The sequence below is a fragment of the Phodopus roborovskii genome, unplaced genomic scaffold (assembly GCF_943737965.1).
Source record: "Phodopus roborovskii unplaced genomic scaffold, PHOROB, whole genome shotgun sequence".
Classification (NCBI taxonomy): Eukaryota; Metazoa; Chordata; class Mammalia; order Rodentia; family Cricetidae; genus Phodopus; species Phodopus roborovskii.
Window position 1 is genome coordinate 2,790,802 of NW_026125264.1, and position 57,785 is coordinate 2,848,586.

Here is a 57,785-nt window from a genome sequence, read left to right on the forward strand (position 1 = left end):
GTCCAAGAACATATAGTCTTTTTTGTTTTATTTTGTTTTTTGTTTTGTTTTTGTTTTTGTAGACAGGGTTTCTCTGTATTGCTTTGGAGCCTGTCCTGGCCTTGAACTCAGAGATCCACCTGCCTCTGCCTCTTGAGTGCTGGGACTAAAGGTGTGTGCCACCACTGCCCAGCTGTCTTTTTTTTTTTTTTTTTTTTTTTTTTTTCTTTTTTTAAAAAGGGCTGGAGATATAGCTCAGTGGTAGAACACTTGCCTAGTATGTACTAGGGACCAAGTTCAGTTTCTAGCCCTCCCTGCTAAGTTTACATGGCCAATGCTTGATGAACATGCACATACAGGAACATTTCAAGGAAGCACAGCATGGATGGGTCGCTCCTAAGAGGTGAGGAAAGGCAGCTGCACGTTCTATGTAGCACGTATTGTTTGGCTGGCAAGGAGCAGTACTTCTGTTACACTGACTTTTCAACAACCAAATGCCCTGCTCCTATGGCACTGAGCTTCGGGCCTGAGTCACAGCCCTTCTGTACGATTGTTTGTGTTCAGGGCTCCTCTCTGAAACACTCTAGGGAGCAATACCCACTACAGTCTGCCTACCACTCAGCTCTGCTTCCGAGGGACAGAGATTCCATGGAAAGGAACCTGGAAGGAGCAGACAGCAATCAAAACGGCAGCCAAGCTACAGCCCAGGGCTGTCCATACGGGGCTGAAGGATGAGTGACAGTGGCCTTACCTGAGTTAGCACAGATGCATGCAATGGAAAGCCACATGGAGTGAAAACAACCTTGAGATGTGCTCCCCAAACAGAATTCCAGCCAGGTCAGATGCTGGCACTTTGGTAAAACTGTCCGGCAAAATGGTAGCCAGACTTCTTAGTAAAATCCAGTAAACTCTTTTAAAATTGTATTATTAGACTTAAGTTTAAATGGAAACTAATAAAAGAGAAAAGGTACCAAGATCAAAATAAAAGTCAGGGCCAGAAGGCTGAGTTCTATCCCCCTGAGATTCCGGTTCCCACAGGCTCTGGCCTACACACCTCACTCGTATATACACAGCTACAGTCACAATAAACCTTTCAATGTGTAAAATGAGCAAACGTATACATTCTTTCATTTATTTGGTTTCTTGAAATAGGGCCTCACCTTGGCTGTCATGGAACTCAGTATTAGACATGGCTGGCCTTCAACTCAGTGACCCACCAGCCTCTGTGCATGCTCAAACATGTGAAGTTTTATCTCAGGGCATGTTCTTTGTTCAGAAAAGTTTCCAAGTTCCTCTGAGTGTGGAAAGATGAAGGGAACAACAAGGCCAGGAGCCAGTCTCTACCTTCCTCAGAATGCCTGGTGAAGGCCCAGAGCTCACTCCAATCCTGTCCCATTCGCCCTTGCACCAAGTTATGTCCCCATGATCAACCAGGTCACCCCCACCAACACAGTGCCTTTCCAGGATCATGAGAACATGCCTAATGTGCCCAGCTGGCCCCAGCACCAATGACACAGCAGAGAAGTACGACAGAGGGCAGGCCTGGAGAGGGGATCCAGACATGTGGAGTGCAAACACCAAGTAACCAGGAAAAAAATGAAAAGCTCCAAGAATTGACAACGAAATTCAGGGGCTGTGGTAAAACTGGATTCCCGGCAAGCCACCTAGAATAGGCCTTGCTTTGTTTTGCTTAGTCTCTGCATCCAATCTGTTTGCAACAGAGGGGCTGGAGGCGCGGCCCCACTTAGCAGCAGGCACTGCTCTGGTGAAGGACCCATGCCAAGAAGGCTCAACTGTGTTGCCACTCCAGCTCCAGGGGGTCTTTTGGTCTCCCAGGGCACATTTAAATGAAAGCACTCACATTCCAACCATGCTCACCACCACCACTGCAAGCTACAATTGGTCCCTTCCTGGAAGCCCCTCCCCAATAGCCTCATGAAAATGTCACTGGCTCCCCTGCTGCCAGGGTACTCTGTCAGGGACAGAAAGCGCAGGCATGTGCCCATTGACCATCTCCCTGACTAAAGTACAAAGAAGCGTTATCGGTTGCTTTTGCTCTTCTCTGGATTTCTCAGGAGGACCAAGAGCACACATCATACTGTAAAAAACATTGTCTGCTTGTCCTCTCTGCCTAAATTTACAAAGGCTTGTATAAAACAAATTTAAAAGTGGTCATTGCATGAGCAACAATAACAAAAGAGTATAAAAACAGGCTAAGTGTCATATACAATGTTGAGAACTCTACTGGCCACAAAATGAATGCCTCTCACAGAGGACTTGGGATTAGCTCCCAGGCCCCAAATGGTGGCTCACAACCATCTGTAACTCCAGTCCCAGGGCATCTGGACTCCTCAAACGCCCACTGCACAAGTATGCAAGAATTCCACATACATACATACTTACATGCATGTAAAACTGCCACATAAAATAAAGTCAACAGATCTCTGGAAGAAAAAAAGATACTATGGAAACTTTGGAAGGTGAAGTACATGTATTTTCACTAAGCAAGAGCCAGAGCCTATAGGGCCACAGGTTGAATACCATGGTTTGGATGTAAAATGCTCCTGTAGGCTGGTGTGTTTCTTGGTCCCAAGCCTGGCATTGCTTTGGAAGGCTGTAGAACCTTTGTCTATGAGGTCCAGCCAGGGAATGTAAACCAAGATGGACAGGCCCATGGAGGTTGCAGACTGGTCTTAACTTCCAGCCTGAGTTGTGCTTTCTGGTCAAAGGGAGCTATAAGAACCTGCCACAGGTTGAACTGCATCACCTCTGTGAGGGAAAATTAATAACTAAAAGATACGGGACTCATGGCAAGAAGGGAAAACTAGAAAGAACAAGTGCTTCTGCCAATAGATACAGATAACTCCCTGACTGGAGAGTACATTCTCCCGGCTCCCCATTATCTTAAGGACAAGACATTGAGCCAGCCGGTCCTAGAGAAAGAAACCCCCTAACCTTGCAGATCCATGAAGCAATCCTGTACTCTATAATCTTTGTACTCTATAAACTCTATAAACTTTGTACTCTATAATCTTTGTAACCTTGGAAACCCAATGGGCTGAGACTAGCAGTCTGAAGCCTCCCTTTCCCTTTTAAAAGGCTTCGCAATTGTAAGCAGGCGCCTTATTCTTCCGATAGAGTGAGGTCCTAGCCGGTTTGGTTCTTAGTAATAAAAACCTTTTGCTTTGCAGTCTGGAGTCACTTCCTTGGAGGATGAGGAAACCCATAGGTACAACAACCTTTCCATCCCTGCCAGGAAGATGGACTGCATTCCCAGAAAACAGTGAGCCAAATAAATCTTTGTGACCTTTAAAACAATGTTATTCCAAGTCAGGTTGGAAAATGTAGCCTGTACAATTCCATGGTCAACACCAACAGGAGAGAATGTCCAACAGCAGCTTTGTCTGAAGGTGTCCCTGAGTCTGTGTAGTCGTCTTCCTTGAGCCGTTAAGGAGGCTCCCTTGCCTCACAGCACAGGGCTCCTTACACACAAACTCATCTGAACAAAGAATGAATCCGACAGATTGGCTGCTTCTCATTTACACTATGACTGAAACCACAGTCCAGGATTTAACTGCCTTTATTTTATGCTTAATATATATATATATATATAAAAAGGGGGGGGGATTAGGAGAAAATAATTAGACTGTGCCAATAAAACACTTGAAATTCTAGCCATAGCTAAGACCAATAGTAAAGAACCAATTGATGCTGGAAGGAGGTAACTACAAGAAGTCTGATAAAGCCTAAATGAGTTTTGTCTCATTAGCTTTGAAACTATATAAAGTGATCTTCAGGACAACCGGCATCCACAGGTCCATTGCCACACACGGGTGGGCAAGTCTGAGAAAGGGCTCTCTCCATGCTGGTGTGATGCAGAGCACTCCTATTGGAACCGGGTGGAGAACTTAGGAGACACAGGCACAGTCAGCGGCAGCTCACTCGACTTCACCTCCACCGCTGCGTACTTGCGGATTGGATTCGCCTTGTGCACCTGCAAAGGAGGAAAGCAAGGTCACCCCCAAGAAGGATGCTGTACAACTGTGCAGAGTCGTCTGCTTTTGTCTTTTAGAGGAAAATGGTTGGAAAGGTTTAGAGATCCTAACTACAAAGTTAAGGAAGGAGGGCACAGTAAAGTGAAGTAGTAAGGTTTCTAGTGTTGCTCAATGGACCTCACTAAGAACGTCAAGCTTATCCTCAGTGTAACTTACTAGGGAGAGTAATAGAACCCTTTTCAACTATAGCAGACAAAAGTCACAAGTTAAAAATGGTGCCAGGCACTGGCTTTTTGGAACCTATTCCCTATTACCTCGCTCAGCCTTAATGCAGGGGGAGGAGCTTGGTCCTGCCTCAACTTGATATGCCATGCTTTCTTGACTCCCATGGGAGGCCTGCCCCTTTCTAAGTAATGGATTGGGGGGTGGAGAGAGACTAAAAGCAGGTGTGAGGAGGGAACAGAAGGAGGGGAAACTGTGGCTGTCATGTAAAACAAATTTAAAGATTCAATTGAAAAAAATTGTGCTAAGGGTGGCTCGCAAGCGTATGTTAACTCTAGTCCCAGGGCATCTGTCAACCTCCTCTAACCTCTGAGGGTACCAGGTACACACATGGTGGATATCACACATGTAAGCAAAACATATGCATAAATTAATAATAAATCTTTTAAAAATTTAAAGAAATAAATGCAATATTTTTTAAAAAGGAGATCTGATGCCCTTTTCTAGCTCCCATGGGCACTACATGCAAATGGTTCAGACATATAGGTAGTCAAAACAGTCATATCTAAAAAAAAAAAAAAAAAAAAAAATCAGAGTAAAATTTAAACTTATCTGATTGCCTTTCAATATTCAACAAAATCAGTTCAAAACAAAAGGCAAAAGAGCAACAATCAAGAAGGGCTGCTGGGGAGACATGGTGCCAGCTATCCTCATGAAAAGTGTAAGATCAATCTTAGAGTGAGCCAATTTAATACAGTAATAAGTGTGCTTAAGGTGTCGCCACTGGCCTTCACTAAGAATTGCTGTAAGAAACAGATTTATACTGGGAACAAACTCGGGTACCTGAAAAATATAGGCTGGTACCTGAAAAATACAGTAAAATAAGTAAAAATACCAGCAGAGGCTGATGTGTACTAGGAGAGACTACACTGATTCCCCTTTACTCGGCGGCTGTCCAGGTGGATGGGAATAGTTGGCCCCAGCTCCACCAGAAACACAACAACAGAGACAGGGTCCGTCAGTTCGCATGCCGCCCAGTTGATTACCAGTTCTTTCCGGAGCTTGAGTAGCTCCTCCCTTTCCTCCTCCTCTTTCTGTTGTCTGACTTCCTCCAACTGCTGCATTTTCCAGGCTTCCATTTCAGCCATTTTCTTTTCCAACTCCTGCCGCTCCTTGGCTCTCCTCTCGGTAGCCAGTTGAAAGGGCTCCTGAACTAGAGAACCAGAAAGGTTCTCTGAGGATAGAAACAGAAACAACGTTGATGCACACGCAGTACTCCAAAGCCTAGCTCCCAGGACTAGGCCAGCTGGAAAGAGAGGGCTTGCACCCAAAAGCTACCGAGGAAGAAGTGTAAAGTCATATTACAAACTTAGATGGCTGAGTAGCTAGAAAGGCCTCTAGAAGTCATTCCTTGTCAGGGAGACAAAAACAAGACCCAGTGAGGTGACATAGCTTGCTCAATACTACATGCTGCTCTCTCACGCAGAATTTTAACACAGAAGGAGAAGGATCCTAACTTCTGCCATGTTATCAATGCCTAAGAAATCCAACACCCCCCTCCCTCATCCACTTGCTTCTCTCTTAGTGGTGGATAGTCTGTGACTGTCACCTAAAGGCCAGCCGCATCTGCCAAGACTCCCATTCTACCTGTCTGCCCCCAACACACTCAACAACTTAAGGGAGGCCATGGCTCCACCAAGAGCATAAGGCTGGGTCTAAGGGAAGAAAGCCGCCATCCTCTCAGGTAAGGCATTTCTTGTTGACATAGCATCCCCTGCAAAGGCTGACATTCTGTCCTAACCCCAACAAGCACATAAAATACTCCAGCACCTGATTTCTTCTCTTTCTTGGGAACGAAAGGCTCTTGGAAGATGACGGTGTTTGGACGAGCCTTGAAGCAGGCTGCCTCCTTCTGTTGTTTCAGCTCCTCCTCCAGCTGTTAGAAGGAAAGTCTGTCAGACGGCAGCACACAAGGTTTCATACAGTGCTGGACTGCCTCATTAAAAAAGATAGCACTTCCCGAGTGCTGGCAGCTCATACCTGTCTATAACTCCAGTTCCAGGGAATCTGACACCTCCACACCAATGCACATAAAATATCCCTTTGTTTCCTATGGGTGAGTAGTTAGACCCAGAGGCTCAATTAAATCCTAGTTAGTTTTTGTTTTGAGGAGACAGAGAATAGTGACAGTGGCAAAACTAGATGGCAGTTATACCAACCTATAATCCATCCTTTGCCTTTAATTGCCTATTATGCCATATAAAGAGCAATTATGTCACAGGCCATGCTGAAAAAACAGCCTGTCTTAATTGAGAGCCAATGCTCCCATTCTGTTTTTTTACCAAAGCACCAACTTAAGGGAATAAATAGATTAGATGAGAAAGGAGTTATAAAAATCTTGACTAAGAAGGAGTCTTGTATCACTGGTGACTGCTATGGCAGAAGTGAGCAAAGTCAGCCTTCTGGCCAAACGCAACTGGAACTAATAATAGCCTTTACATGTTCAAATATACATATAGGGGGCAAGTAGGGAAAGAAATTATGACAGAAGTCATATGTAACCTATAAAGCCTAGATTAAAGATAATGATGTGACTCCTGGTTTACAGAGAATATATTAAAATAATCAGATCAGTCATCCCAGATGACTTCGGTGTAGATAGTGGATCCACCTATAGGCCTGCCCACTCACCTACACACCCATCAATCAGCCAGCCAACCTTTCAGCTGCTCCCCTCTTCCTACCTGGTGCTTCCACACCTCAGCTTTAAAGGCACCTCTCTTGTCTGTCTCCAGGGAGAAAGGCTCAGCTTGAGTCACATTCTTTATCTTTTTCTCTGGCAAGTTAATGGTGTCAAACTGGGGGAGAGGAAGTGCCTTGAACTTGGGTACCTGATGGGAAAACAAACAGAGTTTCATAAGGAACTGTGGTCAATGGGGAAACCAGGAAAGCCTATCCCACAGACATCGAATCCTGTTAACCACTCAGTGCCTCCCCGCCTTCAAGTCTCTGAATAAAATAGATTGGTCACAAAAACTTATAAGGAACTCTTACCAGACCTGGCAATGCACACCTATAAGCCCAGACCTCCAGGAGCTGATGAAAGGGGATCAGATCAACACCCTTCCTACACTACATAGAGAGACAATATCTCAAAAGGCAAATAGAACAAAAAAAAAAAGCCTCTCAGCCAGCATGCTGGTAAGAATTTTGTCAGCCTGACACAAGCCTTGGGATTATCTGGGAAGAGGAAACTTCAACTGAGAAAACATGGCCAAACAAGAACCTTCTTCCCAAGTTGCTTTTGGTCCTAGTATTAAGTCACAGCAATAGAAAGCAAACTGAGACAGAGATAAAGCAGTATTTGCTCCTGCGTATGAACCTGAAAGACAGCAAGGTAAGTCAGTCCATTGCTAGCAATGCAATGAATCTTTTTAGTTCCCCCCAAAACCTAGGTTTTCTGTCTAATACTTCCAAAACTGGCAGTCATTAGCCTCCTTGTGTCAGGCAGATTAAGTTACTCACCCACTACATATTTCATAGGGGATCCTGCAGGCATTGGTGGAAAGCAATAATTTAATAGTAATTTTCTATAAAAGGTATACAGGTTTTTATTAAAAATTAGGTTTTTATATATTTAATAACTTTATATAAAAGTTTCCTAAGTGAGGTGTGGTGATACATGCCTGTAATCCCAGTACTTGGAAAGCAGAGGCAGGGGAACAACCACAGATTCAAAGCCAGTCTGGTCTACATAGCAAGACACTGACTCAAAACAAACAAACAAACAAACAAACAAACAAACGGGGGGGGGGTCCCTTTGAGGGATCAAAGAATAGTATTTTGCAAATTACAGAAATGAACCCCTACCTCCCCTTTCTGCATTTCTTTTATTTTCTTCTCCTTCTGCAACTGGCGTTCTTTGTCCCGGGTGTCAAAGGAGAAAGGGCACACCTCCACGTTTCTTGCCTCTGGAATATGGGGCTTATAAGGCACCCCATAATGTGGCACAGGTTGAGCTCGTATCACGGCTGGTTTATCCTCTTCCTAAGAGAGAAACTACAGTTTAGGAACAAGGCTCTCCATGTCTCCCCACCCACCCACCCAGACTGTGAACTCGGAAGGCAACTATGAGAGAAGCCACTAATTAACACAAGGTCCCAATGCCTTAGGTACTAAGGAAGACTAGCTTCCTTTTTTCTACCAAAGATGGACAATGCCAATTCAGCTACTACATCAAGGGTCAAAGCAATATAAAAGCATTTGTGTGACTAACACAATTACTCTTTTAAAATCTCAAGTTCCTCACAGGAATGTTGGAATAACTAGTGAAATCAGACAGACAAAATCAAGAGCAAAAGGAGGTACTAAGTAAGCGTACTTACACCTTAGACTCTGACTCAGATGCTAGACTCCACTAACACATGTGACTGAAATTAATGGTTGCCAAACCCAGAATAGGACCAAGTTAGTTGTTTGGGTTCAAGCTAGTAACATAAGATTACCATGTATTTTAGTTTCAACTGAATCTATAAAAAGGTTTATGCTGAGGTCTGCTATAAAATGACCCTAACTCTGGATATTTATAGATAAAACAGAAGATGTAATAAGAAGCTAGCATGATCAATGACAGTTCATTTACAGTCCCAGGAATCGCCACCCTCAATCACCTTTGTGACCCTTGGGTATCAAGGACGAGACAATGTAACTGCTTAGTCTAAGTCTTAAGAGTCCCTCACTGAAGATTGACAAAAACTTAGGGAACTCTTGACCATGTTACAAAGACAACAAGCCTCTAATGCCCTGCTGTTTTCATAGATTGAAAGCCAAGAGTCACACCTTCCCAATTGCTCTCAGAGGAATAAAACAGATGATTGAACATTCATATCATTCTCACAGACAGCTCCAAACAAGACCTGATTGTGTTGGGCCCTGTTAATTGTGAAGAGGGGTTAAGACTCAGATTGATGACCCAGAAGGAAAAGGCAAGACCCTCCTCCCAGGGAGTTACCTCTTCTTTGGTGGGTACTCGGATCCTGTTCTTCAAGGCAAAAACTGGCGACTTGGGGACAGTGGCTGGAATTACCTTCTTTTCAGGAACACCCTAGGAGGAGCACATAACTCAATTAGACATCTCCGAACAATTTCAATTTCCAGTACACTACTCGAAATACTAAAACCCAGGCTAGGAAGAAAAAACCCAAACCCAGGCACTTGCTGACAAGCCTGACCTGTATTTGATCCCATAACCTGTGGTGAAGGAGGGAACTGACTCCCAAAGTTGTCCTTGGATCTCTACATGAATATGCAAGGACTAACACTCTCATATAAACAACACACACACACAAGAGGGAAATTAAAATGCCTTCAAAACTTTCATATGCAAAGACAACAAAGGCCTCTACTATGATCGCCATGGCAGCCCGACTCGTGGGAACCAAAGCTGACAGATGTGTATAGTATTTGCACATGCACATATTCTAGGTCAGTGGTACATTAATCATAATACCTAACATGATGAAAATGTGTTGAATATATTTATCCTATCATATTATGATTTTACTATATGAATTTATTATACTATATAGGGAATATTAGCCAAGGAAAGAAGTTTGTACATGATCAGTACAAACATAGTTTTTCCTACATATTTTCCATCCATCCATGGTTAGTTGAATTCACAGATACAGAACACAGAATTATAGTTGGCTGTGCATGCAAGGTTCATTGTACTTATTTTTTATTTTATGTGTATGAGGTATTTGTCTCTATGTATGTATGTGCACCATGTGCATGCCTGGTACCAGAGAAGATCAGAAGAGACTGGACACCCTGGGACTGGAGCCACTGGAGCGGTGTACCACTCGGCGGGTGCTGGGAATCCACCCAGGTCCTCCAAGAGCCATGGTGTTCTGAACTGCTGAGTTACCCTTCTAGCCCCAGGCGTACTCTTTTCCAAAGACTGTTATCACTAGCACAGGAAATCCAGTCCGCTGTCATTGTGATTACTTTTAAGTTTTTTTTAATGTGCACTAGTGTTTTGCCATGGGTTTTGGGTCTCCTGGAACTGAAGTTACACTCTTACTACAACAAAACCTGCCATTCTGCTTTGCCCTGGACAGATGGATAGCACCATTTCGTGGCGAACTGCACTAGGATCTTGTGAAAGGGGAAGAAAGCCTGGGAAGAAGACAGGGCTCTGCTCTAGCCCACCCGGGCTTCCCACCTGCGTGCAGGCACATCAACAGCCTCCTAGCAATTCAATACCGAAAGACTCGTTTGGTTCTGAAATACCCCCTCCTTTCAGTTTCTCACCTTCTCTGCATCTAACCAAGGGATGCAGTGAGTGCAGTATGAAGAGAAGCAAAGAAACCCTAACCAGCAGCCACACAGTTCTCACAATGTAAGAAAGGAAAAGATCTTTGAGGGCTGGAGAGATGGCTCAGTGGTTTAGAGCACTCAACTGCTCTATCAAAGGACCTGCACTTACTTAGAGTTCAGCACCCATATCAGTAGTTTGTTTACAAATACCTGTAACTCCAAGGAGCCACACCATCCTTTCTGACCTCCAAGGTACACATATATAAATAAAACAAACCTTTCAAGAAAAAAGAAATCACCTTTGGGGAGGCAGTGAGATGGTTGAGTGGGTAAATGTGCTTGCTGCCAAGCCTGGTGACCAGAGAGTTCCACTCTTGGAATCCACGTGATAGGAAAGAACTTACTGCCCCAAACTGTCCTCTGACCTTCACAAGTGCACACACACACCAAGCAAGCAAACAAACAAACAAATAAATAAATACAAAAAAACATTAAAAGTTATGGTTAGGGCCAGAGAGATGTCTCAGTGGTTAAGAACACTGAGACATTGCTCTTCAGAGGTCCTGAGATCAATTCCCAGCAACCACATAGTGACTCACAACCATCTGTGATGAGGTCTGGTGCCCTCTTCTGACCTGCAGGCAGAACGCTGTATATATAATAAATAGATTTTAAAAAGTTATGGTTAGCAGGTATACTGGTGTACAACTTTAATCCCAACACTTGGGAGGCAGAGGCAGACAGATCTCTGTGAGTTCAAAGCCAGCCGAGTCTACAAAGTCAGTTCCAGGCTAGACAGGGCTGCATGAGAAAAATAATCCTACTGCTTCTTCAAAACAGTAATGTTGCTGCTGCAAATATCTGTCTTTTCCAATGGTCTTAGGCAACTCCTGTGAAAGCATCATTTGACTCTCAAATGGGTCATGACCCACAGCCTGAGAATCTTTGGTGTAGGGTAAGTGACCCAAGCTCACTTCCTGATTTGAAAATTCACCAAAACCTAACACTCCCCACCCTGGCAAGCTCCTGAAAAGTTCCTCCCCCAAGAAACCAGTCTCCTGCTCAGTTCTTTGTTGCTTCTCAACTGAGCAGAGGCAGCCACCCTCCTGTCTCTCCCAGAAAATCTCTGGCGTGAGCTTTGTTGTGAGGTGTGACTTTGTGGTAATCCTTGGCTCCCAAACACCAGGATACATCTCCCCTCAGAGCTAGAATACTTGTATAGGGGAACCTCTCCCCTCTGAGCTGTAACACTTACACATATTCCCTACAGGAAGAGCTGGTGGTGAGAGCATGTGCTGTTCTACCAGCCTCTACTAGCTCTGAGGACAAGTGCTTGTCATCTTCCATCTTTGAGCTCCCAGTGTCCAGTATGGATTATGGATACAAGCTGGTGCACATCAGCTTATAATGTCACTTACAGGGCTATCTAATGTTAGTGTGCCCGTGCTACCAGTCAGTAGGTCAGGTACTTACTGAACATCATGAACAGACAAGTTCTCTGTTCTATCTTCCAATAGAACAAAAAAGAGACAAAAAACAAGTAGTAATTGAAATACATAATGAAATGAAATGATAATCCTCATCAATGCTCTAAAGAAATGCAGTGGATGCTACAGCTAAAATTAGGGAAGGTCTCCCTTAGTGGGAAGTTTGGGGAAGGTGACGTGTGTTTAGAAGTGACAGTGTACATGAATAGATGGCACATGTACAAAAGGCAGCAGGACAGGAGATGAGACAGGAAATGTCCCAAGGGCCCCGCGATGAGCTCTCAGGCCTGTCTCCGTACTCTCGGGATCTGATCTCACTGGTAACATCATTCCAACACATGTGCAAAAAACACACAAAACCAAAAAGAACCTAGACAGCCTGCTGCTGTCCCTGAGCTACACCTAAAACAGAAGAGGAGTCTGCCTCCTAGCTTTGCCCACACTTCAAGCCAGCCACCAGCAGGTATCAGCAGCCAGCTCCCAATGCACACCATGCGCAGGCTGCCATCACACTACCTGTGCCCCATGCTCTCTGCTACTCAGGCCCATCATTTTGCTGTCTTTACCACCTGTCAATCACAGGTGTGAAACAAAGAAAAGAAAATCCCCTTCTCTAATTTCTTACACAACTTTTCCTTTCCCAAATTACAAGGATTGGTTCCCTCAGCAAACCGTCTGCATGGCCACTTCTCAGGGGCTTTAATAGTTCCTCTTTGTACCACGAGCAGCACAGCATGCTCACTGTCTGTCCCGCAGCACTGTAAGGGCACACAGGAACAGTTTTGTCACTTGGGGAAGCTAGAAGGAAGCAGCAGACCCACTGCAGCAGGCTCTGAGAGACAGGCTCTTCAGTTTTGCTTCAGAACTCTAGGCCTAAAGGTTAAGAAGCTTCATCTTGGTTCTACAATAAACTTTCTAAAGGTTTTTTTTTGTTGTTGTTGTTTTTGGTTGGTTGGTTGGTTCTTCAAGACAGGGTTTATCTGTGAAGCAGTCCAGGCTGTCCAGGAACTAGCTCTGTAGACCAGGCTGGCCTTGAACTCATAGAGATCCACCTGCCTCTGCCTCCTGGGTGCTGGGATTAAAGGTGTGAGCCACCACCGCCCAGCTCTTTTTAAAAGGTTTTTATGGACAAGCCACAAACCCTTTTTAAAAATGAGTTTCCTGAAAAAATGAAATTGAAAATAATACATCTAAGCCAGTGTGGTGGCACATGCCTTTAATCCCAGCATGTGAGAGGCAAAGGATAGTGGATTTCTGAGAGTTCTGGGCCAGCCTGGTCTCCACAAGCAGTTCCAGGACTGTCAAGGCTTTTACATACAGAAACTGTCTCGAAAACCCAAAAACCAAACCAAACCAAACCAAACCAAGCCAAAACAAAGCACGCACGCACGCACACATTCTGGGGGAAGAGGAGGTGTCACATAAAAGAAAAAGAAAGCTTTCAGTTAAAGAAGAAATGATGATTATTTCTAGGTACAATCACAATTTTTATAAAGCCTTGCAAGTACAACTTGAGGCTCCTTTTGGTGTAGCGAAGGAAATGGAATAAAGAGAACAATGCCCAGAAGTAATATACCAATTTCACTCCTGGCTGACTCAAGCAAAAGGAAAGGCGACACACAGTAAGCCAGAACAATGGCATGATTTCTGCAGTCCCGGCTACCAGGAGGCTGACACAAGGCCATCTCTGAATCCTAGAAGTTTAAGACAAGCCTGACCAACAAAGCCAAGACTCCATCTTGAAGAACAAGGATTAATCATTTAAATGATGGATGGTGTACTAGTTTATATTTTATGAGACTTGAGCATTTATTTACAGATCTTGGGCATCCATGCAAGGTTCCATAACTCCATATGAAAAGGGACATGTGTCAGCCACCCCAGCAACACAATGACAATGACAATACAAGGATGTCACCTCTACTACACATCAAACTACAAAGTTTGCCTCCTCCACAAAGCACTCCCTAGCACTTTTCTCCTACTTGTGGGAGGTACACGTTTTTAATCCCAGCACTCTGGGAGGCAGAGGCAGGTGGATCTCTGTGAGTTTGAGGCCAGCCTGGTCTACAGAGTGAGTTTCAGGACAGTCAAGGCTGTTACATAGAGAAAATCTGCCTTGAAAACCCAAAACAAAACAAAACAAAAACCAAAAAATTACATCTCTCTTCTGAATACATCCTCCTGTGAGTCTATTAAATAATATCAAATACCCACCCATTGACTCTCACTAGACTTGAAGTCCTAAAACTAAAATCCAATTCAGCTGGATCTTTTTGTCATTTTCAACCTGATACAATGACATCCTGTTCCCAGCACCACCTTAACATTTGTGAATGGGCAGATTTCTATCAAGTGCCAGCACCCACACCTCAAGTATTCTTACCACAACATCTTCCAGGATCTTAGTTGGGCAAGGTCTGGAATGAAACTCAAAGTGTTCATCCTCTGATTTTTTCTTGGACTCTCGCTCTTGAATTCGTTTCTCAATTTCCAAATCAAAACCAACAGGCTGAGTGGGAGGTTTAGCAGGAGGTCTCTTGGGCAAGATGGGGCCACTTTCAAAAATTCTGGGATCAAGTTCTCGGGCTTTGAATTTGTATCTGTAAGGAGGGAATTTAGATAATACAAAAGCCTTTTTAAATTAAAGAAAAACTACACAAAGTAGAACAAAAGTTTATAAATAAGTGATAAGACATCCACTATGTACAGCAAAACCTCTCCTCCTGAAAAGAGTAAAGAGGCAGCTGGGAATTTGGAGGCGTGGGGCTCCATGATGGCAAACACCTGTGGTCCTAGCATTCAGGAGGTAGAGACTAGAGACCAGAAACTCTAGTTTGGGGCTGGAGATCTGGCTTGGATGTTAAAGGCACTGGCTGTTACTCCAAAAAGCCTCAGTTCCTAGCACCCACAGCAAACAACCATCTGTAACCATCTCCAATTCCAGAGGATTTAGACATCTTCATCTGGATTTCTTGGGCACCAGTGGTGTAGGTGCTACATGAAGTCAAAACTCCCATAAATATACAATAAAATTAAAAAATAAACAAAGTTGGGGCTGGAGAGATGGCTCAGTGGTTAAGAGCACTGGCTGCTCTTCCAGAGGACCCAGGTCCAATTCCCATCACACACATAGCAACTCACAACAGTCCATAACTCCAATTCCGGGGAACCTGACATTGTCACACTAATGCACATAAAATAAAGTTAAATACATTATTTTTAAAAATTAAAGTCATCTTTGGCTAATAGCAACTTCAAGGCCAGCTAGGGTTACATGAAACCTTGTCCAAAAAAAAAAAAAGATAGGCCCAAGGCTGGTGACATGGTCTGTAATCCCATCAATTCTGTCTAAGGCAAAGGGCTGGCTGGCGTGTAGCTCAATAGTACAGTGTTTGCCTTACATGCACAAAAGCCCTGGGTTTCACCCCAATACCACAATGATCAGGGAAGATCTGGGCAGACAAGTTTCAGTGTTGACTACACTAAGTTCCAGCCTTTTCCAAGGGTAAAGCTGTAAAACTCCTTTGATGGTCAGGAAGAGGTAAGGTCTACCTAAACTAACCTTAGTCCTCAATTGGAATCCAAAATTAAGTTCTGCCACCCCCACTTCTGCATTGCATTTTAATCAGCTCATGCTCCAGGGCACCTCCATATTCCCACTTTCAGTCAGAGACAGGAACGCAGCCTATAGAGCCACCATGAGAAGGAAAAGAACAACCACTGTCCCTACATGGCGGAAAGCAAACAGACAGGCTTTACTAGCCCTTCTCACACATGCCAGTGGGACTTACTGCTGAAGTTTCTCAAGCTCCTCAGCCTCTTGTTCTGCTGTACTTTTGCAGGTCACAAGCCTCGCACGGTATTTGGTTTGCAGTATGGGAGTCTGGGGATCTTTTGAGATCTTGGTCACAGATCTGGAGGGTAACAAGTCTGTAAAGCAGAATCACAGACATTTGCTTAGCTCCCCAAGATCCAGTTTTCCTGTAAGTGCTGATCCAACCAGATAGAAAATGGACAAAGAGGAGTGACTGGCTTTGTGCACTCAACTCAGCTTACGCTATGCAACCTACGAATGTTCCCTCCTTTCCTCCTACCATTCTTACCGAAGGGTAAATTCTTCTGTCATCTCTGCACTAATTTCTATTGATAACACCAATTTTTTTTTTTTTTTTTGCTTATTGTTGACAATGTTTTTATTACAGTTTTAAGACATCAAACCTTTACAAACCAATGAGTAATTCCCGACTTTATGAATTTCACAACAAACATTCAGATCAAAACATGCAGGCCACCACAAGTCAATGGCAAAGCCAGGTATGGTGGCAAATGCCTGCAACTCCAGCATTTAGGAAGGTGAGGCAGGAAGGATCAATAGTTGATGCCCAACCTAGGCTACATTTCAACTTTCAAACTCATCTCACTATACAGCTACACCAAACAGGGAGGCAAAGCAGACAGAGCAAAGTCAACTGGGGAAGTTCGAGGGAGACGAGAACAAGAGCAACCATGCCAACACAGCAGTATTGAGAGCAGCAGTTCTCAACCTTCCTAATGCTGCAATCCTAATGCATAGTTCCGCATGCACTATACATTATTATACAATTATTTTTGTTGCTACTTCATAACTGTAATTTTGCTACCGTTATTAGCTCTTATGAAAACATCTGTGTTGTTTTCCAATGATCTTGGGTGACTCTGTAAAAGGGTCATTTGACCCCCAAAGTGGTCAACCCTAGGTTGAGAACCACTGATTTAGAGCATTACCACTGCTCACAGAGGATATTGAATTCCCTGGCCAGTAACAAACCTGACAATTTTCATAATTACTTAAAATGAATTCTTCTATCTAGACCTTATATAACAGTGAGAAAAATTATCTAATTCATTTACTAGATTCTTTTTTGAAATTGAATCTGACTATGAATCTTGGCTAAGTAAGAACTTAATTCCATGAAGATAAAAACATTCACTATCTTCCTAATATAAAATGTCAGACTATAGTAGCAATCTTAAACACTGTAGTTAGGGTTGAGAATGTAGTTGGCTGGTAGAGTGCTTGTCTAGCATGTGCAAGGCCTTAGGCTGGATCCCCAGCACTACAAAAAGAAAACTGAGAAATACTACATTTAAAGTAACTCATGTGGCTACCTAAAAGGCCTACTGAGAGGGAACTTTTAGGTAGCTCAAAAACACATGCTTTACCCAAAATACTAGCCATATTTATTGTTGTTTTGAGTCTGAGTCTGGGTCCTTTGTAGCCCAAGCTGCCTTGAAATCACTATTTAGACCAAGCTGGCCTTGAGCCCCAGCCTCTCAAATGCTGGAATTACAAGCATACCCCAACCCAGTTAGCCATATCTTCTGGTAAGATGTCTTACATTATTCTCTCTCTCTCCCTCTCCCTCACACAGATTCGCCTGCCTTTGCCTCCCAAGTGCTGGGATTAAAGGCGTGCATCACCACTGCCTGGCTTCAATCTGTAAACTTTATCTTCTTGTAGAAATTACTCTCATAAAGACAGAAACAACTAAAATCCTTTTATCTGTTCACCACCAAATCTATACAAATTCATCAGCATTTCCGCCCATTCACCTCACTCTCCTGCTGCCCTGTGAACAATCACCACTGCTGTGCCAGGGCCTGGGGAAGAGGTGCTGGCCAGCAAGGTACTGCGAGGAAACTTACTCTCTTCCTTCTTATTCCTCAGATGATATCTGTTAGGGGTTCGTTTGTGGAAGGCTTCAACCTGCTGTGCAATGGGCACATATGTAGAAGCTGCTTCCTCAAATGTTCTTTTCTTTCCTTTGGACAGATTGAAAGGTTTAACGATGGTGCAGCCTTTAGTCACTCGGGCCTGTGAAGAGAAAAGCTGTTCAGCAAACTAAATGTGCTCTACCACCAGCCACATACACAGCACAAGTCGGAGCCAGGACTCAGCAAGGTTACATCATATATCATACATGTCATCATGTTTCTTTTTAAAAGAAACATGGCACTTAGGAGATTGTTTATGCAATAGTACATATGGAGCTTTGCCCACCAATCAAGAGCAAGTTTTCTTACAATGCAAAGGGAAGGGGAAAGGAAAGATAAAACCACACACACAAAAAGGCATGGGCTGCTGGGTCTGCATCAGATCAGGCAGAAGCCTAACTTAGCTCTCTCCACATATACCCTCAAACTGATCGACACAAAAGCCTACCTGACCGTGGGTCATTAACTTTTCATCTGTTTTTAGTGAGATGTTTTAATAAGGTCTCTCTCTGTACCCCTGGCTGGCCTGGAACTCACTCTGTAGACCGGGCAGCCTTTAACTCACAAGACATTCATTCACCTGCCTCTGCCTTCCCGGTGCTAGAAGTAAAGTCATGCACCACTAGGCCTGGCTGGATCACTAATTTTGAATGGAAGCAAAACTCAAGGGCATAATTCTAAAGAGGCAGCAACAAATCCAGGCTTTAAGAACAACTCAAGACCAGGCACAGAGTACAACTTCATCTCAAATAAAGGATAATGATGACTATAAACGTGAACAGCTCAATAGTTCTAGAATGTTGACTTAGGATCATCATTGCTCCTGGTGATGCTCTGCTGATAAAATTGGACACGGGAGCACCAGCCATACAAATGATGTCTAGATATTCATGCAAATAAATCACATGCACACATAAAATAAATAAATAACTGGGGGGGAGTGGCGCTGGAGAGGTTAACTCAGAGGATCTGAGTTCAATTCCCAGCACCCACATCAGGTGGCTCACACAACCACCTCTAACTCCAGGATCCACTCCCTCTTCTAACCTCCACTACCACCCACACATACATAGCATACACTCACAAGACACACAGGTATATACATAAACAATTAAAAAAAAATAAGTAATAAAAATGTTTTTAAAAAACTTTGCCTTAAGTCAGGATGGACACCCACCATCCCATTATTGGGGAGGTGAAGTCAGGAGGATAAGGAGTTCAAAGGTCATCCTCAGCGAGTTTGAGTTAAGCATAAACTAAATTGGACCCTGTCTAAAACACAAAAACAAACAAAAAACTGGCTATAGAGATGGCTCTACAGTTAAGAGTACCAACCACTCCTTAAAAAAAAAAAAAAAAAAAAAAAATCAGAACAGTGATGATGCAAACATTTAATCCCAGCACTGGGGAGGTAGAGACCGGAGTCTACAAGTTCAAGGCAAGCCTGGTCTACAGAGCAAGTTCTAGGACAGCCAAAGCTACAAAGAGAAACTTTCTCTCTAAAAACAAACAACCAAAAACAACAACAACAAAAGAAAACACCAAAAAACCAAGCACAATATAAGAGGTCTGCTCCAAGCCCAGTTTTCACATAAGCTCTGCTAGATCTTGAACACAACATTGTAGACAACAGGTTTTTTTTTTTAAGATTTTTTTTTTTTTCTAGATTTGATGTTTATTAAGGTTTTGAAAGAACAGGTCCCAAGACTTTTAAGCCAATAAGTAACCCCTGGTTCTATCCTAATCTCCTTTATCAATCAGCTAATGTGTCTTCCAAGTTAAACTAGGTGTCACTATATTCACATGGCTCTAGATTTATTTATTTCTGACATTATAATTACATTATTTCCCCTTCTCTTTCCTCCCTCCAAAATCTCCCATATCTACCTCCCCTTTCAGATTTATGGCCTCTTTTTTCATTAACTGTTGTCATATAAATACATACATACATACATACATATCCTGCTCAGTCTGTGTGCTGACTATTATATCAACTTGACACAAGTTAGAGTTATCTGAAAGGAGGGAACATTAATTAATAAAATGCTTCCAGCTGGGTGTTGCTGGTGCTCACCTTTAATCCCAGCACTCCAGAGGCAGAGGCAGGCGGATCTCTGTGAGTTTGAAACCTGGTCTACATAGCAAGTCCCAGGACATGTTCCAAAAACAATACAGAGAAATCCTGTCTCCAGAAAAGAAAAGAAAATGCTTCCATAAGATCCAGCTAGTTTTTTAAATTAATGATTGGTGGGGGAGGGCCCAGACCATTGTGGGTGGTGTCATCCTGGGCTGATGGTTCTGGGCTCTAAGAAAGCAGGCTGAGCAAGCCAGGGGAAACAAGCCAGCAAGCAGCTCCCCTCGGTGGCCTCTGAATCGGTTCCTGCCTCCAGGTTCCTGCTCTATTTGAATTCCTGTCCTGACTTCCTTCAATGATGAACAGTGCTGTGGAAGTGTACATAAGCCAAGTAAACCCTTTCCTCCCAAGTTTCTTTGGTCATGCTTTTCATCACAGCAACAGTCACCCTAAGACAGTCTGATTAATGTTAATTGTATGTATGTTTCAGGGCTGACACTTTTTATTGGATAAACAATTGATGTGTTCTTCCCTGGGCAAACTACTATTCCAGTTCTCAGCACTCCTGAGTTACTTGTAATTCTTTGTATCAGGCCGAGGCCTCCTGAGCTTTCCCTCATCCATGTGAGCATGTCTGTTGTGTTGTCCTTGTTCAGCATGTTTAGGTAGTCTTGTTGCTGAGACTCGATGGAAACACAATCTCACACACAGCAAACTCCCTGACCCTGCTGGGCTTGGGGCAGACCTCTCCTATTGTGTCCAGTTTTATCAGCAGAGCACCACCAGAAGCATTGAGGGCCCTAAATCCTCACACCTGCAGGCACCATTGTCTTACTTGAGATGAGGTCATACTTTCCACACCTCATCTACACCTGAGCCTTCAGGTACAGGAGAAAGAAAGCTTCTACAGATTTGCCATACATCATCTTACATACTTCATGTCCCGCCTTAATTACATGTGTGTGGTAACATGCGTTCCCAGAGGAGTGATTAGCTGACAATCACACAGTTCACAGGGAATTTTTATCTATCTTGATTCAAACAGTAAGCCTCCCTCAATCATCCTACTATAATGACCACAAATGCTACAGCTGAATCCTACTCATTAGTAATAATACTGTTACCTGGCAACTTACAGGAGATGGAGGATGCTTTCGAAGTTCAGACATGAAATTGACTTCCTTATATTCTTCCTGGTTCTTGGGATGTTGTTTGATTCGCTCATCTGTGAGGAAGTGAAAGTCAACTGTTTTGGTGACTTGGTTCACAGATTTCTTCACAGGTTGCCCTGAGGAGCAGAGTAAAACACACAGTTAAACATTAAGAACAGAGAACACTAGCAAGTCCCTTTACAACTCTAATCCTTTCCATATTTGTGTTACTATGGATCTAGGTTTTATGTTTGCTGAGTTCTACTGGTTTTGAAGTCCTTTGTTCAGATGTAAACTAGGTAAGGAAGAAGAACCTGCTCCTAGGATGTAGTCCTAGCTTTGAAGAAAGACAGTCACTCAAACTGCTATATAAAGCCATGACCTCACCCCCTTTTTTAAAAATGCAGTTGGAGATGGAATCCAGGGCCTCAGAAACTCTAGTCAAACACTCCATACCACTGAGAATCCAACCCACATGGACCAACTTTAAAAGAAGAACTTGACTGAGACTCTCTAGCAGGTCTCTGTCTTCAATGTCACCAATAGCACTATTCCAGAACCAAGCAAGTCTATGAGCTCTTTATCCAGTCCCACTTTTCCTTCTACCTACAACTGAGCTCTTTTTTACCCTCCACCTTTAGGATGAGAAGGAAATGACATACCAGCCAGGCTGTCTGTCTGTATCTCAATCCTTTGGCTAACACACAAGAGAAGAGCTGCATGCTCTCAGATGCACTGGCATAGGTAGAGAAAATAACCACTGGGTTGCAGATTAACCTCCAGCCACGGCTTTAAATACATACATGGACTTACTCTGACTACTCAAACTAATTGTTTTCATTTTTGCTTTACAGACCTCAAAAAAGACTACCAAAATTTCAAGAAGCACCCTCCTAGTTACGGCCCAAGAGAGGCCCAGCTGACCTGGCCCTGCGAGAGCAAGCTTCTTGAACTCTTCGTTCTTTTTCCGCATCTCCACCACCTCCTGCTGCATCTTCAGTCTCTTCTCCAACTCCTGCTCTTCAGTACTTTTTACAACCTTTAGCCTAGAAACAAGAATCAGCAAGAGAGAGAAGAAACAGGGAAAAGAGTTAAGTGATTCAAAGGACTCTAGAGCTGCTGGGTATAGACTATGTTTATAATCTATGATATCTATCAAAACCAAAGTCTATCAGAAAGAAACACTGGCTTAATTAGGTAACATTATAAAAGGATAGATACTTTACATGGAGAGTATAAAATTTTCAGAGAACAATTGCTACAACTACACAAGACACTAGACACCACAGAAGACTCACATATTTTTCTACACCAATGGACTAGCTTTTATGCCACATGAAAAACTAAGCTAAAAAGCCAGAAGAGCCACATTTAGAATTCCAGCACTTGGGAAGTTAAGGCCAGAGGACAGCAAACAGGAGACCAGCCCAGGTAATATCGCTAGTTCCAGGTCTAGCAGTATAAGAAAGAAAGGAAAACCTGGGCAGTGGTGGTGCACAGCTTTAATCCCAGCACTGGGGAGGCAGAAGAAGGTGGAATTCTATGAATTTAAGGCTAGTCTGGTCTATAGATCGAGTTCCAGGAGAGACAGGGCTACACAGAGAAATCCTGTCTCAAAAGAAAAACAAAACAAACAAACAAACAAACAAAAGCTAAAATATTTTAATGCTGAAAGATATAAAGAAAGATGATTTATAGATACAAAAAAAAAAAAAATCAATTAAGGGCTAGAGAGATGGTCGAGCAGTTAAGAGCACTGGCTGCTCTTGAAGAGGACCTGAGTTCAGTTCCTAGCATCAACATGTGGCTTACAACCATTGTTAACTCCAGTTCCAGGAGAACTGATGCCCTCTTCTATCCTCCAGAGTACTCACACAAATGTGGTAAACTGGCAAATAATTATATACACTAAATAAATAAATAAATAAATAAATAAATAAATCTGAGGTGCTAGACATACTAGTTTGGTTTGACTATACCATGTTGCGGTTTAGATTATAACATTACTTTGTACCTCCTAAAATATAATTATAAGTAGTCAATTTACAAAACTTAAACATAGATTTGGGCATGGTTAACACATGCCTTTAATCCCAGCACTCAGGAGGCAGAGGCAGGCAGATCTTTGTTGGAGGCTAGCCTGGTCTACAGAGCAAGTTTCAAGGTAGCCAGGGCTACACAGAGAAAGCCTGTCACAAATAAACAAATAAATAAATAATAAGTTATTTGATACTATAAATATTGTATCAACTAGATCTGAGGCAATTTAAATTTTCAGAGAGGCAGACAGGGGCTCTGGGTGTAGTTTTATACTTACTAGCATACACAAAATTTAATCTCTGGTACCACATACACCAGGAGTGGTAGTGCACATACACATTCCCTGTGCTAGGGAGGTGGAGGCAAAAAGAGCAGAGGTCCAAGGTCATCTTTGGTTGCTTATCTAGTACAAGGTCAGCCTATGCTACAAAAACAAAAGGATGATGACACATCTTTTTCTTTTTTAATTTCAACATCCATAAAACCATTATCTATTATTAAACCAGTGGTTTTCAACCTTCCTGATGCTGTGACCCTTTAATACAGTTGTGGTCCCCAACCACAAAATTACTTTCGATGCTACTTTGTAACTGCAATTTGGCTATTGTTATGAATCTTAATGTAAATATTTTAGATAGGGGTTTGTCAAAGAGGTTGCAAACCAGGGTTGAGAACCGCTGTATTAAAGGGTAAACAAAATTTTCCAGAAAAAAATTAGTATCTCTTGACAAATGAATAAAAATGGCCCCCAAAGTTGAATACTGACTGTAAAACCAAGTATATTTACTGGGTAAAGGGCAAGAAGCTCAAGGAGGCCTGTCCAATTGAGTTAGTAAAAACTCACTTTTGTTTTTTTAGCCCCAACTATATTGAAACTCTGTGTACCAGGCTGGCCTTGAACTCAAATACCTGCTGGTCTCTGCCTCCCAAGGGCTGAGATTAAGGGTGTGTACCTTCAGAGCACAGCTTTCCATCTTGTGTTCATTGTTTACCGTCTCAGCATCCTTCGGGTCACAGGTGGGGTCACAGACAGCTTTTAAGAGTTTCCCCAATGGCAGGTGTGCCAACTGGATTGAAGATGGACCTATTTATAATTTACTGTATTTAAAATTTTACTCTGGGGAAAGATTTACCTTGCAAGTGGAATACTAGGCACGGTATGCTTGCCCTTGACTTTCTCCAGACTTTCTCTTTCATTCTTTCTAGAAGCACCTTCTTCCTCTTCCTCTGGTTTCTTTTTATGAGACCTTGAGTTCAAAATGAACAAAAATAAATAAATTTCAACTTCCTAAAGCACATCCTCATTAGGGGGACTAACTACATCATCAGATGGTACACAGCAAGGGCTCCAACAGTTAACCCTAAGAACGCCTGCAGAGGTCAGGTGAAGCCTGTCATCATCAACCCAACAAACAGAAGACAGTAGCCACCTTCCTGGTGGCTACAATATCTGTTTCTTAGTAAATTCAGGAGTGGCAGCAATGTAGCCAGCTACAAGTATTGTACTTGCTTCAGCAGCCTCTACTGCAACTGGGAGATCCAAGTGACAATCGAACTAAGATAAAACTGGCTTTCCTGGGTGAGTGCTAGCTAGCGTGCTTCCTTTACAGTATACACTCTTAAACATGGATGTAATGTCTAAAGTCACCTTCTGATAATGAAGCCCAAGAAAAATGAAAAAGCTAAAAAGTAAAATAGCTAAGAATCAACCAAAGGCAGTGACAAACTAGTTTTGACTTCTGTGAAGTACAAAAAATATTTAGAGTATTCCTTGTGGTAAAACACATTCACAATTTAAAAACAATAATAATAAGCATGTACACCATATATTCTGTTCCGTCTTTGCCACAGAGGAGCACTGGGGTCACACCTGTAAACTTAAGCTTTGAGCACCTTCCAGAAGGGACACAGGAAAAAAACACCCCTGGATCATGGTATAGCTTAGGAGTTTCCCAGTCTACAGGTACACCAACCAGACCGTAGAAGGGCCCATTGCCAACTTTCCTTTATAACTCAAAACTCTCAGTTCAGGAGAGAAACCTACCACACAGGGCAGTGTGGCCTACAAAACAACAGTAAGAAGCCTTGACTACTTACATTTTCATTCTTTTAGAAGGTGGAAAGTCCCTGGAAGGCGTAGTATAACTCTTTGCTTTCATTTCAACAAGGGCATGTTTTTTTCCTTTGTGCTCCAAATGCTTCTTAGCAGAGAGTCTAACGGATCTTCTACAGTTGAAATGACACAGTTTCATTTACTACACATACACAAATGTTCTTCAGACAATAAAAGTATGTCAAGCTACAAGGCCAATAAAATGTTTATTATCCATTCTCTAGTAATCTAATATTTGTGAAAATTTGCTATTTCCTACCATAAAATTCTGGTATTCAAATTTGCTGGTGGTTTACAAATTAGATCTCAATAAAACTAATTTTAAAAATACCAACAAAACAGACTAAATAGGGTATTGTTATTGTAATCTCAGCACTCAGGAAAGCTAAAGTAGAATGGCAAGGCCTTGACTCAAAAAGATAAAACTAGAATCAGAATCTTGGGTGTGGTGGCACATACCTTTAATTCCAGAGCTTAAGAGGTAGAGAAGGACAAAGTTTGAGGTTAGCCTAGTCTACATATTGAGTTCCAGGACAATCATAGCTACACAGTGAGAACCTGTCTCAAGTCTTAAAACAGAGTTAAAATACTAAATACATCTGAATGAGAGCTGGGATAATTCAGTCATAAACTTGCCTAACAAATACAAGGAGCAAAGATCTGGGTTCACTTCCCCAGGAGAGATAAGAAAGGACACAGAGAAGTTAAGATTAAATATAAAACACAGGAAAAGGGAAATAGGATAACAATAACATAACAACAAAAAAAAAACAATGACCAAGAAATAAAGCAATGACAAATCTAACCACATTAATAATTATAATATATAGTAAGAGAATATATAAGCTAACAACATTTCAAGTAAATGAGACTGATAGTTTTTGTTTGTTTGGGTCTTTGTTTTGGGTTTTTTGTTTGTTTGTTTTGTTTCTGAAACAGGATTTCTCTGTGTAGCCCTGGCTGTCCTAGAACTCACTATGTAAACCAGGCTGCCTCAAACTCATAGAAATCTGCCTGCCTTTGCATTCCAAGTGCTGATATTAAAGGTGTGCACTACCACCTCCAAGCTAGGTTTTGTAGTTGTTTTTTTAAAAGCAAAATCCTACTAAGTCCCATCTACAAAAACTTAACTTTTTGTGATTGGTTACTTTAAAAGCTCCACATTAAGAGGAAAGGTGTGTGTGTGTGTGTGCGTGTGTAAAATTTTAAATTTTTCATAAAGTTTTTTTTGTTTTGTTTTGTTTTTTGAGGCAGGGTTTGGAGCCTGTCCTGGCCCTTGCTCTGTAGACCAGGCTGGCATCGAAATCAGAGATCCTCCTACCTCTGCCTCCTAAGTGCTAGGATTAAAGGAATATGCCACCATCGCCCGGCTTTAAAGATTTTTTAAAATGATTTATTTTTATTTGCTGTGCATTGGTGTTTCGGCTGTATGTATGTCATGTGAGGGTGTTCGATCCCCTGGAATTGGAGTTACAGATAGTTGTGAGCTGCCATGTGGGTGCAGAGAATTGAACCCATAGCCTCTGGAAGAGCAGTTAGTGTTTTTAACCACTGAGCCATCTCTCCAGCCCAATAATTAAAAATTTTAAATAAGGGCTGAGCATATAATTTTATAATAAAAAGTATGATTAACACAAATGAGACTGGTTCAAACTCTAATGCCACAAAATATAAAGCATGAATAATAAAGGGCAAAGTATAATAAAAGCAAAAGAAAATTTCTATAATACTAAAAAACAAAGAAAGGTATTTGAGGGCTAAAGAGATGGCTCAGTGGTTAAGAGCACTGGCCGCTCTTGCAGAGGACACAGGTTCAATTCCCAGTATCCATATGAGGGCTTACACTGTCTTGAACTCCAGTTCCAGAAGTTCTGACACCCTTCTAGACAGGAGCCAGAAATGCACATGACACAGATATATAAATGCAGACAAAACACCCAGACACATAAAGTAAATGAATGTTTTTTTGGGTTTTTTTTGTTGTTGTTGTTGTTTTGTTCGTGTGTGTGTGTGTGTGTGTGTGTGTGTGTATGTATTTGGGTTTTTTGTTTTGCTTTGTTTTGTTTTTTGTTTGTTTGTTTGTTTGTTTTTCAAGACAGGGTTTCTCTGTGGCTTTGGAGGCTGTCCTGGAACTAGCTCTTGTAGACCAGGCTGGTCTTGAACTCACAGAGATCCGCCTTCCTCTGCTTCCAGAGTAAGGGAGTAAAGGTTCCTCTGTCTCCTGAGTACTGGGAGCAAAGGCGTGCGTACCACCTGGCCATAAATTAATGTTTTTAAAAAGAGAAAGGTAATTGACATCAGAAAAATATAATCATTTTATCCATATGAAGCTTTTAAAGCTGACAAGTTTGAATCTGGCTCTGAAATGAACTTGCCTCAAGTAAGCAACTAAGAATCTATACGCACTTACCTATAAACTAAACCTACAAGCTATAATGCACAGGCATTGAACGAACATAGGAGTCTAGCAGCGCAGACACAATCTGTGGGGTTTCTATACTGTTTGAGCAGCACCAGCAAGACCCACAACTTTGTGCCCCACTCTTACCGCTGAGCCTGGACAGAAGTTGTTGATACAGCCCCCTCAGCATTCACAGAAGAACAATCATCTGATGGAACAGAATGTTTTTGAAGATTTTCCTTTTCTGTGTCATTATAGTAAGTGTTGTCAACTACGAGAGACCAAAACCCTCATAAATATATTACAAGTTTAAATGGTGAGATAGCTCAACAGTTACAACACAGGCAGCTCTTTCAGAGGACCTGGGCTCATATTCCCAGCACCCACATGATGTCTCATAACTCCAGTCCCAGGGGTTCTAATACCCTCTGGCCTCTTCTTCTGGCCTCTTCAAGCAAGATACACACACACACACACACACACACACACACACACACACACACACACACACACTTGCGCATAAAACACCCATCAACATAAAATTTAAAAATGGGAAGGTTTAAATGGAGTTACCCTGTAACAGGGGACAGTATCTCTCCCAGACAAATAAAAAGCATAGAGCCACATATATGCTACCTCTTTTCAAGTTTTTAATCTGTAGGTTTCGTATAGACACTACCCCAAAACACATTCCCGGTTATTGCCATTGCTCTTAGCTTCCCTCCAAAACTGGACACTAAGACCCCATTTGTTGGAGATACCACACTTGACTCATAGAACATGGAATAAAAGCAAGTTGGTTTCAAACTGGAAGCCCCCGTCCTACTAACTAGCTTTCATAGTGCTGAAGGCGTATGTATACTACTGGGGGAGTAACAGGAATCTTTCTCAGACATGAACCCTGCCAGCTACAGTTAACACCTGCCCTGGCAAGACACGCCCACCAGTACAATAGTGACTGAGGTGTCATGAGAGTGACCAGCCACTTTCTGATTGGATTTAAAGCCCACCCAGAAAATGGAATTCACACCTCTCACCGTTAAAAGGTCCAAGGGCCTGTAGCTTGGGAGGCCATGAGTCCTGGGTGGACATACTACTACTATTCTGCTAAGCAGACACAATATTAAACTGCCCCCTAAGTATTATCTGTACATCCATTATGTTAGTGCCTCTCCCAAAACTCAGAGAAGCTTCTTTTTTTGCAGTAGATAGTAATTAATACAGAGACTCACGACTGGTCAATGTGTAGAGAAAATAAGATTATAGGGTTCAGATCTAAACAGGACATCATACCCCCCCTGCCTCTAAGGCTCAGCGATCACCAAGGGGATAGACATTTTCTAAGAGCCAGAGATAAAGTTTAAGACTCCAATCAAACAGCACTTATCCAGATAGTGACAGAGCTGTAATACACATGAACTCCTAATATCTTGGACTTCACACACAAGACGATGACCAAGATATACCCAGACAAAATCCCAGCGTGGATGGATAAGTGAGTTATGAAGTCCCACCCTAGCTGAGGAGAGCTATTGACAACTGATGGCTTGCTGGGAGAGGGGGTGTCAGTTTTCTTCAGGGATACGTCCTGAGAGGCCACCTATCCATGTTCCAGTAGATGATCCTACACTGGCAGCACTAATTGTGCTGGCTGGTGAAAGGTAGAGGCAGGCAGATCTCTATGAGGTTGAGGCCAGCCTGGTCTACCAGAAAAAAAGGTCCAGGACACACAGAGAAACCCTATGTCAGATAGATAGACAGACAGACAGACAGACAGACAGACAGACAGACAGACAGACAGCACTCAGGAAGCGCTAAAACTCAATGATAGCACTCAAACACTCATAAGGTCCTAGACTTATTCTCTAGCACTGTGGAAAAAAAGTCCGCAAATGAATCCTAAAGGTGAAATATAAAAAGAAAAATACAGTTAGATATGGTGGTGCCTATAATACCAGCACACAAGAGGCTCACAAGTCAGCCAGGGCCACAAGCAGATCTCTTCTCAGGAAAAAGAGAACATGGTTTAATGTACATCCACCATGAACTGAATTCACCCATTCACTAACAAACCAAAATTACAGCTCTGGGGGTTCCCTCAGAGCCCCAGCTCTAGTCCCCACCAGTATCCATCAAAGCTGTTTCTCCTTACCTGCTTTCAAAGGTGTGACGCGGCCCTGCTGTTGTTTGGATTTTCTCAAGGAAGTTTTGCCCTGAAAAAACTCTCCTATTCCATTCTTCCCAAGAATCTTGCTCCCCAAGTTGGCCTTCTCCTCTGTGAAATAATCAGTAAGGAGGGAAAACAAAGGAGAATCATGCATTAAAATGGGGAGTCAGGTCCATTTCCAGCACCTTTAGCCAAAACACAATTCTAGCAACTAACGGAAGGGGAGTGCAGTCAGGGACAGACTGCAAAATCTATTCCCAAAGCACTTGCAACATCCAACAAGGTCTTAAAGTAAAGGATAGTTGCTGATTCTGTATTCTTTTATCGTTGTTAAGATACATAGTTAAGGCCACACCAACAATATCTGGCCTTATCTACCACTTAAATACATCACATTCTCCTTGAAGAAAATTGTAGCCACCAGGAACTGTAAGACAAGGGACAGATTGTATTGACAAAGCGTGGGTGTGTGAGAGTGGAGTTTTCTCTTGGGTTCTGCTGTGACGGACTGTGTCAAGCCTCATGGGCGTAGTAGCCCCTGTGCATGGACATTCTGATTATAACCATGTGGAAAGATGTGATAAACTGAAAGAAAAGGAGAAAGAAATATACTAATATAGCTAAGATTATTTTCTAAGTATAAGATTTTTTTTTTCTTCCAAACTTTGCATTTAATTGTACTGCTATGCTAATATTCCCTTTCAGTGGATAGCTGGAAGGTAAAGAAAAACTTACAAAAAGAAATCTTCAGATAGTCCAGGTGTTACATCGGGTTGCAGTTTTATGAGGATGGACAAGACCACTCTAGGAGAGCAGGCCAGACTATCTGCTCTTCCTTCCAACAGAACCCTCTACCGAGAGTAATACCTAATTCCTTTCCCAGGAGAATAACAGAGACCATCTAATCTGAAGTCTGTATTTTAAGTGGTAAGTGCAGCAGCAATAGTCCTTTTTGTTCCCACCACACATTGATGTTAATGTCTCTTAATTAGGAAGATGGAGACAAGAAAAAGGAGTTATATCTACACATAACTTCAAGCTGGGGGCTGTCTAGATGGCTCAATGGTTAAGAGCACTGCTGCTCTTATAGAAAACAAAAATCCAGTTCATAGCATCCATGTTAGGCAACCCACAAATTAGGCTCTATGACCCCGGATCCCATCTCCTGGTCTACATGTGTACTGCATTCAGAGACATACAGAGAAATACAAATAAAAATCTTTAAAAAAAAATTTTTTTTTTTTTTGGCCTAGTTTTAGATTTGAACCACATCAGCGAACATCACAGAACTCAAATCTGTTTGTGGATTAGGTTATTAGTACCATAATGTCTCCATTTAAAAAACGATTTTGGAGCCAGGCAGTGGTAGCATATGACTTTAATCCCACCACTCAAGAGGCAGGCAGATCTGCCCTGACCACTCCCGGAAATTCCTCCCTTTTTTCCAGTCTGGTCTACAGAGTTCCAGGATATCCAGAGCTAAACAGAGAAACTCTGTCTCAAAAAATAAAAATAACAAAAAAAAAAAATTTGGGAAGTCTGGAATGAGGGCTCGGTGGTGGGAGTGTGTAAGTCTCTTCAGAAGACATGAGTTAGGTTTTCAAAACCTCATCAGGCAGTTCACAACTGCCTGTCATTCCAGATCCAAAGACCCCAAACCTCAGGTCTTTTGTAGGCAAATGCACTCACCCATAACAGATTGATGTAATTAAGCATATTTTAAAAACACAAAGAATTTGGGGGCTGGGAATGTAGCTCAAGTTGGTGGAGTGCTTGCCTACTATACACTAGTATTTAAAATGCAGTCCCAAGTACTGAATAATCTTGGAATGGTGGTATAGTCCAATAACCTCAGCACTACAGGGATTGAAATAGGACGGGAAGTTCAGATACATGAGACCATGATTTAAAAACAATAAATAAAAATTAAAAAATTAATTGAGACTCAATTTCCATCAAGAGGGAGGTGAAGGCCAGGAGCTGAAGACCTTAAGGCCAGATTTGACACTGTCTCCAAAAACTATAAAGCCTGAGGCTTGAGAGATATCAACGAGCCAGGCACAATCCAAGAGAAGATCTCTTGAGCATAGGAGTTCAAAGCTAGCCTCAGACACTGGCAATGGGTCCAAGATCTAACACTAATACACAAACTCCATTCATAAGAGAGATACCTTGCCCAGCCCAGACACAGGGGTGTGGAGATGGAGAGGTGTGTTGGTCCTACCTCAATGAGATGATGGGACAGATGTAGTAGACTTCCTAGGGGAGGCCTTCCCCTCTCTGAGGGGCAGACGGGAGGAGGGGAGATGGGAGGAGTGATAGGAAAGGGGAACTGGGATTGGAATGTAAAAAATAAATTAATAATTAAAATTTTTTTAAATAAAAATTTTAATTAAAAAAAAAGCTAACCTCAGAAACAGACACAAGACTGATCTCAAAAGAAAGCAACATGGAATCTTTGTGATTTTAGAATACTCATCATCTTGACTAAGATGCAAGCTACATGAACCTACACAAGTGACTGATAAAAACTACACACACACACACACACACACACACACACACACACACCCTGGAAAATCTGAGGCTGGCAGACTGTAGTTATGTCAGATACAGTCTATGCCCAGATGACAATGGAGTAGGTTTTATGTCAGAGAGACATGCTTGAATCCTCAAGTTTACTGACTTTCGCATAGTCAAAACCCACCCACAACTTCTGGCTCCCTAAAATAGAAAGAAGCTGTGCAATTCTTACAAGTTATTTTGTACTATTGCTAATTTAATACCACTCTTTAACATCTGCTTATAAGCCTTTCTATATAATTAAATATGCAGATGAAATGTGTTTTAATAACTTTTATAATTTGTAATAAATTTGTAAGTATTATAGCAAATGAAAGATTATACATACATTCATGACATTATTTTTGGATTTTTCTGATATTTCTAAGCTCTATAGTTCATCTGTAAATTTTTTCAGGTTGATTCCATATCCTATCCTCCTCCCCCCCTTCCGCGCGCGCGCACATGCGCAAAAAAAGCACCTATAAACTGGGTATGGTAATACACATCTATAATTCTAACTTTGGGGAGCTGAAGGCCATTCTAGTTTATACAGCAAGTTCAAGTCCAAACTGGGCTGGGCTATGCAGTGAACTAACAACAGGAAAGTAGGCAGGAAAGGAGAAAGAAAGAAAGGTGGGTGGACAGGCAGTCCAGGGGTTTGCTTCAGCAGAGCATACACTAAAATGGGAATGATTAAAAAAACAAAATAAGATTAGCATGGCCCCTTCACCAAAGATGACAGGCAAATTCATTAAGTATATCATATTTTTTGGAATTGCCTTTTTTTTGCTTCTGTTTCTGTAAAACTCTATTGTAATCCTAAATTATCAGTAAAGATGATGTTTCCATCTTTTGTTTGTTTGTTTTTTGGTTTTGAGATAGGGTTTCTCCATGGCTTTGGAGGCTGTCCTGGTACTAGCTCTTGTAGCCCAGGCTGGTCTCAAACTCACAGAGATCTGCCTGTCTCTGCCTCCTGAGTGCTGGGATTAAAGGTATGTACCACCAACACCCGGCCTATGTTTCCACCTTTTAAAAAAGAAAAAGAAATGCCAGCATTCAGTCTGAAACTGAAGCAGGAAGAACGCCAAGAGTTGTAGGCCACACTAGGCTACAATATGAGACATTATCTCAAAAAACCAAATTTTACATATGAATAGACTTATGTAGTTGAAAAGTTACTTTTTTTTTTTTTTTTTTTAACTAAATCATGGTGAGAAGGTGTCATGGTGTGGAAAAGAATGTATAGTCTAAGCAGGATAGATCTAGTTACTTTTTTGGAGTCTCTTGCTTTTTAATTGTTTAATGTTATTACTTATTTTTATGTGTATGGAGTATTTTGAACGCACATGTCTACATCACTCATGCATCACTCGCATGCCTGGGACCTGTGGTAACCCGAAGAAGGGATTAGATCCCTTGGGACTGGAGCCATAGACAGCTCTCAGTTACCATAGTGGATTTGGGAAAGAATAGCTCCTAAATGCTGAGTCCTCTCTCCAGCCCTTCTACTCTTGAAATGTCCTCAGTGCAAAACAAGATACTAATCCTTAAAATGGCAGAGAAAGTAGCAACTTACCAAACCATGAGTCTACATTTTCAGTATCTTCTTCGGCATCCAAAGATGAAAAGTTGATGAAGTTGGTGGGGGCATCAAATGAATAAGTAGTTGTTGTAACTTGAGACATTGTCCCCACTTAGTGCAGAAGGACAGCTTTTCCCAGGACTGTAACCCTCTATTCAACAGATGGACTTCTGATGAAAGAAATGGTTAGGAAAATTCGGTTGTACATCAATAATAAATATTGATCCCTACCAACTACTCTGGTTTTACAGTTCCTACTTAGAAAATCAGCTGGGGGGGGGGGGGAGAGGGCTGGAGAGATGGCTCAGAGGTTAAGAGCGCTGACTGCTCTTCCAGAGGACCCAGGTTTAATTCCCAGCACTTACATGGCAGCTCACAAGTGCATGTAACTCCAAGATCTAACACCCTCACACAGATATACTTGCATAAATGCAGGCAAAACACCAATGCACACAATATAAAAATAAATACATTATATTAAAAAAGAAAGAAAATCACCTGGGGCTGGGCATGGCATTACAGCCCTTTAATCCCAGCACTTGGAAGGAGATTAGTTGTTTTTTAGAGTTAGAAAGAAGCCAGTTCAGTACTGCGGAGATGATTCAACGGGGTAAAAGTGCCTGCCACCAAGCCCCTAAAAGCCACATGGTGGCAAAAGAGAAAACTGACTCCTGCAAGTTGTCCTGACATGTAGCATCTGTGCATACCCAAAAAGATAAATAAATGTACAAACTGTTTCCTTCTTTAAAGAAAAGACATGGGTGATCTGTTTCACTCTCCTATACTGGAGAGAAAGAACAAAGGCAAGAAAGAACTGGAAAGAATAGCATTTGGAGTGGTGAATCACAAACTTTGGTTTTAAGTAACGTTTCCTAAAGTGCAACAGAAGAAACTCTTCAGAAAGTGTTTGAGAAAGCAACTTGAACAAAGTGCCCAGAACCAACAGGGCAAATCTAAAGGCTATGCATTTATAGAATTTGCTTTATTTGAAGATGCTAAAGCAGCTTTAAACTCTTGTAATAAAATGGAAACTGAGGGTACAACAATTTGGCTGGAGTTACAAGGACCCAGGAGATCACCTAATGCAAGAAGTCAGCCATCCAAACCACTGTTTGTCAAGGGTCTGAGGATACCACTGAAGAGACCTTAAAAGAATCATTTGAGGACTCTGTTCGTGCAAGAATAGTCACTGGTCGGGAAACTGGTTCCTCTAGAGACTTTAATAGTGAGGAAGATGCCAAAGCTGCCAAGGAGGCCATGGAAGATGGAGAGACTGATGGGAACTAAGTTACTTTGGACTGGGCCAAACCTAAGGGTGAAGGTGGCTTTGGTGAGGCAGAGGTTTCGGGGACTGAGGTGGTGGCAGAGGAGGACGAGGTGGACTTGGCAGCAGAGGCCGGGGAGGCTTTGGAGATCAAGGAGGATTCTGAGGTGGCTGAGGAGGAAGAGACTTCAAGCCACAAGGAAAGAAGATGAAGTTTGAATAATTCCTTCCTAATCTTTCCCACTTTGTTTTAAAGAAAGGACTCTGGAGTTTTACACTGTTACTTGTTAAATGACAGAGCTTTTTAAGGCATTTCCAGAGACTTTTTTTTTTTCCCTACAAATAGTTGTTTGGGTTTTTGTGTGTGTGTGTGTGTGTGTGTGTTGAGGGTTGTAAAAGAATGTTTATCATGGTTTTTGTTTTGTTTTGTTTTGTTTTTGCTTCAGTGACTTTAGGACAAATTAATTAAAAGACCTAAATTTAGGGGGAAAAAGCGAAGTTGATGAGTACCAACAATCTGCCATTCCCTGCTGGTTGTTACATTCATGATTAATTTTCCCTCAGTCTGTCATTTTCTTGTTTCTAAACTTTCCTCCTGTTTTCACTCTGTGCCAGACAGCCACAGTGGTAGCTTAGCTTTAGCTCCTCTGAAACAATGAGCATCCCAGTTTGTACCAGTTAAGTCCATAAATGTTTTTCCTGGTAGTCTGCCTGCTCTGAAGACAAAATCCCATCTGAGTTGTATATATCATGGTGCTTAGCAGACGGCCTTCTGCATAGAAGAGTGAGAAATAGTTTTGCTAAGAACTGGTTTTCATTCTTTAGAAATAGTTTAAGAAAACTATTTCTGGGCTAGAGGTGTAGCTCAGCGGTGGTGGAAAGCAAACTTAGTATGCATGAGGATATGAGTTTGATCTCTAACAAAGGGGAAAAAATAAAACAAAACATCAAAGCCACAGCATGCATAAGTGAAAGGAAGAAGTCAACAATACAGACCTACCCCACTATGCCAACAAAAGTTTGCATTCCACTGTGTGCAAACCTAATAGGGTTAACACTCCCACTCTAGTTCTATCTAGGTAACAATAAAGCTAAAAGTAGCCTGGAAAACAGCCCAAAGGCCATGCTCACTGACCAATAATTGCCTATGAAAGCAGCCAGTGAGCTGTTTGTCCTAAAAGCATTCTGGGACAGGCCATCAAGGCTATGAATCCTAGCACTCAAAAGGTAGAGGCAGAAAAACTCTAGACAACCTAGAGTCCAGCCTGGTCTACACAGAAAATTCTGGGCCAGCAAGAGCTATATAGCAAGACAATATCTCAAAAAGAAGAAAACAAGGGGCTGGAGAGACGGCTCAGAGGTTAAGAGCACTGGCTGCTCCTCCAGAGGTTCTGAGTTCAATTCCCAGCAACCACATGGCTGCTCACAACCATCTATAATGAGATCTGGCACCGTCTTCTAGTGTATAACCATACATGCAGACAAAACACTGTATGCAATAATAAATAAATAATAGATCTTAAAAAAGGGGGGATTCTCTATCTTGGTGGGAAGTAACTATCAATAATATTTACATAAAAGTTACCCCCTCTCCTGGGACTCAGTGTAAAGGCATGTGCTACCACACCTAGCAACCTGTACCACATGAAGAGAGATCTGACCCTGGCAAACTATTCTCTGACCTTCATATGTGTGTCATCTCACACATTCACACACACACACACACACACACACACACAAATAAATAAGAAAAGAAACAAACAAAAAACCTTCTTTAAGCTGGGTATGGTAAAGGATGCTTTTAATCACACCACAGAAGACAGAAGCAGGTAATCTCTGAGTCCAGCATGCTATAAAGGGAGACCTGGTTGGGTCAGGGTTGGGAGGGTCAGGTCTCCATTTGCCTGTAAGCTAGCAAGCACTTCACTTGTTCCCACAGTCTTGACTTGCAGAAGTCTCTCTATTATGCCATTCTAAACTCTTCACTTCCGTTGTTTTGTTTGTTTTATCTTAGTTTTTTTGGTTGCTGTTCTTTTTTTTTTAAGAGAGGGTCTCACTATATAACTATGGAGTTTGATATGTACGAATTTGATCTGTACAACAGGCTGGCCTCCAAAACTATCAGTTAGCCTCTGCCTCCAGAGTGCTGGGATTAAACCCAACACCTAGCTTTTTTGTTGTTGGTGGTGGCAGTGAGGGTAAAGACAGGGACTTAAATAGCATAAATTGACCTAGAACTTGCTATGTAGATCCATATATACACACACACACACATACACATACACACTAGATACAAATTCATACCATAAAAATACATAAATGAAGAAAGGCAAACTTTTTTTAAAAAGACCATCAGTCAAGGATTTCTCTGGCAGTAGTTAAAATTCCCTGGTTGAAAGGAGAACATTTTCCTGCTCTTTTGAACAACTATGCTGGACGACATGGGAAAATCTTAAATTCCCATGATCTCAATGGCTAATTGAGGTCACTGGGAACACTTCCCAGGCTTGTCTAATAAAGACAAGCAGAGCTGGGGAAGGAAGAGACAGGAATGTAACAGGCCACAATCACACTCAGCTCTCTCTCAGGAAGCCCATGATCACTCCAGGGTAGGAAGCAGTTTGTTCTTTACTTAAGCCTCTTTCCTCTTCTTTTTCTTTTATTTATTTATTTTGGAATCCTTATTTATTTTTATTTTATGTACATGGGTGTTTTATCTGTTCAAATATCTGTATGCAGTTGTATCCTGAGGCCAGAAGATGGAGTAAGATTCACCTGGAACTTAGCTACCTTGTGAATGAGGAAGTCAAACCCAGATCTGTTGAGCCATCTTTCAAGGCCCTTTACTCTGGAGATAAGGTTTCCCTGTTGAACAGGCCTAGCTGCTAGGTGTTCTGGAACTAACTCTATAGACCAGGCTGGCCTGGAACTCACAGAGATTCCCCCTGCCTCTGCCTCCTGAGTGCTGAGATTAAAGGTGTGCACCACCAATGCCCAGCCTTTTATGCTATTTTTTGTTTAGATTGATCAACTCAGGAGACCACCCTACCAATTATGAAGTCCCACACCTCATAATTCCAACACTTGAGAGCCTGAAAGCAAGAGGACTTCCTCAAATTTAAGGACATCCTGGGCCTACATCGGTGAGCTCTAAGTCAGCCTGGGCTACAAAGTGAGACAGTTTCAGAAAAGAGCAATAAAAACAAACACCCTGCCTCAATGGGCAGTGGTGTCCAACGCCTTTAATCCCAGCACTTGTGAGGCAGAGGCAGGCATATCTCTGTATGAGTTCAAGCCCAGCCTGGTCTACAGAGGGAGTTACAGCACAGCCAAGACTACACAGAGAAACCCTGTCTCACAAAAACAACTAACAAGCAAAAACACCCTGTCTCTCCTCAAAATGGGATCAAATGAACAACTATGTATCCATTATCCCTTGAGAACTCTTCATTAAGGGCTGACAAAGGATACAAAGAAAACCTAAAGTAGGGCTGGGGAGGAAGCCCAAGGAGAAAGAGAGCAGAGGATGGAGGAGGGACCAGAGCACATGCAGAGTAACTGCTAAATCAAGACAGTTTCACAGCATAGCCTCACCACAAACAATAAACAGTAGGATGTCAAAATACCAAAAATTCAAGTCTGTTAGAGCCCAATGGGCTACCCCAGAGGTCAAAGCTGAAGGCAGCTGTTTAAATGAGGGCCCCGAGAACAGTGGGAACTAGATCCTCCCTGTGCCCCTTAATCAAGATTGAATTTCTGTCAACAGGTCTCACTGAAGGGGGGAGGGGGGGCACATATGTCAACCACATTCCCTTAAACGAATCTAGCAGGAGAATTAGCTTTATATTTCAAAATTATCTGAAACTGCCACAGAGCAGGCTCCTGGAAAATTACAAACATTCTCAGTAGAAAAATAGCCTTTAGCTGGGTCTGATGGCACTTTAATCCAGCACTGCTTGCGAAGCAGAGGCAGGTGGATCTGAGTTCAAGGCCAGACTGACTTACATAGCAAATTACAGGTCAGCAAGGGATACAGAGTAAGTCCCTATTTATACAAAAGAAATAAATGAAAAGTAAAAATGAATATATAGTTTTCTTTTAAATAGGGTTTCTTTGTGTGGCCTTTAAAAAAGTTTTTAATGAAAAATAATTCTATAGGAAATCATAGAGAAAAAAAAAAGTCTAGGGCTAGAGAGATGGCTCAGCTGTTAAGAGTACTGTCTGCTCTTCCAGAAGGAAGAGGTTTGATTTTCAGTGCCTACATGGTGACTTACAACCATCTGTAACTCTAGTTCCTGGGGATCTGACACCCTTTCCAGGCCTCTATGGACACCTACCTGGCAAGCACATAGTACACATCTATACAGGCAAAAAAGACCCACACAAAATAAAGCAGAAATATCCTTTAAATAAAGAAAGCCTACTCAGTATGCTATGAATTAGTATGCTATGTATAAACTAGTTCTTTATAAAATTGCCTGTTAAATATCACTCATCATATAGCCCATCCCTTTCCCAAAACACTGGGAAGATGTACATGTGTAATCCTTTCCCTTTAGATACAAGAAAATAGAGCCGGGCGGTGGGGGTGCACACCTCTAGTCCCAGCACTCTGTGGCAGATCTCTGAGTTTGAGGCCAGCCTGGTCTACCAACTGAGTTCCAGGACAGCTAGGGCTGTGACACAGGGAAGTCCTGCCTCAAAAATAAATAGATAGATAAGTAAGTGATGAATCTTTCTCTGGGGAAGAAATAGGTGAAAGGGGAAAACAAAACACACAAATGAGGACGACTGTAGAAGAAGCAGTAGAACCTGTGTCTACATTCATCTGAAGTTAGCCTCATGTTGCCTCTCTTCACTCACCCTCAAACCAAAAATAGCTGGCCTTGACAGGCTCTATAAATCAAAAGGTGCAGGTTCCGAAGGGGTGGGGAGCAGCACAGAGCACATTCTAGGCGGGCATGAAATTGCAGGCTAACAGCTCCTAGCAAAACAGACGGAGGTGAGAGGCCAAGCACCTCACCGCCCAATCGTGAGGCACAGAGGAGAGCTCGAGCTAAACTGTGGGTAATTCAAGAGAGGCCACAGAAGTTGAGGCTTAATCATTACAGGCAGTTAGTTAAAATCATCTCATCCAGACAAAGATGGTTTCTCACCAACACCCCCCTCCAACACACACACCTTCACAGGGGTAAGCGATCTTACTGCACTAACATACTTTCATTTTACGGAAGAGAAAAACAGCTAAATTTTTTTCCTTGTACATGAGGGATTAGAGTCAACAAATGGCAACAATAGCTTTGAGTATTAATCAAACTTACAAACTACATCTGAAGAAGGTTTAATGGGCTTTGTTTCCACATTTGCTAACTTCTATGTTGAAATTCGATCTGTTTACAGAAACAGATCTATGAAGCTTCCAAAACTGGGTCAATTTAAAATCCAGAAACAATCCCTCACCATCCAAACACTCACTGAACACTTGTTCTAATTCACCCTGAAACACCAAGCAAATGCATTTTCATTTCTTTCTCAAACTTACAATTCCAGCCAGGCATGGGGGCATCGTGAATGGAATCACAGCATTTGGGTGGCTGAGGCAGCAGGACAGCCATCAGTTCAAGGCCAGTGTAAGCTACTTGAGAATATGAGGCCAGCCTAAGCTATCTCAGAACAAGATCTCATCTCAACAGACCAGCAAAGAAAACAGAGATGGCTCAGTGGGTACAGGAACTTGCTGTGCAAGCCTCACAGCCTGAGTTTGGTCCCTAGAATCTATAGTGGAAGGAGGGAACTAGCTCCTAAAATTATTCTCTGGCCTCCACACACATAACATGGTACTCAAGCCCTTGAGTGCATTCTCATTCTCTCTCTCTCTCTCTCTCTCTCTCTCTCTCTCTCTCTCTCTCTCTCTCTCTCTCTCTCTCTCTCTCTCTCTCTCTCCCCCCCTCCCTCCTCTTCTCTCTCCTAAAAAATGTAAGTTTCATATTTTACTGAGTTGTTTATTTGTTTTGAGACAAGGTTTCTCTGTGTAGCCCTGGCTGTCCTGTAACTCCTCTGTAGAGCAGGCTAGCCTAGAACTCACAGAGATCTGCCTACCTCTGCCTCAAGTGCTGGGATTAAAGGTATGCACTGCCACCCGTGGTTTAGCAATGTATAACCCAGGCTAGCCTCAAACTCATGATCCTCCTGCCTCCACCTCCTTCAGCAAATCCTACCAGAATGCACCACCACAACCAGAGCTTTTTGTTTTTTTTAAAGGCCAGGCTGGCCTTGAACTGAAAACATAGACAAAGTTAGCCTTCTGATTCTCCTGCCTCAGTATCCTAAGTCTGGGACTACAGGTATATACCCCACTCTCATATCTAGCTAGTTATGATATCATTTTTGCTTGAAATATAGACTCTGACAAAAATCTGCAATGTCAGTCAAGCTAGGCATTGTGGCCCAGACCTGTAATACTAGCTACTGAGGTTTTCAGGGGGATCACAAGTCCAAGGCCAGGCTGGGCAACAGATTGAGACCCTGACTCAAAACAGAAAGTACAGACAGGACCAAGTGTGGTGACTCAGGCCTTTAATCCCTGAGCTCTGAGGCAGGCATATCTGTCTCAAAACACCAAACAAGGTCTCAAAAGGGGAGCTGGAGAGTTGGGTCAGTGACTAAGACTATGGGTCTCCCCCTTCCAGAGGATCTGGGTAGGATTCCCAGAACCCACATGGTTGTTCACAAAGGTCTATACCTCCAGTTCCAAGGGAACTGATGCCCTCTTCTGGCCTTCATGGGTACCAGCCACACAAGTGATGCACAGACATGCAGACAAAATACTCATATGCAAAACATACAATTCAAAATAAGCACAAAGTAATATAAAAATAATAAAAATTAAAAGTACAAAAAGGGTCGAGGCTAACCCAGTGGTAGGGTGATTTAAACTCTGGGTTCCACCCCCAGCACAGCAACAAACATTAGCTAGAACTTCTCTAAAAAGCAGGATAGTGACTTTACTTTTCCTTCTCCATGCTTAAGGACTTCCTTCTTAAAATATACATTAGCTTTAAAAGATGTTTAAGTTATTTAAACATTTATGAAGGAATTGGCTAACATTTTTTATTCCTTTGAGTGTAACTCACCATGGATACACACCTGCCTGGAGTCAGTGTGTCTCCTCAGCCCGCCTCCTGCAGCCTTGCCTCGAGGCGCCAGTCAATTCTCAACTCTCTTCTCAACTTCTGCAGTCCTGAAGACACTGCTCATTGAGAAACTAGAAGCAGCAGAAAGGCATTTTTAAAAGTTAAGAATAAACTTTAAAAATTTTAGTCAAGGGAGTTAGATAAATGGCTCAGTGGTTAAGTGCACTGACTGTTCTTCCAGAGGACCTGGGTTCAATTCCCAGCACCCACTTGGCAACTCACAACTGCCTGTAACTTCAGTTCCAGGGGGTCAGACACCTCACATAGACATATATGCAGGCAAAAACACTAATGCACATAAAATTAAATAATTTTAAAAAATTTTTGGCCAGACAGTGGTGGTACACACCTTTAATCACAGCACTCAGGAGGCAGAGGCAGGGGGATCTCTGTGAGTTGGAGGCCAACCTGGTCTACAAAGTGGTAGGACAGCCAGAGCTATTACACAAAGAAAGCCTAGCTTGGGAGAAAAAAAAATTAAAAAAATAAAAACTTTAAAACTTTTTATATGTATTTATGTGTATGAGTATTTGGCCTGCATTTATGTACATATGTATTTATGTATGTGCACCACATGTGTACCTAGTACCCTTGGAGGTCAAGGGGCAGAGGAGAGCACTGAATGCCCTGAGACTGGAGTTAGACACTGTGAAGCAACATTGAGACCCTCCAGTTAAAGCAGGAGCTTACAGAGGTCAGCTGGTTAAAGTTTTGACTCAAGCCCAACTCACAGTAGGTTCCGAGAATCCCCAAACTCATCTTGCAGTTCTAGCCCCAGCCCCAGAACCTATGTAAAATTGGGATAGATACACTAGAATGGAAAATTTCTCACATTGGTTCTCTGCCCTATGGAGTGAGAGCTATTATGGTTGGAAAGACTAAATGGAAGCCTTCAGTTACTTCTGCCACAGAAAATAGTGAATCAAAAATAGTATCACATCCTGGAGGATCCGCAGGATTTGGTGCCCACCATCAAGGGCAGGGGTAGAGAGCGTTCAAAAGTTGACTATTAAAACTCAATCAAACAGCCAGGCCAAGGGGATGGGGCACAACTTTTATCCCAGCCTGCAGGAGGCAGAGTCAAGGGGATCTCTTGAGTTTGAGGCCAGACTGGTCTATAGAGTAAGCTCCAGGACAACCAGAGCTACACAGGGAAACCCTGTCACAATAAACAAAACAAAAGAAAAAAAAAAAAAAAACTCAATCAAGTAGTGACTCTTCTGGCAGCTACTATATCAGATGCAGTGTTCCTACTTGAACCTTGGGCAGATTAACACCCCCCCACCCCCACCCACCCACCCCCCCACCCCCCCCACCCCCGTACAGGGTATGCAGGTATTGATCTAGCAAATGCACTTTCCCCAGTACCTGAAGGAATTTGCTTTCAGTTGGCAATGCCAGCAGTATACCTTTACAGTTTTCTTTTTTTTTTTTTTAGTTTTACCTCAAGGACATAGTTAACTCTCCAGCCTGTATCCTAACTGTGTCTTCCACAAAATATCACGTTGCTGCCCTACACTGACATCATTACGTCAACTGGACCAGTGAGCAGGGGATAGCAACTTGTTGGTAACACGTGCAAATCAGAGGATGGGGAATAAATCTACCACCCACCAAATTTTTTTTTTAAAGACAGGGTTTCTTTGTATTGTTTTGGAGCCTGTAGACCAGGCTGGCCTCGAACTCACAGAGATCCGCCTGCCTCTACCTCCCGAGTGCTGGAATTAAAGGCATTCTCTACTATTGCCTGGCTAATCCAATTGTATCTCAGTGAAATTCTTATGAGTTCAGTGGTGCAAGGCAAGCTGAGATATTCCTTCTAAGGTGAAGGATAAATTACTGTACCTAGCCCCTCCCACCACCAAGAAAGAAGCACACTGTTTAGAGGGCCTATTTGGATTCAGAACATCCCTCACTTGGGTGTTATTCTGGTCCTTATACCAAAATTTGCTAGCTTTAAGCAGGGCCTGGAACAGGAGAAGGTTCCTCAGCAGGATCAAGCTATACTGTGCAGGTTGTTCTAGCACTTGGACCGTATCATCTAGCAAACCTGACGGTACTTGAAGGGAGCTGTTTGGACCTTTTGGCAGGCCCCTATAGATGAATCACGTGAAACCTTTGGGGATTCTGGAGAAAGGCTTTGAGAGACATCTCTTGGCCTGCTATTGGGCCTTAGTAAAAACTAAAAGTTTGACAGTGGGCCATCATGTGACCTGAGCTAGCCATCAAAAGTTGAGTGTTATACAACTCATCAAACCATCAAGTAGGACATGCATAGCAACACAGCAACAATCTATTATGAATAAAAGCAATATATATATATATATATATATATATATATATATATATATATATGAATGATCCATTGAGCAGGTCCTGAAGGCACAAGCAAGTTACATGAAAAACTCCCATTACAATGCCATCAGCTGCCAGGCATGCACCTGTAGCCTCCTGGGGTATTCCCTATGATCAGCTAACTGAGGAAGAGAAGACCAGAGCCTGCTTTACTGATGGTTCTGTACATTATTCAGGCACCACCCAGAAATAGACACCTGCAGCATTTTACAAACCCTTTTTGGAACCATGCAAGACACTGGCGAAAACAAATCTTCACAGTGGACAGAACTTTGGGCAGTACTCATGGTCATACATTATATTGGGAAGGAGAAATGCTACGCATGGGCTGTAATCAATGGCTGGATGGTCAGGGACTTGAAAAGCAAGATATCTGGGGAAGAATTTTATGAACACATTTCTCCAAATGGGCAAAGGATATGAAGATACTTGTGTCCCATGTAGATGTTCATCAAAAGGTGACTTCACCAGGCATTGGTGGTACACACCTTTAATCCCAGCTCTTGGGAGGCAGAGGCAGGAGGATCTCTGTAAGTTTGAAGCCAGCCTGGTCTACAAGAGCTAGTTCCAGGACAGCTTCCAAAGCCAGAGAAACCTGCCTCACAAAACCAAAACAAACAAAAGGTGACCAGCTGTAGATAGGATGACCCATGCTGTGAACAGTCAGCCTCTTTCCCCAGCCCTTCCTGGCATTGCCCAATGGGTCCATGAACAATGTGGCCATGGTGATAGGGATGGAAGTTGTGCACAGGCTTGACAGCATGGACTTCCACTCACCACGGCTGACCTGGCTACAACTGCTGCTGAGTGCCAGATCTGCAACAGCAGAGACCCAGAAATGGCACCATTCTCTGGAGTGACCAGAGAGTGAGGGTGGAAGACTGACTGTATTGAACCACTTCCTTGTTAAAAGGACAGCATTTGTCCTTATTAGAGTACTTATTCTGGTTATGGGTTTGCCTTTCCTGCATATAATGCTTCTACCAAAGCCATGATCTGTGGACTACAGAATGCCTTATCCACTGTCATGGTATCCAACACAGTACTGCTTCTGATTATCTCACTTCACAGGCAGAAGTGCGACAGTGGGCCCACAATCATGGAATCCACTGGTCTTTACCATGTTCCCTATCATCTGCTGGCCTGATAGAATGGAATGGCCTTTTGAAGACAGTTACAGCACCAATTAGGTAGCAGCAGCATGGAGGGCTCGGGAAGGATTCACCAGAGGGCAGTATACAGTTTGAATCAGTGTCCAATATATTCTCCCATACCCAGGATTCATGGGTCCAGGAATCAAGGCATTGAAAAGGAAATAGTTCCACTCCCTATCACCCCTAGGGAAATTTTTGCTTCCTGTTCCCTCAACCTTAAGTTCTGTTGGCCTACAACATTTGATTCCAGAGTGGGTAGCACTCCTGCCAGGAGCAACAGCAAATATTCCATTGAACTGGAAGTTCAGATGTCCCCTGGCCACTTTGCTAAGAAAGGAATAACAATGTTAGGAGGAGTGATTGATTCAGATTATCAAGGAGAAATTGGATTGTTTTTCCAAGTGGAGATAAGAAAGATTTTCCTGGAGTTCAGGAGATCCTTTAGGGCATCTCTTGGTGCTACCATATCCTGTGATTAAAGCCAATGGGAAACTATAACAATCTAATCCAGAAAGGATGAAAAAGGGCACAGATCCTTCGAAAATGGGTCACTCCTCTAGGAAAAAGACCAAGAGCTTACTGAAGATAGAGGAAATACAGAATGGTTAGTAGAGGAAGGTAGTTAGTTATACACACCAGCTAAGGGTATAAACACCAGCTAAGACTATCCTCAAAAATGAGGATAATTGACATGAATGTTTCCGTCATATTTTGTTTTTGTGTGGATTGTGTTTCCTTTCCTCAATTTCTTTATCATGCACTGTAGTATCAATTAAAAGATTATCAGTAGTTATCATAATAAAGTTATGAGATTCCAAAAGAATGTCCCTCAAGGGATACTGCCATCCATTCTAACATTCATAATGCACTTGTGGTTGTATGCTGGATAGTTATATCATGTTGGGTCTATTTATAACCTGGTTATTTTCATTTGGAAATTAATCATGACATATATGATGTGTGTCAAGTTCACAAGGGATCAACTTGTGATGGCTATTGGTTGTCAACTTGACTACATAGAGAACTAACTAAAATCCAAGCAGCTGGGTATACCTGTAAGGGATTTTTTTTTTTTTCCTTAATTAAATCATTTGACATGTGAAGACCCACTTTTAGATGAAATCTCTTGATGTTGGAAAATACACCTTTAATCCAGATCTTTTTGAGGTGGGATTCACCTTTTGATTCACCTTCTGCTGGCAGCCTATATAAAGGACATGGAAGCAATTATTGTCCTTGCCTTCTTGCTCTCACAGGTAAATTCCTTCACTGGCCCACTTCTTCAGGAATCTGAAGACCAGCTGAGACATCCAGCCTCATGAACTGAACAATTACTGGGTTCTCCTTTTGGTGGACAGTCATTGTTAAATTAGCTGGACCACAGCCTGTAAGCTATTCTCTAATAAATGCCACACATATATCGCCATTCTATAAATTCTGTTTGTTTAGAGAACCCCCACTAATACAACACCTTTCTTTGTTTAATTTCATCTTTTTCTTATAAAGGACCTTGGGCTGCTGATTTACATGTCTCTGTCTCAAATACAAATCTATCTACACAATAACTCAGGCTAGGGGTAGAGATGGCTCACCAGGTTAAGGGCACTAGTCGTTCTTTCTTAGAGGTCCTGAGTTCAATTCCCAGCAACACTGTGGTGGTTCACAACCATATATAGTGGGATCTGATGAATAAAATAAGTAAATTAAAAAACAAAAAAAAAACCAACACCTTAGGCTAGTCAATCACACCATTATTAATTCTGCTTCCTAAAGCAAAAACAGTAAGTCTGTGAAAGGATACATAATTTTTCCCATTCTTCTCCCAAAAGTTTAAAACAAAACAAAAAAGTCTTTTTAAATAGTTTTTTTAAAGGGAAGAATCTAGGTACACAGGTTCTCACTATAGGAAACAAATCCAAGAATAGCTAAAGGAAAAAAATATATATAGAAAGGAAATGTCAAACTCAGTCCTACTTTTCCATATAACTTTCTCTTGACCAAACAAACTTAATTATATTTGCAAGATAATATGATGAGAATTTTGTTCTAACTCCAACATTAGCATAAACCTGGCCAAAAGAAAGCTTTTATTGAGCTAGGCAGTGGTGGCACATGCCTTTAATCCCAGCAATTGGGAGGCAGAGGCAGGTGGATCTCTAAGTTGGAGGCCAGCCTAGTCTACATACAGAGTTCCAGGAGGCCCAGTGCTACACAGAGAAACCCTGTCTTAAAGGGAGGAAAATGCTTTTATTTACATACTAGAAAACCTCAATTTGCCAACCCACTTAGTATATTCCAGTTTTTCACACTTGCTATTTTGCTGTCAACTCAGCAGGGCATTCCTATCCATCCAATTCAATAGAATGCAACCTGATGGTTCACATCCTGCCCAGCCAATCCCTGCTTTTCAAGAGTCAGCTTATGTCCCACACACTTCATAAATCTAACCTTTCCTGTATTAAGTCTCATCCATCTCCTCACCTCTAAATGTCCAGAATCCTTACAAAACAAAAACAATGTTTTACTTATATAATAGTAACTTACCCAGTTTCTGTCTTAAAAATAAAACTGGTAGAGTTCTTGTTTAACACACACAAAGACCTGGGCATTGAGACCCCAGCACCTAGTGTGGTAGTGCAAACCCAGCACTCTGGCCCTGAAGGAAGGAGGATTGGGAGTTCAAGACCAGCCGATGCTACAAAGTTTCTTTCAGGCTCATGTTGGGCTACAACAAGCCCCTGTCTCAACAGTAGTAATCATTATTATCATTTCACACACACTCAAAGGACAGAGTACCCCAGCTACTTCCCCTACCATTAGCAAGATACTGGGTTCAGACCCTATTAACACACACACACACACACACACACACACACACACACACAAAATCAACCATTTGGGCCTCAGGCATACCAGAAAACCCTTGACTATATCATGTATCTGTATACATACAGTATCTAACATCAACTAACCTAAGCACACAATATACTCTCAAAGGTCAATCAGTTGGTTCAGTTGGCTAAAGGCCACAATAATTTTAAACCAAAAATGGCAAATTGATACCTCTGAACAGGCACTTAAATCAACAAAGGATATATAGCATGATTTGGGGGGGGGAGGGTGGTACTTGACAGGTGTCATAATACACGGAAGCTAACACACAAGAATATTCTTACTAGCCAGCAGGCCTTTAATCCCACCATCAAGGCAGTTCTTTGTGAGTTTGAGGCCAGCCTAGACAACATGAGTTCCACGACAGCTAAGGCTATGTGTTGAGAGACCCTGTCTCAAAACAAGAAAAAGGATAGTTCTTTAGTAGTTTGGGGTTTTTTGTTTTTGTTTTAATATGAGAAAAAGTCAAATAAAGACAAAGGGTGTGAAGATACAAGTTAAGGATAAACCAGGAAGTTGGGGGTGGGGGGAGAAGCAGAAATAGTTTGGTGGGAGTCTTTGCTACTGAGAAAATTATATGCGATTACAAATCAAGTTTTTATCTGGGTCTTCCCCTCCAACCTATAAATGTCCCAGGAAAGGAAGATAAAAAGGCAGAAAGACATAATGACTCGATACAAAGGAAAAGGGCAGTAAGGATAACATAAAGTGAATTTTATATCACAAACAGAAGACAATCAAAGTGTAATAAACTCTACTTCAAACGTGTTGGCTGAACCCCAAATGTACTGTCCTATCTCAGACAAAAGCGTTTGGTGGCGATCACATCTCTTCTCTACAATGCTACTTAAGGGCAGGCCTCGGGTTCCTTCCCTAAAGTAATGCGAAGAGCTCTTAATGCAAAGTGTAGTGTGGAAATTGGAAAGCGGTGCTTAAACGAACAGTCGTTACCATTGAGTACCAGTCAGCCTGGAGCAGCCTCTGCTCCGGGGTTCCCACGAATACCGACTCCGAGGTTTGACCGCAAAGCCCCGGCCACCGAAGCCCACGCGCTATCTAGGCTGTCAGGACCTGCCCCCGAGGATCCCCGACCTTTCGGAAACCTGGAGGACTGGCTCCCGGCGCAACGCTGCTCCCCCTCACTTTCCCATCACTTACCAGGCTTAGCCTTGCACCGAGTCTCAGAAGGCAGCGGCACCCCGTCCGCCTCGGGACTCAACTGGTACGGTTGAAAATTTGAACTCAGGAACCCGGTCGAATGCACCAATCCGAGATCCGGGAACAGGCAAACTCCGCCCTCTGATTGGCCTCGGAAAATGCAGCAACACCGGAAGGTAGGAGGCGGGCCAAGCTGACAACTGGCCGGAGAATCTAGCACATATGGGTACATAATGAAACGACTACAAAACCCAGAATCCTCTGCTTCCCATTTGATTTTGTTTGAGGTTGGGATGAGGTGCGAGGTTGTTTGTTTTGTTTTGCAACAGGGCCTCTTGGAGCCCAAGTTTGCCTGAATCCTGTGTGACTGAGGATGACTTTAAACTATTTATCCTCCTCCTTCCCCCACTTCCCAAATGCAAAGATTTCAGGTGTGTATAATCATCAGTCTAGGCTTGTTCTTACTTTATTGGGAGAATTGGTACTAGACGAAGTGAGACCTTTTAAGTATATAATAGCGGTTAAATATATAATGCATCCTAGACCTCTCGGAATTCACGGAAGAAAATTACTGGTTTGTTTTTGTTTGTTGAGAGGTCGGGAGTTCGAGACTGCTTCTCTGCATTAACAGCTCTGGCTCTCCTCGGACTCCAAAGCGATCCACCTTCCTCTGCCTCCAGAGTGCTGGGATTAAAGGCGTGCACCACCACACCTGGTCTTTTTACTGTTTTTAAAGGTTATTCTCTCCACGTTTACTCAGTGTTCCCTACAAGGAACCCAGTGTGTTAGCATTAACCTTTGATCCCAGCCAGCACTCAGAAGCCAGAAACAGGGTGAATCTCTAAACCAGTCTGGTGTGCACAGTAAGTTCCAAACCAGTCAGGACTCTTTAAGGACACCTTGTCCCAAAAAACAGAAAGAAAACCACAGCGTCCTACACTTCCTTCCAGCTCTGTAACTATGGGTCTCCATATTCTGTTCAGTCCCAGACCTGCCCTAACGTTAACTGGCTAAAAGCAAAGTTTCTGTGATTTCTTCTTTTCTTTGAAATCCCAACTGTATTATTATCTTTAATACTACTCATCCCTATATTTTAAAGGAAAGCAAAGACTGAAAAAAGGTTGAAGAATAAGCTGGGCAGTGCTGGCTCATGCCTTTAGTCCCAGTACTCAGAGGCAGGCTGATCTCTGAGTTCAAAGCCAAACTGGTCTACAGGGTGAGTTCCAGGACAGCCAGGGCTACACAGAGAAACCCTTTCTTAAGAAAAAAAAAAAGTGAATAATAGGAGGGGGGCAAATATGAGTTATGTACAATGATCTATAAAGCATTTTATAGACATAATGAAACACAGGTTATATACTAAACATTAGAAGTTTGAGTAAACTTTATAAGGTCATGTAAGTGAAGGAGATAGTATTTGAATGTTCTGTGCATGTGTGTACATGTGTACAGAGGCCAAAAGTCAACCTCAGGTACCTTCTTCAGTGGCTCTCCACCTTATTTCCTGAGGAAGGGTCTCTCTATGAACCTAGAACTCATTGATTCAACTTGCCGGCAAGCGCCAGAGATCTTCCTGTCTCCAACCCCCCAGTACTGAAATTGTAGGTGCTCAATTCTGTACATATGGGTGCTAGGGATTGAACAGGCACAAGGAACAAGCACTTTACTGACAGAGTCAATTAGGCAATTAGAAAATATCAAAAGGGATTTTTTGAAAGATTTATTTATTTGTTATGTACATCGTTCTGCCTGCATGTATGCCTGCAGGCTAGAAGAAGGCATCAGGTCTCAACTACAGATGGTTCTGAACCACCATGTGGTTGTTGGGAATTAAACTCAGAACCTACTAGAAGAGCAGTCAGTGCTCTTAACCACTGAGTCATCTCTCCAGCCCTTAAAAGGAATTTTTAAAATACCCTATGTATTTATTTAAGACTATGTCTTGCTCTCCAGCCCAGCTGGACTCACACTCAGGATCACAGAATGAGAAAATATCTTTACCAATTATACATCTGATATAGTTAGCATCTAGAACACATAAAGAATTTTTGAAAGTTGAACATCTGTAGTGAGATAGTCACTGACCATGGGCGTGGTCAGTGCCACAGAATGACTATCTCACTACAAACATCAAGAAAACAAATAACCCAACTAAAAAATGGATACAGAACTAAGTAGAGACTTTTCAAAAGATGAAACACAAATGGCTGAGAAACACATAAAGAAATGTTTGAAATTCCAATTAAAACTACTTTGAGATTTCTTCTTACTGCAGTTAGAATAGCCAAGATAAATAAAAACACGTGCCGGTGCGGGTATGGGGAAAAGAAAACACTTATTCAATGCTGGTGGGAGTCAGTGTGGTGGTTCCTCAGGAAACTGAGAATCAGTCTACCTCAAGCCCCAGCTAGCTATACCACTTTGTGACATACCGAAAGGATTCTACATCCTTCCAAGGAGATACTTGTTTATCCATGTTCATTGCTGCTCTATTCATAGCATTCTATTCTAATCAGGAATTGCAAACAGCCTAGTTGTCCATCAACTGATGAATGAATAATGAAAGAGTGATACACTTATACAATGTAACATTATTTAGCTGTTAAGAAAAATGAAATTAGGCCAGGGGTGGTGGTGCCTTTAGTCCCAGTTTTGGAGTCAGCGGCAAAAGGATCTTTGTGAGTTCAAGGCCAGCCTGGTCTACATACTGAGTTAGGACCACCAGAGCTAAGCAGTACCCGCATCCTGCCATCCTGCCAGGTGTGGTCCACAGCTACAACTTCAAATGGTACCTGCTCCTGTGGTTGATTGCTTGAGAATGGCCCCCATAGGCTTAGAGGTTTAATATTCAATCTCCAGTCTTTAGAACTATTTGGGAATGATTAAAGGTGTGGCCTTGTTGGAGGAGGTGTGTCACTGGGGTCAATCTTTGGGGTTTCAAAAACTCCTTGCACTCCCAGTGTCCACTCTGCCTCCTGCTTATGGATGGAGATGTGGGTTCTCAACTACTGCTTTAGCTGACTGCTGCTATGCCTTCACTCCACCATCGCAGACTCTAGCCTTCCAGAACTGCAAGCCCAAGTTTTGTAATTTGAAACAGGGTTTCTCTGTGTAACAGTCCTAGCTGTCCTGGAACTCACTGAAATCTGCTTGCCTCTGCCTCCCAAGTGCCAGGATTAAAGGAGTGTGCCACCACTGCCCAGCTATGTAAGCCCAATTTAACTCTTTTATAAATTGCCTTGGTCATGGTCCTTTATCAGCAATAAAATCCCTAACTAATAGAATCCCATTAACAGATTTTGGAACACCAAGCATCTTCCCCAGTATCTCTCCACACCAGCATTTCACAAGGTGACAAAGGCTTCAGCAGAATCTCCTGGCCCTTCTAAGTAAGATGGAAAGTGGCAATAGGTCCCAAGATGGTAGGCAGATTAAGTTCTTAGCTTTTAAGATTTATTTTTAATTGAGTATATGGGGTGGATGTACACATATGTGTGCAGGTGCCTGCAATCCCTTGAACTGGAGTTACAGGTGGCTGTGAGTTACCCAATGGAGACACCAGAAACCAAACCTGAGTCCTTTCCTCAAGAGCAGACATTGTCTTAACCTCTTCGGTAGTTTGAATGGGAATGGCCCCTATGGGTTCATAGATTTGAATACTTGGTCATTAGGGAGTGGTGCTACTTGACAGGGACTAGGAGGTGTGGCCTTGTTGGAGGAAGAATGTTACAGGGAGGGAAGGGGGTGTTAAATGCTCAAGCCAGGCCCAATGTCTCTCTTTTCAGCAGCATACCAATCAGGATATAGATCTCTCAACTACCTCTCTAGCACCATGTCTGCTTTCCACTGGGCTTCCTGCCATGACAATGACAAACTAAACCTCTGAAACTGTAAGCCAGCCCCAATTAAATGTTTCCCTTTCAAAGAGGTGCTGTGGTCATGGTGTCTCTTCACAGCAATAGGACACTGAATAAGATAATCACTGATTCATCATCCCTTCAGTCCTCATCAGTGTTTTCTGTTTGTTTTGAGACAGGGTCTGGAACTGGCTATGTAGACCAGGCTGGCCTCAAACTCACGAGATCTGCCGGCCTCTGCCTGAGAATTAAAGGTGTGAGCCACCATGCCTGGTCCTTCATTAAGTTATTTTTTGTTTGTTTGGTTGGAGACAGGGTTTCTGTGTAGCTCTGGCTGTCCTGTAACTCACTCTGTATCTATAGATCAGGATGGCCTCCAACTCAGATCAGCCTGTCTCTGCCTTCGAGTGCTGGCTGGGATTTAAAGCATGTGCCACCACCACCCAGCATCTCTAAATTCTTATTGTAAGCACTTCCCATGATCATTTTCCTATAAATAAGCAAAATATAGTTGCTACTTTGACTTCCTAACTGGCAGCTGCTGGACTCTTCCCTCCTGCTCTGGCTTCCTTGAGGAAAAGGACTGTCGGTCACATGACCAGACCAGCAGTTCTGAACACTACACAGATGCCATCAGGACATGATAGGACTATGGTCACAACTGCTTGTCCTGGTTCCTGAAGGCACAGTTTCTGCCAGTACTGTTTTGCACCAGACATTTTGCTATTGCAAGCCTCAGTGAACTCTTGATGATCCTGTATCCATTTGTACCTAGGCCAGAAGATCACTGTCCCTGGTGGCCTTGCAGAGGGCCTTCTGTGACTACACTGAAGAATTGTTGTGATTGGTTTAAATACCCTTCTCTGACCACATAAGCAAACTTCCCATGCTCAATGAGTGCACTGGAAGATACCCTTCACTGCCTCCCCTGTGGGCCCATGAGAGGCATTTCTTGAGCAGTCTTTTCTTGTCTACTGTCAGTAGTGTGGACTCAGCATCAGACAGCATCACTGCAGCAGTGACGAGGCAGTGGTGTGGCAGGTAGCCACAACAACTGAACAGCCCACAGGCCAAACTGTAAAAGTGGCCAGGTCACCAGCTGCTCAACAGCTAAGAAGCAACTGAGTAGTCCAAGAGTCTGGTGTGTGGCTCATGCCTGTAATCCAAGCACCTGGGAGGCAGAAGTAAGAGGATCAGGAGTTCAAGGCCAGCCTCTATTGCCTAATGACTTTAAGTCCAGTCTGGGGTATTTGAGACCCTGTCTCATACAAAGACAACATCTACAGGAGCACACAGAGAGGAAGAAGGGTTCTAACAGAGACAGCAGGGGAGGGGAGAGAGCTGAAAATGAAGGGGGGGAAGGCTGTACAGAGTCAGAGGAGAGACTGCAGGTCCTGGTTGCTGGAAGAGTTCCAGAGAGCAGTGAAGTCTTTGGAGCCAAATATCTCAGACCCCAAGCCAAGAGCTGTGACAGTGGCCAGTGTCAAGGGCTAAGGAAACTTAGCCTTCCTAGACTTACATAGCCATAATGCCCTTTGCTGCCAAGGATTGAGCCATCTGTATGATTTGGACCTACCTGGAAGCTGCAATGCCAGTCATAGCAAATGGCTAAGGTATCATTTCTTCCTAGGACAATATGGTGTAACATTTGTATGGCTGATGCCATACCCAAAGCAATATATACTATAGAGTATATATGCAAATATACTATACAGCAAATACATGTAATGAACAGAAACCAAAATGTACATTAAAAGAGAAAAGAAGGAGAAGGTAGAAGAGGAGGTAGAAGTAGAGGAGAAGGAGGAGACGAAGAAAGAGGAGGAAATGAAGAAGAAGGAGAAGCAGCAGCAAAAGAGGTCTGTGAAGGGTGTAGAGAGACGGCTTCCTTGCAGAGGCAGGTAGATCTCTCTCGAAGCCAGCCTGGTCTACAGAGTGAGGTCCAGAACAGGCTGCAAAGCTACAGAGAAACCCTGTCTTGAAAAACAAGAATGAAGCCAGGTGGTGGTGGCGTATACCTTTGATCCCAGCACTCTGGAGGCAGAGGCAGGCGGATCTCTGTGAGTTCGAGACCAGCCTGGTCTACAAGAGCTAGTTCCAGGACAGCCTCCAAAGCCACAGAGGAACCCTGTCTAGAAAAACAAAAACAAACACACACACAAAAGTCATCTGAGAGATGGCTTCCTTCCTGTCTCCCAGAGGACCTGAGTTTGATTCCCAGTGCTATGTCAGGTAACTTATGACCACATACCTAAACCCTTCTTTGGCAGACAGACTGATTCATGGATTTCTTTTTCTTTCTTTCTCTTCTGTTTGTCTTTCCTTTTTCGTTTTTCAGTTGTTTCTTTGTTTGTTTTTGAGATCAGGTTTCTCTACGTAACAGTTCTGCAGTGCTGACTGTCCTGGAACTCACTGTGTAGATTAGGGTGGCCCTGAACTCGCAGAGATCCACCTGTCTCTGCTTCCTTGGCATTTAAGGGCATGCACCATCATGCCAAGCTACTTGGATTTTTAAAAAATAAAAATTATCTGTGTGACAGAGGGCAAAATTCAACAGGAAAAAAAAAAGTGGAAACAGGCAGTTCTCAGAAGAATAGTATCTTCATGTCATCAAAGACAAGAAAGGAAGCCTGACATAGAGGCACACTCCAGTTCTCAGGAGCTTAAGGGGAACCTGTGTACAGGCCAGCTTGGGCAGCACAGCCAGATCCTGCTTCTGCCTCCTGAGTGTTGGTGTACAGGCATGTCCAACCTAAAACTATGAATTTATACAGAGCTAATTGTCACATCTCAAACCCAAGACAAATGGCTAATGTTAACTGAGGTGCCTATTAAGATATCAAAGCAGACCCTGGCTGCCACTCTACCTGTCACAGGATCCTCCTCCATAGCACACCCTACCCCTACCCAATACTCTCCAGCCCAGGGATGGGCTGGGTTTTCTTCCTCCAGATGGTTCCTATATAGCCCAGCCATTTTGGCTATGCCTGGTCCTTGGCCTCTCGGCTTCTCTGCAGCTGGTCTTGGTTCCCGCTCTCCTGACCTCATTGTTTCTGGTCCCCGCCCCCATCTTTTCACGTGGCCCAGCTCAGCCTGGTCATTCCTAATAACAGAGGGGCCAAAGGGATTGCTCGGTGGTTAAAAGCACTGGCTGCTCTTCCAGAAGACTAGAGCCTGGTTCCCTGCACTCATATCCAGAGGCTCATAATTGCCTGTAACTCCAGTTCCAGCAGATTTGACAAATTCTCCTGGTCTCCTCAGGTATAGACAGACTCACAGAGACACATATACACACTTAAATAACATCTTTTAAAAAGTAGTGGCAGAGGGGCTGGAGAGATGGCTCAGTGATCAAGAACACTGGCTGCTCTTCCAGAGGACCGGTGTTTGATACCTAGCATCCATAAGGCAGCTCACAACTATCTGTAACTCCACTTCCAAGAGACCTGAAGCCTTCTTCTGGCTCCCACAGGCCCCAGGCATGGCACATAGATATGCACATAGGCAAAACATCCACACATTTTTTTTTTTAAAGTCAAAAAATGTAATTTTTAAGTAGTGGTAGAATTTGGGGGTTGGGGGGACAAAAGTGTGTTCCTCCCTCCTGCACAATAAAGCCCCAAAGTTAAGTTTTTAAAAAGAAAAAAGACCCCAGCACTTAGGGGCAGAAGCAGAGGCAGGCAGATCTCGGTGAGTTTGAGGACAGCCTGGGCTACAGAGTGAGTTCCAGGACAGTCAGGGCAGTTCCACAGAGAAATCCCATCTTGGGAAAAAAAAAAAAAACAAAGTGGTAGAGATAGGCTTAGCTATTTTACAGGAAAATTGGCATGTATTCAAATGGCAGCCACGCAGCCACAGGGTATCTAGGAAGAGTCCCATTGAGGGCCCAGTGTGGATAGTATAGCAGAGACCAGGAGCCTCCAATCAAACAAATGACTCTCCTTCCTTCCTTCCTTCCTTCCTTCCTTCCTTCCTTCCTTCCTTTATTCATTTATTTATTTCTGAGTCAGGATTTCTCTGTGTAGCCTTGGCTGTCCTGGAACTAGCTCTGTAGACCA

General features: G+C 42.7%; 1 protein-coding gene and 1 pseudogene across 3 annotated transcripts; one reads left to right on the plus strand and one right to left on the minus strand.

Annotated features, from left to right (window-relative positions):
• Window positions 1-3,581: 3,581 nt before the first annotated feature.
• Window positions 3,582-49,992, minus strand: Tpx2 (TPX2 microtubule nucleation factor). 3 transcript variants are annotated; one of them, XM_051193128.1, is made up of 19 exons: window positions 49,871-49,992; window positions 47,413-47,502; window positions 46,931-47,024; window positions 33,849-34,024; window positions 29,693-29,815; window positions 27,688-27,811; window positions 25,124-25,252; window positions 24,160-24,273; window positions 21,911-22,032; window positions 20,960-21,123; window positions 17,693-17,861; window positions 15,799-15,937; window positions 14,391-14,607; window positions 9,208-9,300; window positions 8,067-8,243; window positions 6,941-7,087; window positions 6,027-6,132; window positions 5,243-5,430; window positions 3,582-3,973 (listed from the first exon to the last, which is right to left on the minus strand). In XM_051193128.1, exons 4-19 carry the CDS (start codon window positions 33,955-33,957, stop codon window positions 3,866-3,868), a joined length of 2,229 nt encoding a protein of 742 aa, XP_051049085.1. In that variant the 5' UTR covers window positions 33,958-34,024; window positions 46,931-47,024; window positions 47,413-47,502; window positions 49,871-49,992; the 3' UTR covers window positions 3,582-3,865. The 3 variants fall into 3 exon arrangements, with proteins under 3 accessions (XP_051049085.1, XP_051049094.1, XP_051049075.1); XM_051193137.1 differs by lacking the exon at window positions 46,931-47,024 and having other exon boundaries at window positions 20,972-21,123; XM_051193118.1 differs by lacking the exon at window positions 46,931-47,024.
• On the plus strand, window positions 32,929-33,042 carry LOC127229261 (uncharacterized; annotated as a pseudogene).
• Window positions 49,993-57,785: the final 7,793 nt, after the last annotated feature.

What these genes read in the sequence shown, in the direction of transcription:
- Tpx2 (XM_051193118.1), bottom strand. Translation starts at nt 33,957, where the DNA reads ATGTCTCAAGTTACAACAACTACTTATTCATTTGATGCCCCCACCAAC. An exon ending in CCTTCTAAAAGAATGAAAAT is followed by an intron (nt 24,274 to 25,123) that starts GTAAGTAGTCAA and finishes TTTGAACTCAAG; the next exon opens with GTCTCATAAAAAGAAACCAG. An exon ending in TCAAGCTCCGGAAAGAACTG is followed by an intron (nt 3,974 to 5,242) that starts GTAATCAACTGG and finishes CCTCCTTTGCAG; the next exon opens with GTGCACAAGGCGAATCCAAT.